The sequence below is a fragment of the Pyrus communis genome, chromosome 10 (assembly GCF_041283825.1).
Source record: "Pyrus communis isolate YQ-2024b chromosome 10, ASM4128382v1, whole genome shotgun sequence".
Taxonomy (NCBI): domain Eukaryota; kingdom Viridiplantae; phylum Streptophyta; class Magnoliopsida; order Rosales; family Rosaceae; genus Pyrus; species Pyrus communis.
This window is the reverse complement of record NC_142574.1, coordinates 16,478,984-16,530,438: the sequence shown is the minus strand read 5'-3', so window position 1 is coordinate 16,530,438 and position 51,455 is coordinate 16,478,984. Positions and strand designations below refer to the sequence as shown.

At 36.1% G+C, this 51,455-nt stretch overlaps 2 long non-coding RNA genes and 1 pseudogene across 2 annotated transcripts; 2 read left to right on the top strand and 1 right to left on the bottom strand.

The window, feature by feature from the left end:
• The first annotated feature begins 7,002 nt into the window (after positions 1 to 7,002).
• On the top strand, positions 7,003 to 37,260 carry LOC137728225 (squalene monooxygenase SE1-like; annotated as a pseudogene).
• A 3,375-nt stretch (positions 37,261 to 40,635) lies between these two features.
• On the top strand, positions 40,636 to 42,083 carry LOC148693604 (uncharacterized). The gene is made up of 2 exons (XR_015952770.1): positions 40,636 to 40,997; positions 41,814 to 42,083. It is a non-coding gene; the product is annotated as an uncharacterized LOC148693604 (long non-coding RNA).
• Positions 42,084 to 47,087: 5,004 nt separating this feature from the next.
• LOC148693603 (uncharacterized) lies at positions 47,088 to 48,140 on the bottom strand. Its single transcript, XR_015952734.1, has 2 exons — positions 47,744 to 48,140; positions 47,088 to 47,653 (listed from the first exon to the last, which is right to left on the bottom strand). It is a non-coding gene; the product is annotated as an uncharacterized LOC148693603 (long non-coding RNA).
• Between the last annotated feature and the right edge of the window lie 3,315 nt (positions 48,141 to 51,455).

Genomic DNA, 51,455 nt, shown 5'->3' with positions numbered 1-51,455 from the left:
TATCGGCCCATCTGTTTCTTCTTTGCTGGAGTCCGACAATGATTCGACAATAGCTGGCCCTATAAAATCTTGAGGTGGCTCATTCGAGACTAAATTGATTTTCAATTGTGGTTGAGAGCTTTGTTTTTGGATGAATTGCATTGGCATGAACTTGGCCTTTCCATTCCCTTTATCACTGGGTAATCGAGCATTTACCATGCTTATTGTTGCTGTAGGGAAATGATCAGTGTCAACGGTCATTTGTTTCTCAGGGAACTTAAGCTTTCTATTATCGATCTAGCTTTGAATGGCATCGCGGAATGCGACACAATTATTTGTCGTATGCTTGTTTGAATTATGGTACTTGCAATATGTTTTCCCTTTTAATTTTTCGGCCTTTGGGATATTATGCCCTGGCCGAAGTTTGACTATTTTGGCAAGTAGCAATTTATCGAACATGGCGTCGGCTTTAGTAATGTCAAAAGTATAAACTTTTGTTTTGATAGTGGGCACATCAAAAGCCGAGCCAATTTTGGCATCTTTGGGATTGGCCTTAGCTAATGCCTTACATATATACGACTTGTCAATTGCTATCTCGACCACGTCTATACTGGCATATTCTTCACCTTCGATCGATGCGTAACTGATCGTGGGGTTTTTGTGGATTGTTCCCCGGGACGAAGACTTTGAGACATCTTCTTGGAGTAAATAATCATATTGCTCGACGTGTTGAGTCAATTCGTACATGTCACGGAAATTTGCCCCAGGAATTTTTTTTTGTATTCCACATGCAGGCCGTTTAGAGCGATCCTAAAGAACTTGACTTCAAGGAAAGGTACTCGTCACCAATTTCTAGTCGATTTAAACCTCGTAAGGTATTCCATTGGTGATTCGTCAAAGGCTTGAGCCATCCTAGCCAAGGACGACACTGATACGTCCATCCCTGGTCGATATAATTGCTCGTGAAACTTCTCGACTAATTCCTCCCAACTCTGGATGGAGTTGGGCAAGAGATTGATATACCACGCGAAGGCCGAACCAACTAATGAGAAGTTGAACAATCGTAGCTTATGGAAATCGCTGTTAACGTCCCCACATTGAGCAGTGAATCGAGCTATGTGTTCTAATGATGATAGGGATGATTCTTTAACGAAAAGGCTGAAGTCCGAAATTTTGAAGCCCTTGGGATACTCGAATTTTTCCACGAAAGCTGGAAATGGGTGAATAAACTTTGGAAATTTTGACCCCTTCTTTAAGGCTGAATCGATCATTCTTTGGACCATAACCATGTCAACCGATGACGTTTCTTCCTTTGGTCAGATCTATCTGATTTACTGCTTGATCATTTTTTTTTTTCCAATTCAATCGTTTTGAGCCGAGCAGATCCTGTCTCGATCTGTAGTGTTAGTAACAGATTATTCTGAAGTGGGAGTTAGCGAGAACAATCGTCCGTTCCACCTTCGTAGGCTTTATTAACCAGTAGTTCGAGCCACCTATCAAGCCTATGTGGCGCGTAGGCCGAGTAATTAATAAGCAAACTACGTCATTTGGTTTTGTGCGAGGCGTGCCAACTCCAGCCGAGCTCGGCCGGGGAGTAAAATATGTTAATGTAGCGTTGGGCGCGCTGCTGACTTCTTAATCTTACGATTGCGGCTGAGGAAGGAACACGTCTCGACCTTTGGGTTCTAGAGCCTGAAGACAAGGCTGCTAGTTCTACGAAGTTCAATATCAAATTTGGCTTTCTATATGCCGAATGTAGTAACCTAGTAACACCTCACTTCGTCGAGAAGGTTGATGAGATGACCTCTACCAACAAGGATTTGAAAATCCTTGTCGACCGAGACTTAGATAGGTAATTAGTCGGCTGGGAAGTAGTGTTATTTATCCAAACTGAAGGTGCTCCTTGATCGGCTGATTCTATGGCTCCAGTGTTGTTTATCCAAACTAAAGATGTCGTCGATTGCCTTCACAGTGCTGTTTATCTAAATTGAAGATGTGTTGGTGAGAGAAAAAGAAAATAAAGATCTCGAGGTTGTTGAGAGGTTTTGCGTAAAGCGAGAGTTTACGTAGGGCAATTTTGTGTGTTGAATTGGAGGGGGCCTTGAATGATGCACTCCCTTCTTTATATATAGCAGCGAACCTACTCCTGGCCAAACCAGAGATGTACTCAGACTAGAACTCCCAAATCCAATTTGAGTAGGATTCGGCCAATCCTAGTTTCAATAAGTTTATGAACCAAGCTCTATAATGAACCAGATTCATTTCCTAATTCTCAGTGCCTTCAGCCTCGAGAACCCTTGTTGTACCCGGATTTGACCATTTCACCTTTATCCAAATTAATCCTCCTTTTGATAGGACTCGGCCAATCTGATTGGACGACCTACTGTGGCTGGAAGGCCCACAACACTTCTAGAAGATTATTGGGCCGAGACAACTTTAAACTCAACCCAAAATATTATTTTGGGCCCAAACACATATATAAGCAACAAAGGTATTAAAAAACTGTGGTTTCTTGGTGGCTAGATGACAACTTCAAGGAAGCGAAATAATTATGGTTTCATCAAGGACCTTGCCGGTTCCTTCCTTATGACCTAGTCCATCTCCCACCTCTGTGTGGCAGGACAATATAGAAATTAACACCAGAACTTAACTTATACATCCACATCATCTAAAAGATATATCTCAAAAAAAGAAAAAAAAAAAATACAAATCACTAATCACCAAGAGGCAAGAGTGTTAAATTAATTTGACATTTCTTCGCGAAGAAAAAAAAAAAAAAGTTGACTTGACATTTCATGTGGGTTATATGTTAAGCATATATTAGAGGTATTACACATGCATGTGATGGAAGTTACCCATGAAGGACGTGTTGTTGTTTCCACTTGATGACATTAATTTATTGAATATTGCCACATACTATAATCATAGCTAAGCCATCTCTAGCCATAAAAGGATTGGTAGAAAGAAACATAAACCTAGTTAAACATCCATTATATATAGATAAGAGAATGTTAGGAAATGTTAAACATCCATTATATATAGATAAGAAAATGTTAGGAAATGTTAGGGAGTTCATATTTTTGCATGACTTTGGTATATCATCTGATGTGTTAATTGATGCGTATCATGTCAATTGATGATCGAGTTTATCTCATTAGATGTTGACCATATGCATCATTTGCCATATCGTGTTGTATGTGCTAATGCGGTCCAAAAGTATTTTTATTTTTATTTTTCTAACATTACTCTCATATATATGTAATATGATAAACCTTTTAATGAAAAAGATAAATATTCTTCTATGATTTAGATATTTTATGTTTACCTTTCATATTGATAAATGCGGTGAAGGTGTTGTTAATTTCTGTTATTTGTGTTGTTCCATTTCGTATGACTTTTGTGGAGGCAAGCTAAGTACAGTCCAGGCATACGACAATATTACTGAAGATTTATGAAGGTTAAACCAACTATTGTTGATTAATCAAATATTTATCGCATATAAATGACTCATAAATTCATGATCTTGATAAGTTTATACTAATTAACATCCAGATTCCAGAGTAATCATAATGAATTTCATATACACTGGATTTTCAAAAAGTTTCACTGCCATCTTTCCTTTATTTTTTTCACAAGCAATACTAATTCTAAATACTACACCAAGGAAAGGGAAATGTTTAAATTCAGGGCCCATTGAGTCAAAGAAGAAGCTCCTGTGGACTTGAGCAATTAACCACTTACAATCTTTTTATTTCATTTAAATGCAAAAATGTGAACCATCCATATGCTAACAATCAAGAAATGCATGAGATTCGTGTAAAACATTGAAGACTTGTGTCTTTTTTTGTAGTCTTTTTTTTTTTTTTTTTTTTTATTTCCCCGAGATTTGTGTTTTGTATACGTCTTGACGGGTTGAATTTTATTATTGATTTTGATTAAGAAAAAAAAATGTAATTTCTAAATAAAGAATGATAAATATTTCAATAATTTTATTAAACTTGGTAAAATTAATTTTTAACCAAAAACAAAAGAAATGGTCATCGTGATTAACCAGACAATGTATTGCTCCACTTTGATGTTGACTAGACCCAACTTCCCCGCTGCCCTAAAGTCTCCATCTCCATACGAATATAAAACTCACGTAGACTTAAATGTTTAATTGATCATTTGTTTGTTAACTTCTAACGAGAAAGATTATATATATATGTGTATATATATATGTGTATATATATGTATGTATGTATGTATGTATGTATGTATATGAAAGACTACTTATTTAAGCACCAGAGTTCATTTGTTTCGCTTCCCATGATTTTCAGAAAACCTTTTAAAATACAACGCTCGGCAGACTAAATGATGTGTCACCAATAAGAATGAACACGTTTATTAATGCTTAAATAATAATCAAATCATCAACTTTCATGTCATTTAGTTTAGAAAATTTAATATTTAAATTTAGTCTCCTTAACATTATTCGGATTTATAAATTATTATGTGCACATCTAATGCCCACGTAAGTATCATGCAGCAAAACAGTACTGTTTGACCAAACTTAATTTGGAAAAAATTGGGGAGCTAGCTAGGAAGCTCTCAATGGCAGTGCAAATCTTTGAATAAGTTTTTTAAAATAAATTCTCATGTGTTTCACTCTCTATTATCTCGGTTAGTGATCTTTAATTAACCACCCATAAATTCAGTGTTACTAAAATATTAGAAACAAGTACATAGATTTCAATATCTCACGTGTTCATACATCTATTCAATTATAGTTACAACTTATACATAGCTGGTTTAGTAGCATGAGTAATCTCTTAGTTAAAACTGCTGTGAATTTTAAAAATCCTATAAAATAAGTAGTGCTCTAAAAGTCACTAGGCGGTAGTAAAGACCTAGGCAGTTTATCTATTTATTTATTTTTTTTATCAAATTTATTATATAACTTATAGTTAAGTGTCTACTTATACTTTTTATGGTATTTATATATTGTCGTTTCGGTGGTTTGAAGGATTCATTGTCATATTCTTGTCGTTTGTTATTGCAAGGTCTTTATATGATTGTACATTCACTTGTGTCTGAATCATCGTACTTTTGAAGAGTTTGTTTTAAGTTGTATTACTATTAGTTTTCCTCAAAAAATTTGACACCCATGAAAGCATGATTAACACAATAACAACTAAGGATATTTTGTTTCAACCCAACTTTCTTGTCTCTAGACCCAACTAAAAATATTTATCTACCAAAAGTCCAAATAACCCAAAACACGAACAACAACAATAATCTCTGTACACCTTTTTTATTTAATCTGGTGAACCCTACCCCTCTCCGATGTTGTTGGTAACAACGATCCTTCTCTACTATTTTTCGTAGGTCTCCTCTTCTTTCTTGAATTCCTCGCATATACGTATCTTTGCTTTCTCTTAATTTTGGTAAATTATACACATTGGTTTTTTTTTTTTTTTTTAATTTTTTTTAACAAATATACACATTGGGTTTTAGTGAATATAAAAAGCAACCAAACTCCATAGCCGCAAGGTTTATATGCATTTTCACTCCAACACCTTTCTATCTGAACATTAAACCAAATTGAAAAAGAAAAAAAAAAATATACCGTTTGAGAAAAAACAGAGATTTAACAAGAAAAAGAAGAGGAATTGTAATTGTTCAGTTTCTATTTAAAACACAATAAAACAACGCCAGTCAACATGTGCTTGTGAAATTGACAAAAAAGAAAAACATGTGCTTGTGAAATAACCTAATAAAATTAAGAAAAAGAAGGTATACTTTCTTCATCATATAATATAAACATTAGAAAAAAAAAAGAGAGTAAGGGGATGGTCGGTGTCGACGACTTCGGAAAAGGTTGCCGCGTTAGGGTTGGGTCACCGGATTAAATAAAAAGGATGTAAAGAGATTATCGTTGCTGTTTATGAATGGGTTTATAAAATTATTCTTTTTTGTTTATTTAAGGATGAATTTGAAAATTTGAAAGATAAAATTTTTAGTTGGGTATAGAGATAAGAAAGTTAGGTTTAAATAAAAATTTTCTAACAATTATGATATGTAAGTACATTAAAAACATGACCTCCGATCTTTACTCAATCAATTAATTAGAAAGATGATAAATGCTAAGAAGAATGTCAAAATAGGACTCTTATGGACTATGTGCCATCTCATAATTTGACATCAATTCGCGTGTCAACATTATAAAATATTGTGCAAATAACATAAAGCGACAAAGAGTCCAAGAAAAATTTCACTTTTAAGATAGTTTTCTTAGTATTTCTCTTGGAAAGATTGCTCGCATTTAATCTCCCATCTACATGCCATTTCTTACAAAGAAAATCAATCTGAATCTAATAATATAATGATGATGACGAAGACGATGATGGTGATGAATGTGTGTATTTTATATGAGAGAGGATCCTTGCTGTATCCTTTTTGTGAGGATCTCAGGGATCCTCCAATCATATTCGTTTATTGTATATCGTGCGGTCAGTTTTTGTTAGATATTGTTTATATTCAATTTTAAATAAAAAAATTACAATGATTTCTGATCACATGATGTATAATTCACAAGATCCTTACGATGAGGATCAGTCCAATATAGTAGAGTTAGAGTCCAACAAAAACTGACCGTTGATTAGCATTATGTTGTAATTGACACCATTAAATTGTCCAAAAGTGACTATATTTGTCCTCTCCATCCAACACAATTCTACCCTACGATAAGCCACACCCTACCACAACCCCACGTGAATTTTTCAAAAATGGTCCCATAACTTCATTGGCAGGCTCCAACCCTCAAAGCTTATAGCTTATGCCCAACTCTATATAAGCACTTTCTCTTCTCTTCAAATTCACAACCAAATACCACACGTTAAAAAAATAAATAAATAAAAAACCGCTAAAAACAGCTTATAGATTGTGAAAACAGCCACAACCCAAATCCCCATTCTTCCAAATTTTTAATTTTGGTCGATAACTTTTTTTTTTTTTTTTTTTTTTTTTTTTTAGACATTGGAGATGGATTACCAGTATGTTCTTGGTGGGGTGTTGGTTTCTCTTCTGGGCTCTGTTTTCTTCATGATCATCAACACCACTCTCAGCGGTGAGAAGAAGAAGGTGGTCGAGAAAGTTTCCGACGGCGTTAAAGGAAATGGGTACGGACGTTGTCATTGTTGGTGCCGGAGTTGCCGGTGCTGCCCTTGCTTAGACTCTTGGGAAGGTGACAAAATAATTCTCTCTACTATAAAATGCATATATCTATTAATTAATAAAACTATTTTTGTCAACTAAAAGTTTCACTATTTTTTATTGAAGCCTCACCTGTGACATCCCACATCGCCCAGGGGAGTGATCTTTATATGTATATTCCCAGCCCCACCTAGCATGAGGCTTTTTAGGAGCTCACTGGCTTCGAGTTCCATCGGAACTCGGAAGTTAAGCGAATAGCGCGCGAGAGCATTCCCATGATGGGCGACCCACTGGGAAGTTCTCGTATGAGTTCCCAGAAACAAAACCGTGAAAGCATGGTCGGGGCCTAAAGCAGACAATATCGTGCTACGGTGGAGTCGGGCCCGGGAAGTGGTCTCGCCCGGGTCGAGATATGACAATTTGGTATCAAAGCCTAACCCTGGTCGCGTGTGTGCCGACGAAGACGTCGGGGGTGGATTGTGACATCTCACATCGCCCAGGGGAGTGATCCTTATATATATATATTCCCATCCCCGCCTAGCACGAGACCTTTTGGGAGCTCACTGGCTTCGAGTTCCATCGGAACTCGGAAGTTAAACGAGTAGCGTGCGAGAGCATTCCCATGATGGGTGACCCACTGAGAAGTTCTTGTGTGAGTTCTCAGAAACAAAACTGTAAGGGCATGGTCGGTGCCCAAAACGGACAATATCGTGCTATGGGGGAGTCGGGCCTGGTAAGTGGTCCCGCCTGGGTCAGGATATGACATCATCTATCGGTGACGTTAAAAAAATAGGAAAACTAACGAAAAGTCCAAAAACACTTCATTTTTAATGAAAAGCCCTTTTAAAGGTATAATGAATAGTACTAGAGAAATGTATAAATGTGGTTTTTCGTTAAAAGTAAACAGTACAGGGAGTGTTTTGTTTAAACTCCCTAAAAAAATCTCTAATATTTAAAATAAAAAATAAAAATAAAAATAAAAAACAAAAAACAAAAACCTCTTACTTTCCCCATGTTCTCTCTCTCTCTCTTTCTCACTCTCTCTCTCTCCCCCTCTCTCCTTCTCATTTTCTAAAAAATGTGTTCATACACATAAAGTGTGTAGGCAAATGCTAGTTATAGATTAGAAGAAGTGACTATTATTGTGATTCTTGATTGGTGACAGATTAAATTAAAGAAAAATAAAGAATTGCATTTCATTGCAGTTTGAACCGAAATCATTATTATTATTATTATTATTATTATTATTATTTTTTTTTTTTTGAAAAAAATAAAATAATAGATTTCATCAAAACATAGTCACATTACATTGATTTCCATCCATTTCCTAGATATCTGAATGAGATTCCTCAACAAGTAGATCAACAATAATACTTGGAGGGGAGAATTCATTATTTGTTTTATTAATTAAATTGTTATTACTTTTTATAATCTGTTTTCCTCAATCAACCCAGATAAAGTAGTCAAAGCTTAATAAAGATTTCTGAGAAGGCTAGCTAATTAAGCATTCAGATCTTCTTTAATTTCTTTGCTAACAATCTTTGATCATGTGAGCTTTTGAGTACAAACATATGTTTTGCTCAGGAAGGGCGTAGCAGCGTACACGTGATCGAAAGAGACTTGAGTGAACCAGACAAAATTGTTGGTGAGCTGTTGTAGCCTGGAGGCTATCTCAAATTGATTGAGTTGGGCCTTGAAGGTAAGCAATTGCTTAAAATTGTTTAATTTGCTATACACATTGCCATAGTTTCTGTACTAATTGATTATTTCATACCAAATTTGCGTGCATCGATTTTGATCAACAATTCATATTTGTGACATGCAGACAGTGCAAATGAGTCCATTGATGCACAGAAAGTGTTTGGTTATGCTCTTTATAAAAATGGGAATGACACAAAAGTGTCTTATCCCTTGAAAAACTATACTTCAGATATCGCCGGGAGAAGTTTTCACAACGGACGTTTCATCCAAAGAATGCGTGAAAGGGCTGCAACTCATAAAATTTAATTCTCATTTTCCATGTTTTCTTGGAGAAATTGTTCAATGTGTCTGAAACACGGCCCGGTACATCAGTGTCATAATATAATTGGTTGAATTTTTTTTTTTTTTCCAAATTTCCATTCAATTGCGTTATTATATTTGGTATGTTGCATTCTAGGCATACAGACAAATCTATTGTTTTCTTGGTCTTTTGCAGGACTAGTCTAGAGATTTTTTAGGCTCTGGGCGATGTCAACAAATGTGCCCTTACTTTATATAAGAAAATTATTTGTTTTCATACGTAAGACATCGATAAAATTATACTTAGAAAAGTACTTTAAACTTAATAATTTAGAAACAAGGAACTAATTTATTTTGTATCGTGAGAAGGAAACAAAAAAACTCTGGGTTTACAAATAGATAGATATGAGTTTTGTTTTCCATCTGAACTTTTAAAGTGTTTTTGTATAAATCGTGAGGTGTTTTTTCTTATTGACTAACCTTGTCAATATGGGACTAAAAAAATAATGATATTTTTGAGTCTTTAATTGATATGTATAAGTAATAAACTGGTACTAAATTAAATTTTTTGGTGACACGTTATATGATTTGCAAATTTGGTCTAAAAATTTGGTCAACGCATTACTCTTTGTTGAAAATTAGACTTGAATTGGAACAAATGTTTAAAAATAACAACCCACATAGCTACTAGCTATTAATTAAAAATAAATTAACAACCCTAAACAAAATTTGTAAAAATTGAAAAGAATAAACATGCACTTAGCATTTCGAACTTAGGACCTCTCATTAATTTTAAACAACAAAACCCATTGATTATATTTATACTCTTATGAAAAGAAATTTGTAAAAATTGAAAAGTAAATAAGCACACATGGTGTTTTGAACCCAAGACCTCCTCATTAATTTCAAACAACAAAACTACCATTTCTAGTTAAACTTCTTTGTCATTGAACCAAATTTTATAAATTTATACTCTTATGAAAACATACACAAATATACCACCCTAATTATTTTGATGCCCCCAATTATTTTGGACCTTGGACGGTCGCCTTGCCTGCATTGGGCCTGGGCTGGCCCTGGTCTTTTCATTGTTTTGAGTAATCTATTTCAACTTGTTAGGTATGGTTTGGGGTTGAGGTGATTTTAAAAAAAGCTGGGAGAGTTTTTGGTGTTTGGTAAACACCCAAAATCAGTTTTTTTTTTTCTTTCAAAGTTTTAGATGAAAAAAAGCTAAAAAGTGGAAGCTGCAAAAAGCAGCTTCAAAAAATGGCTTATTGTGGAAGCTGCCAATACTGCCCTCTTTTCTCCTTTCTCATTTCTCCTGATTCCTCTCAGGAGGAAGAACAACGTCGTGGCCAGACGACATGTACGGCGTGGCCAGAAATTTCAGAGGAGCTGCCTCCGGCGAGCCTGCATCGCCAACGTCGCTCCAGTTGAGTGGTGATAACAGTCTGAGTCCCCCGATTCCATTGCTAGTGGAGCTATCGAGAGCAGCCTACTGAAGGAAAGACTAGTGGTCCACGAGCGCTATCATTGAGCATGATAGAATCAATTCCGCAGCCAATTTTATCCTCAGAGTGTGGATGATGAGCAAGAAGCCTTTCCGCTACAATCTTTTCATTTTCCTTCGTCAGCTGCTCACCATCCATATACTTATCAGAGTGCAGAATCTCATTGGCTAGCAAAATGACGAGCTCAATGTCGTTTAAAATCTCCCGTTCCTTATCTTTCCACTTGCAGTAGGTCAGGGTCGTCCCAGCGAGGGTACTTCGGCGGCTCCTTCACGCACAACCTCTCAGTGGGGACCTTTCCGCAGAGGACAATGGACTCTCTGGCTGAGTCGACTCGCTCATCATCTCATTGTTTGAGTGGCATTAGTGTATGGTGGATCATGGTAGTGACTATGCAGGTGTTTGGTTCTTCGGTTTCTGCAGATTCATGGTGGAGGTTGTGAGGGTTTCACGGTGGTGTGATGAAAAAACGAATGACATCGTGGCTTATCATAGCACATCTAGTATTATAAAAGGTCATTTCATATAGTCACAGCTGTTTTACATAAAAATTTACCAAGCACTATCATACTGTTTTTTTTATTTTTATTTTTTCCAAAAGCACTTTTACAAAAAAATTTACCAAACACTCTGCTGCTTTATTTCACAGCTAGTTATTCTCACAGCACAGCAGAAGCAGTTTTTTTTTCAAAGCACAGCAATACCGAACCAGCCCTCACTCATGTCCCTCGAATTTTCTTAACAGCGTGACACTGGAACAAGGAACTGTTACAACCCTAATTGAAGAAAAGGGCACCATCAAGGGTGTTACGTACAAGAACAAGGCTGGAGAGGAGATGAGATCATACGCTCCGCTAACAATAGTTTGCGATGGGTGCTTTCAAATCTCCGCCGCAATCTCTGTTCTCCAAAGGTTGACAATCCTTCTTGCTTGGTCGGTTTGATCTTGGAGAACTTTCCTCATGCAAACCACGGACATGTGATCTTGGGAGAACCTTCACCCATTTTATTTTACCCTATCAGTAGTACCGAGGTTCGTTGTTTGGTAGATGTTCCTGGCACAAAAGTACCCTCAGTAGCTAATGGTGAAATGGCTAAGTACTTGAAAACTGTAGTGGCTCCTCAGGTATCTATTATTTGCTTGACTTGTTAAGTTTTGATTCAAATGTGACAAATATTTATCAATTAAAAAGTACTAATCGAAGGACTTTGGTATTTAAGGTTCCCCCTCAGCTCTTGAAGTCTTTTCTAGTGGCGGTCGAGAAAGGAAACATCAGAACAATGCAAAACAAAAGCATGTTTGCTACTCCTGCTCCCACTCCTGGTGCAATTTTATTGGGTGATGCATTCAACATGCGACACCCTTTAATCGGAGGAGGAATGACCGTGGTTCTTTCAGACATTGTTCTTCTTAGGGATCTTCTTAGACCCCTATCTGATCTCAATGACGCACCAGCTTTGTGTGAATATCTCGAATCGTTCTACACATTGCGCAAGGTATGAATCATCAGATATGGAATAAAAAAAATTCCATGTTTAGACAATATGATATGTTAATGAATACTTTTAGAGTTTGACAACATAATATATTAGATATCTTGATGAACAAACATTATCTCATATGTGAAATGTATAATTTGTTTGATGGTGTTGTTTGTGATTTCCGCTTTGCTATAATTATTGTACTTGGTTTTCTTTTTGCAGCCTGTTTCATCTACCATAAACACACTGGCCGGAGCCTTGTACAAGGTATTTTAATTTGTGCATCACCTGACTCGGCAAGACAGGAAATGCGAGAAACGTGTTTCGACTATTTGAGCCTTGGAGGCATATGTTCATACAGACCTATATCTCTTCTCTCGGGTCTTTACCCTAGTCCGGTCCATCTGTAGGGCCGTCTCTGAGATTTTGGGGACCCTGTATGAAATTTATAAAGGTGCCCCTCCTTAAGATAGTCTTAAAAAATGTAGAACAATGTATTAATGCTGGAAAACAATTCAAAACAAAGTTTAGCACTCACTGATTGCAAGTTTAAAAATGTCATTAATAATAAGTAAAAAGAGCCAAATATAACATTCACTAAATAATCAGAAGCAGTTCAATCTTAAATAACCAAACAAAAAACAAACATCAAAAGCTATAACTTTAAAGTTTCACCTGAATATGTAACATTATAATATCATAATATCGAAAAATACCGTCTTTTATGGTGTATTATTGACACTCAAAATATCTTATTGTACTCTAAATTTTTATATTTAGAAAAAAAAAATTACGCTTATAAAGAGTGTAAGATGAGATTTCAAAGTGTTAACAAAATCAATTTTTGAATATCGAACATTATTTCATAACAAAAGCATTTTTAAATATAGAATATTATTATATATAAATATTAGGTGACAAAAATTTTGGGTGCCTCTTCAAATTTGGGGCCTTGTGCGACTGCACCTTCCGCACCCCCCTCAACGCCCCCTCTGTCTATCTGTTTCTCCATTTCTTTGCTGTGGCTGTCTATGGAGTTGGCCGCTTAATGATTCCATTCCCAACGCCTAAAGGTATATGGCTTGGGACTAGATTGATCTTGGTATGTTCACTAAAATTCCCAATAGTTCCTCTTTATCATCATGCTTGTCAATTACCAATTAATACATACGTAAGTTTTCACTTGAACTAAAATTTGGTTTTTCCTTTTATTTTCAGGGTGCATCAGGAATTATATTCCCCATTATTAAGGACGAAGGAGTTAGACAAATGTTCTTTCCTGCAACAATCCCGGGATATTAGAAAGTTCCTCCTCTTCAAATGAACAATCGGGAACAGGCAGACAAATTCCAATCATACTCTTTCTGAACTACCGGAGTAAAGTTTTCAACAAAAAAAGAACTACAGGAGTAAACTGACAAGAGTCTTATTGAGATAGCTGAAATCTGGTTTTAAGAAAAGAGATAGAAGAGATAGAAGAGATGAGATAGAATTGTATTGATTGAGAGAATGTTTTCTTCATTAGAGAACATATGATTTACATAGTTCACTTATATAGAAGTTTTACAAACTTGCAGCCCAAGTACTCTTCTTTAACTACCTCCTTATACCAACTAACTCACTCTAGCAATATTCTAACTAACCAACTATATGTATAACCACCTATTTAATCTTGTGACAAGTGGCTTTGTCTTGACCATGGATAACTTCCTCACATGGATCACTTTTATTCTTCTTACATCCCCCCTCAAGCTGATGCTCGAGAACACTAAGCATCAGATTGTTGCAATGATGTTGAAATAATGGGGCAGACAGTCCCTTGGTTAGAATATCAGCTGATTGATCTGTCGAAGACACATGATGAACTTGAAGATCACCCCGAGTGACTCTCTCACGGACAAAATGGTAGTCGATCTCAATTTGTTTGGACTTGGCATGAAACACAGGTTTAGTAGAGAGGACAATAGCTAAGATATTGTCACAATAGATCATCGGAGATGAATGTAAAGGTATGAGCATATCACAGAGTAATTGGCGAATCCAGGCAAGTTCTGCAGCTGTGATTGCCAAAGATCGATACTCAGCTTCTGTGGATAATCGAGATACCGTGTGTTGCTTCTTTGATGCCCATGAGATGGGGTTAGAACCAAGAAAGACAACAAAACCTGAAGTAGATCTTCGATCATTTGGATCACCTGCCCAATCTGCATCACTATAAGATTGCAGATGCAATGGTCTAGGTTTAAAATGAATGCCATAAGTTGATGTCCCTTTGAGATAACGGAGGATTCTCTTAACGGCAATAACATGAGAAATCATAGGATTGTGCATAAACTGACAAGCTTGATTGACAGAGAATGCAATGTCAGGTCTGGTGAAAGTAAGATACTGCAGAGCGCCAACAATACTTCGATATTGAGCTGGACTGTGATATGGCTTCCCATCATCCTTGAGAAGTCTGTGATATGGGAGACATAGTGTAGCACACGGTTTAGAGTCCTGGAGGTCAACTTTATCAACTAACTCATTAATGTACTTTGTTTGAGACACAAACAAACCCTCTGAGATGTAACTGATCTGCAAACCCAGAAAGTAGTGCAGAAGACCCAAGTCCTTCATTTCGAATTCTGCAGTGAGAGCAGTGATCACTTGGTTGATCAATGTAGAGCTGCTACCTGTGAGAATGACATCATCCACATACAACAGCAACAACACCGTGCCCTTGGAAGACTGTTGTATAAACAGTGAGGGATCAGCCTGTGAGACTTGAAAACCCAAGCTTGGTAAGAAGCTAGTGAACCTGTCATTCCAGGCTCGAGGAGCCTGTTTGAGACCATATAATGATTTGTGAAGCTTGCAAACATAGTGTGAAGGATGTGTGACACTCTCAAACCCTGGTGGCTGGGCCATATACACTTCCTCTTGAAGGAGACCATGTAAGAAGGCATTCTTGACATCAAGCTGCCTAAGAGACCACTGGAATTGAGCAGCTAAGGCAAAAATCAACCTTATAGTTGTAGGTTTGACCACAGGGCTGAAAGTCTCCAAATAATCAACCCCCTCCTCTTGACTAAACCCTTGTACGACAAGTCGGGCTTTATACCTAGCCACAGACCCATCTGCATGTGTTTTGATTTTGTATATCCATTTGCATCCAACTAGGTTCTTATTGGGTGGTAATGGAACTAAAGACCAAGTCTGTTGAGAATGAAGGGCCTCGATTTCCTCTTTCATGGCAATCTGCCATTCAGACACTTGGGAAGCTGTTTTGAAAGTCTTTGGTTCAGAAGCAATGTTAGCTAACAAAGCCTTCTTTTTGAACACCCCATTCTTAGACCGTGTTTGCATGGGATGCACATTCATGGGGATAGGCAGAACCACATTTAGTCTCTCAGGGTGGAAATCAGGATCCACAGGGATAGGGTGCTGTGGACTGGAGCTGGGTGGAGGTGAGTGTTGTAAGGATGATGCACATGGTATGTGTAATGCAGGTGTGGCATGATCAGGAGAAGCAACAAAATCTGGAGCACAAGATGCAACAGGTTCCAAGGATTCTGAGGCTCGAGATGCAGAAGAGAATTCTGAATCAGGAGATGAATGCATAGACAATGATTCAGTGGTGGGAGATGAGATGGAATGCAATGAAGGTGTGACTGCTTGATTTGTGGATGTAATTATTGGAGATAACACGGGTGAATGCAATGAAATAGGTGATACAGAAGATGGCTTTGGAGTGTGTGACACTGTGAAGGTGGAGTAAGGGAAGCTGGCTTCATCAAATAAAACATGTCTGGACACTCTAATTTTTTCAGTGGCAATATCTAGACATAGGAACCCCTTATATTGATTGGCATATCCCAAAAACACACAGGTTGCTATCTTAGGTTGAAGTTTAGAAGAATTATATGGTTTGAGCAAAGGAAAACATGCACACCCAAAGACCCTGAGATGATTAACCTTAGGAATAGTGTGATAGAGCATTTGGAAAGGAGACTTCATGTGTAAAGAGACACAAGGCATCCTATTGATCAAGTAAGTAGCTGTAGCACAAGCATGAACCCAAAATTGGTTAGGGAGTTTGGCAGTTTGAAGAAGGGTGACAGCTGTTTCTACAATATGCCTGTGTTTCCTCTCTGCTAAACCATTATGTTCAGGTGTATAGGGACAGGATTTGTGATGTAGAATTCCATGTTGTGCTAAAAAGTGTTGGAACTTGGTACTTGTATACTCACCACCACCATCACTTTGAAAAATCTTAATTATAGCAGAAAACTGTGTAGTCAAGTAGGCATGAAAATGAACAAAAGTAGCAAACACTTCTGATTTATTTCTTAATGGAAAAATCCATGTGTATCGAGTACAATCATCTATGAAGGTTACATAATACCTAAATCCTTCATAGGATAGGAAAGGGGCAGGTCCCCATACATCACTGTGAATTTGTTCTAAAGGATGTACAGATCTGGTTACAGGGAATTGAAATGGTAATTTGGTGAATTTGCCCTCTAAACATGGTGTACAAATGTATGAACATGTGTCTAGTGATGCAGGTACTTGAGATTGATGTAGGATCGCAGAAGTGATGGCATTGGATGGATGGCCTAGCCTTTTGTGCCATATGCTTGAGTGAACAGGTTTTGCAAGGAAACATGAATGAAATGTAGGTGATGCATCTGGCTTCTGTGAAATGGTGAATGGTATAGGGTAGTGACCAGCTCTACACAGCCCCTTGAGTAGGATTGTCTCTGTGGATTTGTCTTGAACCCAAAAAGACACATCATCACAAATGAATCTGCAGCTATTGTCTTTGCATAGTTGATAAACGGATAACAGATGCTGAGAAAGCTTTGGAACATGTAATACATTCTTAAGAGTGAGGGAATGATTAGGAACAACCAATTTAGCGTGCCAATATTGGAAATATGCAAACCTGCACCACTGGCAGTGGTAATTGTATCTGTGCCTTGATAGGATTGAGAAATATTCAAATTGGCCAAGTCAGAGGTCATGTGTGATGTAGCACCAGTGTCTGCAAGCCAAAACTGGTCAGATGATGCTGAAGTTTGATGATCTGCATGCATAGCACTGAGATTAGTGGTTGGAGGCCTTCCTTGATACGCAAAATTACTTTTGTGATAGCATTGAAGAGCTGAGTGGCCATATTTCCAACAGATCTGACATTGAATAGGAGAACTCGAGGTAGTGTTGGTATGTCTTTGAAAGCAATCTGCAGCAACATGACCCTTTTTGTTGCATATTTGACAAGTAGGAATCTCGAAAGGATGATCCTGGCAGTGAGATTGATACGGCTTTGGAGTACCAAGAATGCCAGGATTACCGTTGGAAAATCGAGGACCTGAATTATACTGAAATCTGCCTCTCCCTTTGCCCCTGAAAGTGTTACTCCTAAAGTGGCCAAAGTTATGATAACTGCCAGTGTTATATGAGCCAGGAGTATGATTGGAATTAGGAAGACTGGAACCTCCATTGTGCCTAAAGGATGAATCAGAAGAAGATCGAGGTTCATCTTGATCAAGAACCAGTGCTTTCCCTTTGTCAGAGTGGATTCCAGTAACCATGGCACTACCAAAAACCAATCCAGAAGAATTGTCACAAGACTGATCAATGATGGCTTCTTCAGCCAGGAGCTGAGACTTGAAGTCTTTAAGAGATATCCCATTCTCCCTGCCTCTGATCACACATCTAAATGTGTTAAATTCTGCAGGTAGACCTTTTAAGGCAAGAATTATAATGTCTTCATCATCAAAAATGACCCCAGCTGCAGCAAGGTGATCTCTGGCATCCTTAATTTTTTGGAGATACACAGAAACCGATTCTGACCCTTTCTTGATATTCTGAAGTTCGGTCTTCATCTGAAAGATCGTTGCTTTTGTCACAGCAGAGAATCGCTCAGTAAGATTCAACCACATCTCGGCAGAATTGTTGCATCCAATGACACAGGAAATGGCAGTGGTGGATAAAGTTGCAATGAGCAACTGCATTAGTGCACGATCGTGCATTTTCCAAACCAGGTAGTCATCATTTTCAACCCCTTCAACATCAGAATTGTCATTGAATCGTGGAGGGCACTTTCTTGAACGATCAAGAAATCCCATAATACCATGGCTTTCCAGAAGCAATCGGACCTGAAAGCTCCAAGTGAGATAATTGGAATCATCAAGCTTTACTGTAACAGAAGTGGAGACAATGGAGAGAAGACTTGTAATCGGTGACTGAACAATCTGTAACTGAGCTGCAGTGACCATGTTGCAAATTTCGTGAACAATCGTTCTCTGAGACTTTTAATCAAACAGTTGGTGGGCAGACGGAAAGAAACCAACTTTCGGAGCGATTTGTATGTTTATCTTCGCCAAAAATTATCACAGATATATGCAAACTAGAGGGTAGAGAAGAGAAAGAAATGCTTTAGATGTTGAGCAGAAGCACCGGATCGGCCGGCGATGATACCATATTGAGATAGCTGAAATCTGGTTTTAAGAAAAGAGATAGAAGAGATAGAAGAGATGAGATAGAATTGTATTGATTGAGAGAACGTTTTCTTCATTAGAGAACATATGATTTACATAGTTCACTTATATAGAAGTTTTACAAACTTGCAGCCCAAGTACTCTTCTTTAACTACCTCCTTATACCAACTAACTCACTCTAGCAATATTCTAACTAACCAACTATATGTATAACCACCTATTTAATCTTGTGACAAGTGGCTTTGTCTTGACCATGGATAACTTCCTCACATGGATCACTTTTATTCTTCTTACATTAATTAACGTACATGATATGATTGTGACTGTAAATGACAAGGAAGAAATTTCTAGACTGAAGGAGTACTTGGAGATGGAGTTTGAGACGAAAGGCATTGGGGACAAGTAATTCTTGGGTATTGAAGTTGCTCGATCTGAACAAGACATTTTTATCACGAGAAAGTATGTCTTAGACTTATTGACGTAGATTGGGTGCGATTGCAACCTGCATATATACTCATGGTTAATTTGTTATATTAAAGGATCAATTTATCTATATAGAGAGAGAGCTTCATTTTCTTGATTTCTCTATCTCTACAATTTATCTTTCTTGTTTTCCATTCTTTTCCTTCTGAATAGTTATGAATCATTGCAACATTTTGAGGAAGAGTAAGTAAGTCCTTACTAGAAGTTATTGTTTTTCTTGTTGTGCAAGACTTTGTACCTTGTGTATTTGCCTCCTACGAGGCGACGAATCGTTACATGTATTTGCCTTCATTTTCAGTTCGGTTATGCTCGGTTCGGTTTCCATTTTTTTTTAATTTGTTTTATAAAACTTGATCTTTTTTTAGTATGGAATTTAGAAAAGAGGTTTGCATTGTTAAACTAATAATAAGAAAATGGAGAAAGTGGGAAAGTAGAAAGGTAGTTATACATATACAAGATCCTATAAATCAATCATATTCTATCAACAACCTCAATTGCAAAGAAAAATGATCACCGTATCAATTCAAAAAGCAAACAAATAGAGAAGCTCTAAGTTCCAAAGCCTTTCAAAACTTTCCTCTATATCCAATGAAATATCCTCTCTAATTGAACCAACTATGCTCCTTGAAAAATTCCAAGGCTTAGTTTCAAACTTGGCAGTAAAGTTTCACAAATGAAACATCATGGGCATACATTCATTGTGTAAAGGGATTCGGTTCAGTTCGGTTTTTCTTTTTCGGTTTGGTAATTTTTTGGTTTTCGGTTTCAATTCGGTGTTCAGTCCGGGTTTTCTTGGTTTTCAGTTTTTTGAACCCACCCTACAAGAAATTATGTCTTAGACTTACTGACGTAGATTGGGTGGGTTGATTGCAACCTGCATATATACTGATGGTTCAAAATCATCATTTATAGAAGTAAATATGTTGAGCAGTGTGGTGAGTTTTGGGAACAAATCATATAGTTTTAATTTGTTATATTAGAAGATCAATTCATCTATATAGAGAGAGCTTCATTTTCTTCATTTCTCTATCTCCACAATTTATCTTGTTTTCCATTCTTTTCCTTATGAATAGTTATGAATCATTGCAACACTACTAAGAATAATTGCTTGGGCGACGAAGGAGAGAGCGTCACACAAAGGCCAATACTATTGCCAGAAATATTGGGCGGCGAAGAGAGAGTCACACAAAGATTATGACGTCAAGCTTTGCGTGACGGAGGAAAGCTCTTCGTCGTGCAAAATGATGATTGCGCGATGGAATTGGTGGATGTTGTGCGTACCGAGCAACGAAACTGGGGTTCGACCCCCAAACTCTTGTGCAACGGACATAGAAGTTCAACCCACAAACTCTTGCACGCTGAATATAGAGGCCGTCATAGTAAGATTTTAAAATTAATTTTTTTAAATAATTTATTATTTATTTAATTTTTTTTTCTTTTTAAATGTTGCTAATGTTGTTTTATGTAAAAAATAATTTAATGAAATTAAAAATATAAAATGTGAAGAAGAATATTGAATTAAAAAATTATTGAAAATGCACATACAATGGAAAAAAATTATTTTTAAATTTGAAAACAATTTAAAAAAAAAAACTAAAAAAAGTAGTTGTCGATGCACAATTGCTGGTTGGTGTTGTTGCTGCTGCATTGGGGGGCTAGGAGGTCCATTTTGGAGATGGTTCAAAGACAGGGAAATGAATGCCAGAGATTTAAAGTGCGCGACGAATTTGGTTCATCAAATTGTTTTGGGCCGCATTCTGAGACTGCTGGGCGGCAATCAGCTCCTTTAGGTCCACAACTTCAAATGTCAGCATTTCGACCTCTTATGTTCTCTGCTTGGAGGATAAGGCAGATGGGTCCCTAAGGCGGGCTTTCCCAAGCCCTTGGTGAACATTCCCAGGTTGACGACCGAAGGTTCGATCGAGTGTGTCCATCATGATCTGAAAACCAGCATCTTCAGAGGGAAACACCTCCTTAATCGGGGTCTCTACATGAAGATGGGAAGCTACCTCCTCTAGAACGGTATGGCCCTTCTCCATTATGGTGGGCTAGAAAAAAGAAATAAACAAATTAATTTAAATCTACATGTAATTAATATTAATACTAATTGAATATTAAAATTTTGAAAGAACTTACATGAAGCTACTCCGTCAGCTCATCCCTGGGCTGAATGTACACTTCCTTGAACATGTCAATTTCCGGAAACTATGACCCCCCCTGAAAAATTTTAAAAAGTGTTAACATTGATTACCAATTGTGTAATAAAGATTAGAAAGGTTGAAAACTTAAAATAAATATACGGTTACCTTACATCGCTCCTCCAACCTATAAGAGAAACGTCGTGACCCAGATCGATGAAGAAGTTTCTTCCTCGACCAATTGATCGAGTTTGCCTTCACTTTTTTCTGTTGAATTTAAAAAAAAAAAAAAAAAAAAAAAACTTATTAGTTTAGATATTTATAACAAATGAATGAAAAAATGAAAAATTTTGAAAATTTTATACATACGAGGTATTTCTCGTCTTGAAAATGGCCACAGAGCGACTCCCATTCATCCCGACGGTCCACCAACTTTATTGGGCACCCAACTGCTAGAGTGACCTCCAGATTGTCATATAGCTCATAATGGTTGTGGAGGTTGCTCTTCCATTGAGTGAACCTCCTGGAGCAAAGGTCGTTGATGTACTGCATTTGATTGGCATCGAGGTTGGAGAGCTCATAGTGATACTGCAAAACTCAACAAATAAATAGTAGTTAAAATTTAAAATCTTTGTATACTTTAATAAAAATTTAGTATTTAAGGTTGCAAATACTTACCGATAATTCATGAAGAACGACTTCCTTGACTTCAGGTGGGACAGGTTTCCATGACTCCCACATAAGGGTGCAATGGTTCCTGATAACTGAGCCAACGTCGGTGGCCAATGCACTGTGCTACTCCTCTGTTGTAGCCACACGATGTCGAGGATCCCACATAATGATGATATTCTCGGTCGTGGTGTGAGTGGTCTGTGAGTCTTAAGTAGTCTGCAAGGGCCCTTGGTTTTTTTTTTTTTGAACTACCAAATAAACAAAGTAAACATTAGACGAATTTTATTTCTACTGAAAATTAGGCAGACCCTCCCCCTAAAACTATAACATTTCCTATAACATGCAGACAATATAACAACAAAAACAACACATCAACGCAACAATTCAAACAGTTTATACCAATTGGGGATGTTAAAACAAAATTAACAACTTGTTCATATAACTTCACACTACGAGTCAGCAACAAGTTTTGGCTTCCAAGGCTAGGCGTGCCAACTTAAATCGTTTACAGTAGTGGTTCTACTAATATAGAGAGCATCTATTTGTGGGATTACATGAACTGACAACAATAAAGGAAAAGCACTCAAAGCGAAGTTCTTAGTAAGTTTGTTTTACTTAATAGGAATGTAACAGTTTTGAAGGTTCAAGCATGCCTACAGACTAATGTCAATGTTGCTTTGACCATCATGAAACCAGAAGCAAGCTTATCAATAGACAGAGCAAGCTTACCTATCTAGGACCCTTCTCTATGGACAGAGGAAGCCTTACCAGACTGCTGAACCTTCTCAGAACTCTGGGGCTGTTGATGAGTCCGTTGAGTGCTTAGTACAGGATGCATCACCGAAGAAGTCGATAACGCAGGAGCCATAGACACAGTTGGCCCCAAAGGCGTGACCGGAAGGACACCCGTCGTGCCCATATCAGGTGTGGAGGTGGCAGCAACACTACCTCCTAGAGAAGGTGTCTGATTCCCCCTACTAGTTGCTAGCCGGTTTCATATAAAGTTCGACATCTACAAAAACAAGAAAAAAAAACAATCTTGAATCTGTTTAGATATCATCTTATTATAGGCATTTCATTTCACATATATAAGGTGATTGAAAACATGAAATGGGAATAAAACAAGAGTATTGCAGTGGACAAGTTTATTCATAAAAACTAACAAACAAATTGACCCATCTACAATGACATATATGATGCAACAAATATATTGAAGGGAAATTAAACGATAACCTCAAGGTAGAATCCATTAGCAAACCCTAGAATCCACTAAGAATAATTGAGAGAAAACTCACATTTGTCATGAAAAAACCTAGAAGGTCTTAACGATCAAATAGGAAATAAATAAATAAAATCATAAACAAAGTTCCAAATACATTCCTAAGTTACAAAATTTGTACAAATTATGAATGGAAGATAGTTACAAAACTTGAACAAACTGACAGCAACTGGTACCATGACAGTTACAAAACTTGTTGCATCCCTAACATGTGTAATGCAAATGTGAATGAGGCTACAATGTGTGATATAGTAGAGCTCAATGTCTTAGCGAATGGGATGACTGTGGTTAAACACGGAGCTCAATTGCCAGCCACCAAATAAAATGAGAACTTATACCAAAAGCATTCGTAAAGTAACATGATGAAATTAATTCCAACTAATTATCAAATGTATGCCATTACAAAGTCAAAACCAACATATTATCAAATCAATAATCTTCAAACACTTTTGGGCATACAACATTTTTATCCCTAAAGAAAGAATAGAATGAATAATTCCTTAGATGGATGGCAACTTCAGAACTACGTAGCTCCTAGACTTTATTTTTGTTTCCAATAGTGCATAGAAAAATCACCATATTTTTTGAGATTAAAATGGAATGGGGGTTTGTCTACATTTTATGCTTTCTTTTTCATTTTTCCTCCCCAAGGGGTTCGATAAGCCAACTGTTAGAATTTGCATGGTGAAAATTAATGAGGTTTTCCTAGATTTAGGGCCATTATAAAAGGCAGAACTACATGTTCTTCAACCCAACAATTAAGTTAAAAGCAGCATTCCTAAATATTGAACACTTAGGGCACGATACACTAAGAAAAGAGGGCATAAAAGTAAAGTACACAGGTCACCAAGAGCGAACGGCTCTAATGCCAAGTTGAATTAAACATGGTAAAATACCAAAAAATATTTATCACAACATTTGGAAATTTCTTGTATATTCATTAATCTCCAAAGACTCATATATAGGAGCTACAATTGGTATTACATATGCATTACATCAATGTGGGACAACAGATAACTATTTACACTTTAACTGATATACATATATATATATATATATATATGTAACTCGCAACACAGAGGTCATGTTTTTAATGTACATTTTTTTTTAACAAAAATGTTTTTAATGTACTTAACATATCATAGTTGGTAGAAAAAATTTATTTGAACCTGACTTTCTTATCTCATACCCAACTAAAAAATTTATCTACGAAATTTTCAAATTCATCCTAAACAAACAAAAAGGAATAATTTTATATACCCACTCATAAATAGCAACAATAATCTCTTTACATCCTTTTTATTTAATCCGATGACCGGAACCTAACGTCGGCAACCCTTTTCCGAAGTCATTGACACCGACCATCCCCTTAATTATTTTTTTCTATTGTTTCTATTTTTGATAAAGATACCTTCTTTTTCTTCATTTTATTGGGTTATTTTGTTGAGTGGTTTTGTTTTATTGTGTTTTAAATAGAAACTAAACAAATACAATTCCTCTTTTTTTTTTCTTGTTAAACCTCTGCTTTTTCTCTAACGGTAACTTTTTTTTCTTTTTCAATTTGGTTTAATGTTCAGATGGAAGGGTGTTGGAGTGAAAATGCACAGAAGCCTTGTGGCTGTAGAGTTTGGTTGCTTTTTGTATTCACTGAAATCCATTGTGTGTAATTTACCAAAATTAAGAGAAAGCAAAGATGTAAGCGAGGAATTCAAGAAAGAAGATGAGACATACGAAAAATAATAGAGAGGGATCGTTGTTGCCGATGACATCGGAGAAGGAATGCCACCCTTAGGGTTGGGTTCACTGGATTAAATAAAAAAGATGTAGAAAGATTATTGTTGTTGTTTGTGTTTTGGGTTATAATATTAATTTTTCTTTTTTATTTATTCAACAACAAAATAAATTCTTTTTAGTTGGGTGGTCTAGAGATAAGAAAGTCGGGTTGAAACAAAATATCCATAGTTGTTATTGTGTTAATCATGCTTTTCATGGGTGTCAATTTTTTTTAAGGAAAAAGAATAGTAACACAACTTAAAACAAACTCTTCAAAAGTACGATAATTAAGACATTGGAGAACATACAATCATATGAAGACCTTGAAATAACAAACGACAAGAATATAACTATGAATCCCTCAAACCACTGAAACGATATTATACAAATACCATAAGAAAGTATAAGCAGACACTTAACTATAAGTTATATAATAAATTTGATGAAAATAAAGAAAAAACTGCCTAGGTACCGCCTAGCGACTTTTAGAACACTACTTATTTTATAGGATTTTTAAAAGTAACAAATTTTGATGGAGTGCTTTTATAGTAAGCTTTTTGTCATAGCAAATCCAGCCTCTCTATAACGACCCAAAATTCTTATTTGGAAGCTAACTTCGGTGATAGGCTAGAATAAAATCATGATTAATTTCTACACTGTTAGCCATAATAAATTTCTTTCCTTAAAGGAATCAAGTACAATATTAAATTTGGGTTCTTTTATAGTTGCATCTAACCATCTCGTTAGACTGCCTATGTACCCTACGAAAGGGATCAAGCCATTTGTAGTTCACACTAAGCTTCTAAACCAACATACTAAAGTTTCATTATGATCCAACGGTCAGATCTTCGTCAATCACGAATTCAAGTGGCGGTCGACGTTTTATTTTATGAACTTACAAATCCAATTCGGGAAGATCCGTACGTTGGATTCCCGATCCCTAAGTTCCTAAGGTCCTCAAATATTACTATTAGAATGTATCAAAGTTTGGTGACAATCCAGTGGTCGGATCGTTGGTTCCTAATTTGATCAAGCACTGGATCGTAGTGAATTTAGGTTCAAACGATCTACATCATACGATTATCAAATCTAAAATCGAGACATCTAATTTGGCTTAAAAATAACATTGACAGCCCTCTGGCCATGCGCCGCCGCACCGATGGCGTTTGGCTGTCCCGACTTGTCAGAAAATTTCGACTATATCTAAAAATTCTCAAAAATTATAGAAATGAAGGTCTCAATGAGTAGAACAAGTTTTATACTTGTGGCCAAGTCCAATTTGGCCAGGCTCCAATTTGGCTCGCACCTTCCAGAAACCCTAGAATGGATGTTCTTCAATTAGCCTTCCTTGGTGTTCCGACGCCCCTACAACCAATTGGGTCTTGTTCCTGGGTCCAAGGGGAGTCAATTGAGGGTGGTGGTGGGTGGTGAAAGTCGCCGGATCCGAGGAATCACCGTCGAAAACCCGTTGGTGCTCCGGTGAGTTTTCCGCCAATTAGGACCCAAAACCCTTCGATTTTGGGTGGAGATGGTAGATGGGAGATCGTGAAGAAGGTTTCAGGTGGTGGATGTGGCGTTTCAACGGAAAAAATGGCAGGAGGAAGCCAGATTTTGGTCGGATTGGTGTGCTGTGCACGGATCGACGGGATGGGGTTTTGGGTTGGGTACTCTGCACCTCCCTCCCTTCCCTTATTTCCCTTCTTCCCATTGCCTAACCTCTTCATCTCCCCTCTCCCGATTTGGTCCGCCTCCTCCTTTCCTCCCTCCTAAAACTCATTCTTTCCATTTCCCTATATATATATAGGGAAGTGTTATTAGCACTCCAAAAATCTCATTCTACACTCCTCACAAGTGTATTTTTCTTTCCAAATATAGAAAGTTTGGAGTGTAGAATGAGATTTTTGGAGTGCTAATAACAATTCCCTATATAGAGATATATATATATTTTTTTTTTCCCAGGATATTACACTCTCCCTTCAAGATTTTGATTGATTTAGCTTTTCTCAATCTGATGATATACTCCAACACTTACCATAATGAAATGATTATCATTACTACCACTTCTAACACCATGTTGCCATCGCCACCTTATCATGACCATCTCCTTTACCCCACCACCACCACCATTGAAATCATCGCCGCCACTACCCTTAATTGTCATAAATATCATCACTACCTCTACTATGACCACCACCTACACCACTGTCACCATGACCACCACGTCTACCACCATCATCACCACCGCCCTCCTCCCTACTCCTCTACTACTCCAACACAACCCCGCCACCACAATCACCACACGACGCTTTGATCACCACATAAGACCACTTTGTCATAGTCATTCTCACCATTTCAATAATGAGAACTTAAAATAATATTGCTAATTAATAAATTGGTAATTGAAAAATCCACGGAATCCACATAATTCTAAAATTCTAGCATTGAACTCTCTAAGATTATGCAATAGTCTATTACTTGACTCCGCACTTTTTCAAAAATAAAAAAGTGCATCACTAAAAGTCCAATATTTTATAGCTGCTATATGTGTTTGGAGGTTGAATTGGATTGATGCATGTGTGCCTCCAAGATGCAAGAAAGTGCATACAAAGCATTTTGAAGCATCTTTATATACAGAAATTTCAACGATGCATTTTAATTAACACCATATTATTTGATAATAATGGGGCTTAAACATAAATTAATTGCTTTTCTATTGTTTAAAAATAATGGGTCTTAAAAACACTAAACAAAGTAATTTTACTAAAATTGTGTTGGTATCAAAACTTAGAGGAGTCAGGACTGGGTTCAAGACATATTTGCTCCAAGTGTTGCTTTCATTCTCAATGCAATGAGATGACTCGAGAGAAAGAGAGATTAGGCGTGCTATTGTCGGAGGATGCCAATAGACTGTTTGTGTTTGAGTAAGTGTGAAAGATGAGCGTTAATCTAAATTTTTAACTAAATGATTGTGCACCGAGTGGGACATTGGTTTGGTTAAGTTCTTTTATATGCCTCGAGCGAACAAGGACTTTAAATTCAATGCAACTTCATGTATGCATGCCCAAAAAGTAAATGAAAATGAAATAGAAGGTAAAACAAAAAACAGAATATAACCATTTCATGATGGAGCCAAGATTATAATGGTTCATAAAAGTAAAATCTAGGCTGATGGCCCGAGCTACATAACTTGAAATGTAAATTTACTGAAAATGTATTTAAAACAATAAAACTCTAGCAAGATTTAGGCATGAAGGGCAAGATAAAGCTAGAAAAGCTCGCTGAGATTAGTGGTATCAGATTGGACTTAGTACAAAACATGTGCCTCAGAGCAGAAATTAGGGTAGTTGGAATTGCACATCAACCAAATCATATCACGGGGTGGCAAAGCTGTAATATTTTAGATCTTAGGGATAAGCAATGTTTGCTTACAAAGAAGGCTTTGAGATTGTAGTTGAAGAGCAGTCAGGTTTGAGTTGAAAAGTGTTGGTTTATTGAAGAATCACTCAAGGTTTTATTTTATCGTAGAGATGAAATTTTATAAAGGTCCTCATCTAGAAGGCCTATAGCTATATTTATAAGCAGGAGATAAAGAGCAACATGATCATTTCGCCGAGTTGTACTAGGGGTAGATCATTCATTTAGCGCTAACTCTTGGTTGTTAGCCTTTAGTTGTGTCTTGAGGCAGTTAGCATGATCGCAGTAGTGAACTTAATGTGTCAGATGATGCATGCTTATGTATTTAAGGGGGCAAGATATTCTTAGGTCCTAGTCATCTACGTTGGCAAACACGCTTCGGAAGGATTTATGTCCGAGGCATTGGACAATTTCGAGTAAAGTGAGATGGTTGTCCGAGCCGTAGTTTAGGTATCGAAGTTGATGAACGAAGAGCGTCTTATTTTAATTTATGGCCCAAACAAATGGCAGACTAATTTTCGTTCAACTCCTTTAGTATTAATTAGATGATTTGATCACACAATATCGCAAGATATTTACTAAAGTCTTGCACAAAGTCTTGCACAATAAGAAAAACAATAACTTATAGTAAGGACTTACATACTCTTCCTCAAATTCATTAGTAGGAAAAACTATTTGCATGAAAAAGCAAAATCCGTCGTGCAAAGTCGTTTTGTTCAACAAAAAAAACAATCGTCATCACGCAACATTGGTCAACTTTGCGCGATTCAGAAGTTCATCGCACAATAAGATGCTCGTCGCACAAAGCTAGTAAGAAAACCACGGGTCTTTTTTTTTTTGGGCTACAATAAATGTGCGAGGAAGATTTTCCTACAGAACCTTTGCACGACAAAGCCTTCATCATGCAAAGCTTCAGTTTTTGGGGCAGAGCATTCAACTCATGGGAATTAGAGGAACACTTGCGCGGCAAAGGCTTGGTCTCGCAAGTTGCAGTCAGTTTTGAGTCAGACCATTCACTGCATGTGAATTAGAGGAATCTAGACTGTATTTAGTGCGAGTCTTTGCGCAACAAAGCCTTCGTCGCATAAAGGCCCCAACATTCCTATAAATATGCGCTTCTGCTTTCCTTATTCTTCACAATTATGTTCTCCTTATTCTTCACAATTTTTTTCGTGCTGCAATGGAGGATAAAAACAAGGATCAGAGCTTGCTCACCAACCCATATGATTTAAGGCAACATCTGGAGTTCGTGCAAGCTATTGGTGTAGCCATGTGGAATAATTGTCCTACTGCAGAGTGGGGATCTTGGAAATATGTGCACGATAATGTCAAAAAGGTGGTGATGGATGAATTATTAGTAAGTATACTGTTGATGGATCATTAATTAATTTTGTGAAATTTTTTGTTATATGTTGGAATTAATTATTTGCATATATGTGTAACAGTGTAAGTATACTCTTGATGACGATACGAACGAAGAGTTGATGAAGTTGATGGAGGCGGTGGCATTATGACATCGAGCAGAATGGAGGACCATCGAACTAGTAGTTTTAAATTTATGTTTTTAGGACAATAATTAAATTTAAGGTTTTTTTATAAGTTATATATTTGGACTTAATTAAATTTTAATTCCTGTTTGGTTTTTTAAATAATTTAATGCAATATAATATTAATATTTAAAGTTTTAATTATTTTTAGAATAAATATTATAACTGAAAATTTGTTTGTAATTATAAAGTTTACGTAAACATAGATATCTATGTTTACGTAAACTTCATAATTACAATCAATCACGTTTGTCGCTAGAATGTTTGCGCAACAAAGCCTTCGTTGTGCAAATAGCGTTTAGTTTTAGGTCATCGTATTTGGTGCATATGAATCAAAGTAATCAATACAGCATGTAGTGCATATGTTTGAGCGACAAAGTCTTCTTCGCACACAGTCCCTTACCTTCCTATAAATGTGTTCTTCTGCTCTCCTTATTCTTCACAATTCGTTTCAGAAATGCTTACCAAGTCTGCAAATTATAATCAGTTTGTTCTTTGGTTGTTAGTACGATGGCCGACAGTGGTACGCATTCGTCAAAGGCAACGAATGGCGAAGGTTTTGGACAAGGTTTGCGTTGTAAATTTTGCATTTTGTATAAATCTTTTATTTAGTTTCAATATTATGAAAATATATTTTGTGGATAGATAAGAAGAAAATTGTTGTGGTTCGGGTCCGACACATTTATGGTCACTACTGTTACCGAATCACTACTAACGAAGTAATAGGGGTTGTGAAGTCAGAACAACGCGCCAGCTTATGGTCTAACGTTGAAGCATTGGTGCACACCAAATGTGTTGTAGCTTGGGAGTCTTGGAGAGCCATCCCCGAGAAGCTAAAGATGCACATGATTGATGAGTTAGCTGTATGTGTTAATTTTATTAGTTAAATAATAATGTTTGTTAAATATAATATAATAGGGAGCTTTTAATTTACTAATTTTTGCATGACAGCCCAATTGGGACATTGACAAAAGTGACCCAGATCTGATGAAGGCTTATAATAGTGAGCTTTTAATTTTATTGCTTATTTAATAATTAGATCTGAATTTTAAATGTTTTTTTTTTAGTATGAAGAGTTTAATTAAATATGTACTTAAGGTTTATTATGAATAAATTAATGCATTTTAATAAATATGTATATTAATTAAGTATGCACAAATGGTATAATCAAATAAGTTCTTGATTTATTAAGTATTTATGTGGTTTGAAAAAATTCGAAGAGTGAATGAAAAAAATCAATTTTTTTTCTTTGGAAAAACGAATGTTAAAAAAAAGAAGAAGAAGTAATGCGCGATGAACTAGTTTGTCATGCAATGTGTTATAAAAACGCGGCAAAGCGTAGTCAGATGGCGGCAAAAAGTTGAAGCGCAAGGTTTTGCGCAATGATGCTTTCGTCACACAAAGTCTTTCACTTTTTTGAATGTAACCAGATTGCAGGAAGGTAGAAGCTGCAAAACAATTGCAACAGCTGCCTTCCCATGCTGGAGTTTCTAATAGTTGGAGGTATAATTTTTCTTAACTACCTTGTTTAATTTCCATTCGTTTAAATTGTGTTGTATGTAGTTTATAGGTGTTGTGAGTTTATGTATTTGTATGCATGTATGCAAACATTTTTGTATGGATGTACAAAAAATGGTATGCAATGTTCATATGAACTTAGTTTCTTGTTTGAGAATTAGTTGGATTTCATGAATGGATGTGAAAACATGACTGCAGTCCAATTAATTCTTGAATTGTCCAAAAATTTTGGACAGTTTGAGAATGCACAGTTACATATTGTATTTTGCTGTTCACACATTAGAGTTTGAACGTAGGAAATGTGGTAGCATCTCTTTGCGTTCTTCGGGTGCATCGTAGTTTTTTGTATCTACGTCATGCATTTGAAGAGCTGCAGGGAAATGCTGTCGAAATTTTCCCACGATTAAACTCTAATGTGTTGAAACCATAAATTATAGCACGTAACTGTGCATTCTCGAATGAGATAGGACCCATACCGGAGGCATAAGGTGGCATGTCATAATTGAAGTTTTTGTAACCCTAGTAAAAAAAAAAAATTTGTTTGCAAGTGAAATGGACAAATAATGGATACATCATCCTAACATATGTGTTGATGATTATTTGGATGGAATAAATGAGTTCGTTGATTTTGCAATTGCAAACAACCGCGGTTCAATTGAAATTTGGTGTCCTTGTAGAAAGTGTACAACTTAATGAATGAATATTTTGAAACTGTTCGATACCATTTAGTTAAAAATCAGATGATGGAAATCTATACTATGTGGAATCATCATGGAGAACAAATACAATATGTTTCATCCTCCCACATTACCTGAGCAGTGGATACAGATGAATCTGTTGTGGAGCCAAATGACCAAATTATGGACATTATCAATGATGCATTTTCAACCGCTAGTTCAAATACGAATGAGGAAGTAGAAGATGACGTCCCTTCCATCATGGATAGTGAAGCATTCGGAAAATATGAAAAACTATCAAAAAGTGTCAAGGAACCCCGTTTGCGAAGGATATTTGGCACTCACGGCCATTGTTGAGTTGATGCATGGCAAAATAAAGTTTTCGTAAGTCGAACCAATGTTTTGATTACTTTTTGGGGGTTGTCAAGAGGATGCTTCCAAAGAACAATTGCCTTCCTAAATATCATAAAAGTGCAAAGAAGGTGCTAAGTGGTCTTGGATTGGGATATGAAAAAATTCACGCGTGTAAAAATAATTGCATTTTGTTCTACAAAGAGAATAAAGTGTTGGATAAATACCCTGTATGTAATGAGTCGCGGTTTAAAATGACCTCTCAGAATAGAAGAACGAAGATTCCACAAAAAGTTATGCATTATCTCCCATTAAAGCCCAGGTTGCAACGATTGTATATGTTGACGCACACTGCAAGCGACATGAGGTGGCATAAGGATATACGAGTGGATGATGATGTTATAAGACATTTGCAGATGGAGACGCCTAGAAAAAGTTTGTTCGGCTGTACCCTAATTTTGCACGTGAGCCCCATAACTTTAGATTGGGACTTACTACAGAAAGGTTTAATCCGTTCGGGGTTCTAAACCAAAACCATAGCACTTGGCCAATCTTCGCAGTTTCATATAATTTGCCGCCTTGGAAGTGCATGAAAAAATAATATATAATGATGGCGTTGATAATCGAAGATTTGGGCATGTCTATTGATGTGTATTTACAACCGTTAGTCGATGAGCTAAAAGAATTATGGGAAAATGCAAGTACGATAAATCTACCAGGAAGATGTTCACGTTGAGAGCAGCCATGGTGTGGACTATAAACGATTTTCCTACGTACTTTATGATGTATGGGTGGAGCACTAAGGGCTCTTACGCATGCCCAGTTTGCAAAGAGAACACAATGTCTAGTTGGCACGAGGGAAAAGTTTGTTACCTAAGGCATAGTAGATGGTTGCCGTGGGACCACGAGTGGCGTCAAAACGAGATAGCCTTCTTCAACGGCATAGAGCTTTGGCCAAGACCCAGAGAATGGTCCGACGATGAAATTTTGGCTCAGGTGAATCGGTTGGATTTTGCTTAGTTAGGCAAATCCGTAAATAGGACAAGACCAGACACACTTCTAAACCGAACACACAAGACGAGGTTGTTCAAGCTTCCGTACTGGTCTAAATTAAAATTGAGACACAATCTCGATGTAATGCATGTTGAGAAAAATGTGTTTGATACACTGGTCGGAACTATACTAGACATCGAGGAAAAAACAAAGGACACAATAAAAGCTTGGATCGATTTGGAAAAAATGGGGATTATGCCAGGTTTATGGATGAGGAGGGATGAAGACATAGATAGAAAGAAGCTCGCATCATTTTTGGTGAAACCGATAAGAGGAAAAAGTTTTTGCAGTTTCTATCTTCTGTAAAGTTTCCATATGGGTATGCTTCAAACATCGGCTGTTGCACAAACGTGGACGGAGGCAAATTTTTCGGCCTCAAGAATCATGAATTTCATGTCATACTTTAACGCGTTCTCCTAGTAGGAATTTGACACCTCTTACCCGAAGACGTGGTGAAGTCGATTATCTTGTTGGCGAGATATTTTTCTCAGTTAACTACAAGATCTTTGCTCAAGTCCGATGTTAAACAATTGTGCAACGATGTTATTGAAGTGCTATGCAAGTTTGAACAAATATTTCCTCCAGCTTTCTTCACAGGCATGATCCACATGATGATTCACTTCCCGGAGAAGGCACTTATAGCCGGACCTATCAATTATCGATGGATGTTTCCGATAGAAAGGTATATAATTGCAATAAATATTTTATTTCATGATGTATGTACAATTTGACTAATTTAATACGATATTTTGTTTATTGATGCAGACTACTGGGTGAATTAAAAAAGAGTATACGGAATAGGGCAAAGCCTGAAAGATCAATCGTGGAGGCATGGGTTGCATTTGAGTCACTTACATTTTGTGCAATGTACCTACAAGAGGTTGAGACTATGTTCAACCGACAACAACGCAATAATGACCATGGTGTGAGAAGTGAAAAACTTTATGTTTTTGCCCAAATTGCACGACCCTTTGGCGAACCAATCAGAGGGGAGTCATTTAATAAAATGGATATGGAGGTAGCACATTGGTTTGTACTTAACAATTGTGACGAGACGATCACCTACCTAGATGAGCATGGAGAGTTGATGAAATGTTAAACTAACACGACAACTTTTTCTCATTTATTTAGGTGAAGAAATTGAAGAAAAAGAATTCACTCGCTTAAACTGAAGAATTGTACAACTTGGCTATTGGGGCTCTAAGTGCATAATTTTACTCTGGTTGTCATGTAAATGGCATCAAGTTTTTACCAGTTGATTGTGTAGACAAGCTTTATACGCAACATAGTAGGATACATGTTCCAGGTGCAGTCGACATTGCATACATTAATTTCTATGGAAAACTGACAAGTGTTGTGCAATTGCTTTACAAAGACTGATGTTAAGTTATCATGTTTAAGTGTCGCTGGTTTGATACAAATTCAATTAGGGTTGGAGGTGTTAAGTGAGACGATGGTTTGCTATCAGTCAACACTAACATATGTTGGTATAACGACCCCTACATTTTGGCAACGATGATCAAACACATTTTCTATATAGATGACCCTAAGAGCGGGAGGGGATGGAAAGTAGCTCAAAAGATTGAGCAGATAGGGCTGTATGATATTTCGGACTGAGATCTTGCTGCCGATGACGATTCTAGTGACACTGTTGACCAACAATTGGAGACTTCAATGGAACTTGGTGCAGATACACTACGGGATATGCTATTGTACAAGAACCGTATTGGGTAGCCGAAGGTCCTGAAATCGAAATACTGATAACCTCAGGGATCTACCGCGATACAATGCACTCGAACACGTGAATGACGATGTTGACGTGCCTACAGACGAGGAGGAATGGAAGTTTGAATCAAACGATAGTGATGATATTTATTCTAGTTCAAATGAGGATTAATGAAAATTGTGATGTAAATGTAATGATATTTATTGAATGGTATTTATTTTGTATGCAAACAAAAGTTTCCTTTAAAATTTGTAACAAAATTAATATAATTTTATTTATTAAACCAAAAAAATATATTAAATTTACATATATGCGCAACAAAGTTTTAGAAATGTTTGTCGCGCAAATATTTAAAATTCTTTTTTTTTAACTGGTGGCGTGACGAAAATTTAAACACCCTCGTCGCACAAACATGTAAAAATTTGATTTGTTTGCCAAAATTGGGTGCATTTTTATTTCAGCGCCTTCACTCAATCTCTCTCTATCTCAGACTCACTCAATCTCTCTCTCGATTCTGTCCAAACTCAAGCTCCTCACTCTATCTCTCTATATCTCAGTCTCACTATCTCAGTGTCTCCCTCTCTCGTACTCTCTCTATTTTTCTGTCTTTCTGTCACTTTTCCTCTCGCATCCGCCGCACTCCGACACCACACCCTCTCCCCACCGTTGCAACATTACTAGGTAAGCACCCAGTCTCCCTTAATTTATCTCCCTTAATTCAATTATTTATAAGTGCAATTTTCTCAATTTTTACGTTGAATTTTTTTATTTACAACATTTGGGGATTTAGGGTTCGAGTTCGAATTGGGAATCCTTGGTTAGGGATTTAGGGTTGGAATTGGGAATCCTGGATTAGGGATTTAGGGTTCAAATTGGGAATCTTGGGCTATTGATTAATTTATTAATTAGTTTTGATTATAAATATGTATTCGTATTTTGTTTCTAGATAATGAAAAATATATTTTACTGGGACAAAATTTTTTATTAGGATAGTTAGTTATGTGGATTAATTGTTTCGCATTTGTATTTGTAGCCATCCATGAACTTTTCTACCGCTCAAGGGAAGAAGGAAGTGAAGGTTCAGGTAATTCACGGTTTTCATTTAAAAGAAAAATATTTTCTTGGCTTATTATTGTACACGGGCATCAAATAATGAACTAAATCTAGGTTGATTGTACCTGTCATTACTCTCTGTTCTCATGCTTTACTGAAACTGGATTGGTGCTTTTGAATTTTGCATTGAACTCAATCATATCTTGCCTGTTTTACTGTGTTGACAGAATTCATAGTTTTGTCTATATTTTTCACAAAGTATGTTATATTGTGGTATACATAAAAAAATAAAATAAAATAAAAGAAAATAAAAGAAAGAAAACACTATTAGGATGTCACATAGTTTTGTCTGTACAAAAAGTGGACTGGCTAGTTCTTGTTTCTTTGACAAAATAATTAAGTTTCAATTAGGTGAAAAAATAATTAAGTGGCTTAATGATTCCATTCCCTGCACCTAAAGGCAGCTTGGGACTGGATTGATCTTGGTATGTTCACTAAAAATTCCCAATAGTTCCTCTTTATCAACATGCTTGTCAATTACCAATTAATACATACGTAAGTTTTCACTTGAACTAAAATTTGGTTTTTCCTTTTATTTTTAGGGTGCATCAGGAATTATATTCCCCATTATTAAGGGCGAAGGAGTTAGACATATTTTCTATCCAGCAACAATCCCGGCATATTACAAAGCTCCTCCTCTTCAAATGAAGAATCGGGAACAGGCAGACAAATTCCAATCATACTCTTTCTGAACTACCGGAGTAAAGTTTTCAACAAAAAAAGAACTACAGGAGTAAACTGACAAGAGCCTTAATTAACGCACATGATATGATTGTGACTGTAAATGACAAGGAAGAAATTTCTAGACTGAAGGAGTACTTGGAGATGGAATTTGAGACGAAAGGCAATGGGGACAAGTAATTCTTGGGTGTTGAAGTTGCTCGATCTGAACAAGACATAATTTTATCACGAGAAAGTATGTCTTAGACTGATTGGGTGGCTTGATTGCGAGCTGCATAACATACTGATAATTCAAAATCATCACTTATAGAGATACATATGCTGAGGAGTGTGGTGAGTTTTGGGAACAAATCATATAGTTTTAATTTGTTATATTAAAATCAGTTCATCAATATAGAGAGCTTCGTTTTCTACGTTTCTCTATCTCTACAATTTATCTTTCTTGTTTTCCATTCTTTTCCTTCTGAAGAGTTATGAATCTGTGCAACAATTTGAGGAAGTGAATGTTAAGTCCTTATCAGTTTGATGCCATTAGGACACAATGAATCAACTAATCTGGAGTGCTCGACATGGGGAAAGAGATGATGATCAACAGCGGCTGCACCGCAACAGAAAAGAAATCAAGATCTTCTCTTCACAACCGCACCTTTATCACGAGAACTAAATGGGGAACTTAGGGTTTGGGATAATAGAACGATGACTAGGGATCTGAAGTATTTATAGGCTTTAATCTAATGAAGTCCTACCCATAAATGGACTATAATAGAAAAGAGTAGGGAGACCAAAATTTTAAACTAAATATGTATCACCAATAAGAAACAAACACGTTATTTGTGAAACGAAATTCGAATAGAGAAATACCGTTTTAATCTAACAGAGTATTGCCATGAGTTGGCTTTCAGGATTTATTGTAATTGTAATTAATGGGTTATATTTTCTATTAGGATTTTATTATGTTGCAGTTCGAACTAGACGTTATTGTTTTTCTTGTTGTGCAAGACTTTGTACCTTATGTATTTGCCTCCTACGAGGCAACGAATCGTATCAGAAAACTTTCAGAAACACTTAGTTTTAGTAAATTTCTGGCGATAAAGTGTGATCAAATCATCTAATTAATACTAAAGGACTTCAACGAAAATGAGTCTGCCATTTGTTTGGGCCATAAATTTAAAATAAGACGCTCTCCGGTCCATCAACTTCAAAACCTAAACTACGGTTCGGACAACCATCTCACTTCACCCCAAATTGTCTGAGGCCTCAGACAAAAATCCTTTTGAAGTGTGTTTGTCTTGCAGACGACCAAGACCTGAGAATATCTCGCCCCCTTAAATGCATAAGCACGCATCATCCAACACATTAAGATCACTATTGCGACCTCAAGACATAACTGAAGGCCACCAACTAGGAATTACAGTCACTGTCAACGCTAAATGACAGACCTACTCCTATTACAACTCTGCGAAATGATCAAGGTTGCTCCTTCTCTCCTGCCTATAAACAGAGTCCTAGGCCTTCAAGTTGAGGACCACTACAAAAAAAAATGATCATTTGCGACCGACTTTTTACGAGGGCCTACAAATACTCTTGGAAAAACCATTATTTTCGACCAAAATTTAGGTTCCCTCGGAAATATGTCGACAAAAGGGTTACTATTTTCAACGTGCAAAATGCCCTTAGAAAAGGGTTGCATCGCCGTCGGAAATAGCTATATTTTGGAGGGAAATTTTGGCGCCACATTTATTTACGACGAAATATGTATTCGTCGGTAATAGTAATTTTTTTTTCCAATGGCGTGTTTTAATTGTCGAAAGTAATTATTTATTTCCTAGGGCAACAAGTGGTCGTCGGTAGTAATTTCTCTATTTTCGAGGATGATTTGTTGTTGTTGGAAGTGATTGTGTATTTGCGAGAGGAACTACAGGCTGTGAAAAATAACTATCTATTTTCGACGGCAACCAAGGGCTCTCAGAAAGGGATATTTATTTATAAGGGCATATAGTTGTCGCTGAAAAAGATCATTGACCAGTGTAAATATTATATTATGTGGTATTCACTAGTGTAAATATTTTAAATTGAAAATCGAATTAGTTCATTGTATTCTTATAGGGTTGAGGAGTGTAGTTGTAAAAAAAAAAAAAAAAAAATCATAAAAATCAGAGCTAAAATAACCGTTAAATCGTGATTTTTCGTTTGTAATTGTCAATTTTTGATTTTATTTTTGTCTCGTTACCTAATCTCTGAATGTTTGTTTGTTTTTTTCCCAATTTTTTACGTATGTGATCTTGGATTATATACAAATAAGTTTGATGGTTGGATCGTTGAACTAATTTCGTAGAATGCATATCCGTCAAAATGATAGATTCAACAAACACTTAAGAGTTTATTTTATACTTTCATTAAGTATAACATAAGATTTGTGGTATCCACTAGTGTAAACATTTTAAATCAAAGATCGAATTCATTCATTGTATTCTTAAAGGGTCGATGAGTGTAGTTATAAAAAATCATCAAAATCGATGCAAAAATGACTGTTGAATAATGATTTTTTGTGTATAGCCGTCAAAATTTTTTGTCTCGTTACCTAATGTATGAATGTTTGTTTTTTTTTTTATTTTTGACATTTGTGATCTCGGATTATATACAAACATGTTTGACGGTTGGATCATTGAAACTAATTGTGTAGAGTATGTGTCTTGTCAAAACAGTAGATTCAACAAACACTTTCATAATTCCATTAAGTATAACATAAGACTTGTGGTATCCACGAGTGTAAACATTTCAAATTGAAGATCAAATTCATTTATTGTATGCTTATAGGGTCAAGGAGTGTAGCTGTAAAATATCATCAAAATTAGAACTTAAGTAACTGTTAAATCGTGATTTTTCGTTTATAACCGTCAAAAAAATTCGTTCCGTTACCTAATCTTTGAATGTTTGTTTTTTATGATTTTTGACATATGCAATCTCGGATTATATACAAATAAGTTTGACAACTGGATCGTTGAAACTAATTTCATAGAATGCGTATCTCGTCAAAACAGTAGATTTAACAAACACTTAAGAGTTTATTTTATACTTCCATTACGTACAACCTAAGATTTTGTGGTATCTACTAGTGTAAATATTTTAAATTGAAAATCACATTTGTTCATTGTATTCTTAAAGGGTCAGGAGTGTTCTAGTACAAATCATCAAAATAGGAGCTAAAATAACCGTTAAATCATAATTTTTCGTTTACAACTGTAGAAATTTTTTGTCCCATTACCTAATCTCTGAATATATATATTGTGATTTTGACATATGTGTTCTTGAAATGTATACGAAAAAGTTTGACGGTTGCATCGTTAAATTAGTCTGGCAGAATACGTATTCTGTCAAAACGATAGGTTCAAATAAAATCATACATTTCGAAAAAAATAAAAAATAAAAAAATAGAATCATACGTAAATTCAAATAAAAAAATTCGAGGCGGCAGGAAACTAAAATTTTGGAAGGCTGCCAATAGTTTGGCGTGGCGCCCAAAAACTTAACTCTCTATTTCCAAAGATAGCGGTCAGTGCCATTTAGCTTTCTCTCCTCCTCATTTCTCTCAAGCAGAATCTCTGCCTCTCCCATTCAGAAACAAAACCCTAGCCTCCATTCTTCATTTCGTTCTCAAAATCTCAAAGCCACATTCATCAAAACCAACACCATCTCTCCATTTCTCTCTATTTATGCCTTCATCCAAAAAAAATTCACACGCCTCCACTTCTGCAAACCCAAGCCCAGTTCCACCTTTTCGACTCTCAGTGCATAAATCTTTGATTCTACGACACCCACAAGGGACTTCGATCAGAGATGAAGGCCGAGAAAAATGATGAACTGAGCATCTCAGAGAGCAGGGGAAATCCTGTGGTTGGCGGATCTAAAAAAGAAAGGTATAATCATGTCTCTCGTTACTCACTTTGATGTCTGCGTTTGTTGAATCTCTGCGTGCTATGAATTTGTGAAAATAGTATACAAAATGCTTGGGTAGTATGGTCTCTGTGTTTTGTGTGATCTTTGTATTTTGTGTTTTCTGCATTTTTTCTTTTAGGATATTCAGCAAACAAGTAATGGGCATTGGATATTGGTCTTTGTTCTTGTTGTTTGTGTTATCTTTTTTTGTGTTTGTGGGTTGATCGTGTGAGGCCAGAAGATTAAATTGTTAGGTTCTGCTAAAAAAGAAGAGGAAGATGAAGAGATTGAACTACTGCCGGAAGATTGCAAAATTTGATTAATTTTTGTTTTGATTATTGGAGATTCACTGAATAGGAACCAATGCGAATCCATGATTTTTTTTTTTTTTCCTCCGTCTCTTGTTCCTCCTGGCATGAAGAGCTTGGTGAAAAAATGGCTCCATCTTTGAAATTGAGGTATGCATGTATTCATTTTTCCTCAGTGTATTCATGGTAAATGCATACCATTAAGCAATTTTGGGAAAAACAGACAGACTTATATGGAGATAGCCAATAATTGTATATGTTTTAAAGTGTCTGTGTCAAAGTTATGTGCATGCTCACTTCTTTTTTAGCTGCTTTTATGGTATTTTGTGGTTGTATATGTGCTTTTACTTGGTGTTGGAGTTACTGAGATTTGTAGTTATAATAGGCTTGGGTAGAGTGCTTTGAAGCTGGTTGGTCTACTTTGTTGCTTTTAGTTGGCATAGCTAAGTATTATTTGTTATGAACTTCATTGAGTATATATGTAATTAGGTCAAACTCGTGTCTTGGTTGTTCGTGGACTCGATGAAAATTCTAAGGAGGAAATGTTGCGCTATGAGTTCTGCAAACATGCTGCAATTAAGGTATGAATGCTGAACAAATTAGTGGATGTTGTAGCTATTCATTTACTTTCATTTTAAACTTAAAGGTCATAATTTATTTTCTATGTTGGAAGGTTTATTCACATAATATTTCAGGATCTTCATCTTGTTAAATATGAAGGAGCTATGTGAAGGAGTGATGAAGGAGCTACATACATTGTATGTACAAAAGAGAAGATGCTTTTATCTGCACATCTTCGAAAGAATTTAAGTTTGAATTTTCAAAGTTTGAGGACGGTGATATGTGTTAATATGTTTAAACAAATATCTTAGGTTTGTAATGGATGTATTGCCTTTACCACATTGATCTTATATATGTTTGTTTTATTAGTGATAATATATACAAAATATTCTTTGAACAATGCTCAGTGAAATTTTTACCAGAAAGCATATATTTCTTACATCAATTCCCAATGAAATGTCTTACTTTATTTTTTTTCCGATTAGGTGTTTTAATGATAACCCCTATTGTGTCTCAAATAATTTTTTACGATAGACTAAAGTAGTAGTTTATGGCCAGAAATACAAATTTTGATAAACATCATTGGTCGAAATATAGTTTTCTCAAGAAAAGTTATTGGTCGGAAATACTATTTGCCGACGAAGTAACACCATTGTAAATATATAATTCCAACAACTCTTGATCCTCACAAATATGTTTTTGTGCATATTTTCAACAATTTTTAATTGTTGGTAATAACAATTATGATGACTATGTGCTCTTGTAAATAACATTTTTCTGTTGGAAAAACATTTTTCAACACAATGTTTTGGTTGCAAGAAAATCGTTGCAAAAAACAGATGTCAACACTTAGAAAGTATATTCGACGATCATTTAAGTATTTGCAACCACAATTTCATGTCGAAAATAAAATAAGTTTGTCATTTTGAACATTCATTTCCGACATAAATATAACTATTAACAATGAATCATGTGTGTCGAAAATGATTTAATTTCAACAGCTAGTCGGAACAAAAGTATTTGCAATGCAAAATGCCCTTTTCAACGGTATTTGACCCTCGCTAATGACACTTTGTTTTGTAGTGGACCTTCATCAAATTCAATCTCTACGTACGATTAAATAAACCCTTGAGTGATTCTTTAATGAACCAACTACTTTTCAACACAAACCTAATTGCTCTTCAAAAAGACTTTCTTAGCTCTTCAGCTACGATCTCAAAGCCTTCCTTGTAAACAGCTTTGCCACCTCGTGGGATGATTTGGTTGATGTGCAATTCCAACTACCCTGATTTCCTCTTCTAGAAACATGTTTTGTACTAACTCCAATTCAATACCAGTGATCTCGTTGGGCTTCTCTAGCATTATCTTGCCCTTCATGGCCTGAATCTTGTAGAGTTTGATTGCTTTCTTTACATTTTTGATCATTTTACATTTGAAGTTATGTAGCTTGGCTCATTGGCTTGGATTAACTTAACGTTTATAATGTTGACTCCATCATTAAATGGTTATATTCTGTTTTTCGTTTTAGCTTCCTCTTTGCTTTCATTTACTTTTTGGGCAAGCATACACGAAGTTGCATTGAATTTAAAGTCCTTGTTAACTCGAGGCATAGAAAAGAACTTAATTGAACCATTGTCCCACTCGATGCACAATCATTTAGTTAAAAAGTTAGATTAACTCTCATCTTTCACATACACTCAAACAAAAACATAGTCTATTGGCAGCCTCTGACAATGGCACGCCTAATCTCTCTTTTCTCTCGAGCCATCTCATTGTCTATTGACAGCCTCAACTAACCTTGACTCTAAATGGTGTGTTTTGGCTCTGCGTAGTAGGCACAAGGCGGCACAATGTTTCCTTTTTTTTGGGGTAGTGCGGCTTTAGGCTGTGGCTCGGCTAGCGTTTAGGGTTTTTATTTTTTTATTATATATATATATATTTTATAACCTAGTTTTGCTTTTATTTTTTTTTCTTTGTACTCACACAATTCAACATAGCAATATCCAATAGCATAGTAAAACATAATATTGCGTATGCAAAATCAACAACTAATATTGCGTGTGCAAAAAAAATATAATTGAGCAATTTATGCAATATAGGCAATATAAAGCAACAATAAATTTAGGGTTCATGCATCATGGTAAATGTTGCATGCTATCAGGTCTTATAAAATATCAATTTTGTATTTTCGAAGAACTTGAATTGGATGGAAACGAAGAAAACCTTTGAATGCTAGTTGTTGAAGAACCTCTCGGAAATCCCTTAGTTCCTTAGCGCAGCAACGAGAGTGTGCTTGATAACATGTTGTAAGCCTATTTTACTGAAGGAAAAGAGAAGGAGAGGGGTTGGTGGCAAGGACAGAACGAAGAGATAATTTGGTGGTTCGGTGGTGATTATTTATCACCCCATTGTGCCTTTATTCACAGTGATAAAGGAGATAGAATCTTACTCTCCAATGAATAGAATTACAATTAGGAAACTATCTGAATGGTATTATGAGTCCTACTAAATTTTACGCAATCACATTCCTAATGAATTTAGAATTGCAACATATATATTATATTATATGTATATATATCCTTCTTATACATACACAATGATGCTCAAGCTTTAAAATGTTAGCAAGTTAATTCGGCATTAATATTTTTATTTCTTGCAAGTGTTTTTCATGTTGAAAAAATGAAGTGAAAAGTGAAGTTATTTTCATTTGCTGAAAGTAAATCCAATTCCACGGAGCCGGATCCTTTTCTTAGGGATTCTGCAATCGTTTTCGTTCATCATACATCGTGCGGTCAGAAATTATTTAAAATTCAAATATAAATAGTACCTAACGAAAACTGACTGCACGATGTACAATGAACATACATAATTGCTGGATTCCTAGGATCCCTAGGAAAAGGATCCGGCAAGGATCCTTTTCCATCTTATCCTACCTCAAAGACATATTGTTGTTTCCAGTTGATGACATTAATTTCTTGAATATTGCCACATATATAATCATAGCTAAGCCAACTCTAACCATATAAGGATTGGTAGAAACAAACATAAACTTAGTTAAACATCCATTATATAAAGATAAGAAAATGTTAGAAAATGTTAGGAAGATCATATTTTCGTACGACATTGGTATATCATATGATGTGTCAATTGATGTGTATCATGTCAATTAATGTGTTTATCTCATTAAATGTTGGATATATGCATCATTTACCATAACCAATTGTATGCCAATGTACAAAAGTATATTTTTTTTTAACATTACTCTCATAAATGTAATATGATTAACCTTTAATGAAAAAGATAAATATTCTAATATGATTTAGATTTTTTTTATGTTTACCTTTCATATTGATAAATGATGTGAAGGTGTTGTTAATTTCTGTTATTTGTGTTGTTCAATTTCGTATGACTTTTGTGGAGGCATGCTAAGTACAGTTCAGGCATGTGACAACATTACTGAAGATTTGTGAAGGCTAAAGCAACTACTGTTGATTAATCAAATATTATAAATGACTCGTAAATTCATGATCTTGAAAAGTTTATCCTAATTAACATCCAAATTCCAGAGTAATCATAATGAATTTCATGTACACTGGATTTTCAAAAAATTTCACTGTCATCTTTCCTTAATTTTTTGTAGGGTTTTTATCACATTACTCTATTTGAAGCGGATGCTTCCATCCTTGGCTGATAAGAAATGACTAATTTCAAGGTGCTTTGAAATGACAGTAATAGGGAACGAGCTTTGCTCAACAAGATGGTCTCTGAAATTAAAAATCAATCAATGTAGTCCTTGCAAATAGGTGTCGCAAATCAATGTTATCCTTCCATCCCAATTCTATAACAAAATTCTAGTATGTGCAGTTGTGGCACATTAATGAGTCCCACAACTCGTTTCATATCATAAATGGTCTCTGAAATTGACCCATACCATCAAAATGGTTCCTCAAATTGAAAATTGATCAATGTAGTCCTAATATAGATGTTTCAAATCAATGTGGTCATTCCGTCGTAATTCTGTCAAAAATTTTGTTATGCGCTGATGTGGCAAATAGTTAGATCCACAAGTCTAACTAAATAAAAATTTTTAAATAGGTCTAAGAATTTAGTAATTAATTAAAAAAAGTTGTCAACTGAGAAACTCGGTGACACACCCCGACTCGAAATGTTCGCCTAGATTCTGAATCAAGTTGTACTGGCCGACACCAAGAAGGTAACAAAGTCACAAAGTGTAGTGATGTGAAAAATGTCAGTAAATTTAAATCTAAAAGTGCCTAAATAGAAGAGTGTGCATTGACCAGGAATAGACCCATTTCACACGTGATGTCAGAGCATAAGTAAAGTACAATAAAAGTAGGATAAGATTTATGCCACCAAAAGGTACTCTCCTATACCCACATTTGCCAAGAATTCTCATCGACACGAAAACTCTACTACCAAAACCTGGAAGTGTGAAAAATAAGGGTGATTGGGCCTAAAAATAAAACTTTGTAAAACCTTTTTGAAAAATATAATAACCTCTCGCCGTAAAATAAGTATAGTTTCCAAATATAACATACATATTTATAATATGAATATACTTACTGTAGCCAACAATATCTCAAGAATGCAATACGTCACAATAATTTGTAAATAAACACATAACCTCCGGTAACCATAATATCTTGCATAAATAAACACTTCATATCGAGTGCTCATCCATATATGCTAACACACGAGTTCATGCAAAGATATTCTAACATGAACATGGCTGGGTGTAATAATGATTTACTCTCTAGTACTACAATCACGTGAAGACTAGCGCTATGCGCATCACATACGAGTCCTAATTGCCTAGGAAAGGACTAGCACCTACAATTGATCCATAGTGAGCGTACGGTGCGATGTGAACATACACGTGAAAACTGGTCTTGACTCAAGTGAGTACAAACACCAATGTAGCACACGATGAGTAGATAACGTAAATATAGTCATGCCATAATGATTTGATAATTCTAGTCAACAAAATATTATTCAAATAAAATATTAATCATGGCCGTATATAAAATCCCATAGTAGTACACATACTTATGCATCCCGTAGGATTTAGCATAATTTTGTAAATTCTGCCATTTCGCTAATTCTTATAAACGTTAATCTAATCTAGGTATGCATAGAAATGTTTTTATTAAATGTATGTGGAAACTAAATAAATATATAGTATTTAAAAGCAAAGACCAACTCACTGTTATATCGTCGTGTCAAACATGCCTCGTGGGCATCGAAGATCCTTGCGACACGTTTCACCAAGAAGCGAAACCATTTATGTAAATATATAACGTACTAACGTAATTATGCATTTTCATACAAAGTACGGTTAGTAAATGAACTATTTTAAAATAATCAAATTTCAAGAAAGGGCGGCGGATACAGGATCGACATGTCGAGAAATCTAAGGAGGGATCTCGGGCTCCTCGATGCACCGCTGCACGCATCACTCTCGGTGGCTCCCTCATGCGCCTGCGAGTACATTGGTAGTTGCTTTCCTCGTGAAGCCTACAAATTTACAGGTTGTAGGGTCGACTTTCAGAGCTCCAAACGAGCTCAAATCTCAACCAAAATCGATGATACAAAATCCTAAGTGAAGCTAGAAGTGTAGGGAATAGGTATATACCCATTTGAGGCCATGTTATGGCCGGAGTTGGCCAAAAAAGGAGTTTGAATATGGCTCGACAGCCACGGTTCCGAGTTCCAAAAAAAATCTAGAGAAAACTCCCCCGAGATGTTTTCTGTATCGAATCCCATCAAAACACACATATGAACTCAAATATTTATTCATAACATCACAGGGAATTAGTTTAAGATCGTTGAAGTCTTACCTTCGCCGTAAAGGCGAGATTCTCGCCAGAAAACTCAGATTTCAAACAAAGCTCTATGTGAGCTTCTGTGCATGATTTTCAATAACCTAAAGCTTGGGTTAAGTTTGTAGGGTCGAAGGGAACATCGTCTGGGTTTTGAGGCTCATCAAATTGCCAATAGTCGTACATGGCTGGGGTAATGGCTCGGTGGTGTTTTACCGAGATGAGAGAGAGAGAGATTGAATGAGAGAGTGAGTGAGGAAACAAGAGAGTCAAGGCAGTAGCGGTGGTTCACGTGGAGTTCACCGGAAAAAGGTGGCAGGTGGTGTGTGCCTTGGGTGGCTTCTCTGCGCTTCCAAAGAAAGGGAGAGATGAGAGGGAGCTGAGAGGTGAGAAAGAGTGAAATGAGAGAATGAGAGATGAGGTGGCAACAAATGAGTGGTGAGAGCTGAAAAAAGGTCGGATTTCTGGGGGATTGGGAGACACGGGAAAGAGGGAAAAAGTGGGGTGTGGGCCGCCCCCACATGGCTCACAAAACAAGCCACAAAATATCTCTAAACATGAAATTACCAAATTGCCTTTCATGTTCGTAAGTTCGTAAAATCTCTGTCATAACTCCAAATTCAATTATGCTTGCACCTATGTGCTCGTAGCGACGATTACTATAAGAATATGGTAAACTAATGGCTTGTACGCGTCACGAAAAGGCGGTCAACAAAAGTCAACAATCTCGCCTCTATGGGCATTTTCATCAATTTGCTCCTTTAAAATAATAAAATAGTAAAATAAGGGACATGTTGTTACACTTGGTCTCATAAGCATCTCTGATCTTATCCCATTCTCCTCTACCTCTATCTATTGTAGCCTTTGCCGTCTCTTCTCTAAAAAAAATATTCTCAAGACACCCATCTTTACATCTTTCAACACCCTTCATCAAATTTTGAACCAGGATCGAGACCACAATTGGTGACGGCTTGGATTAGTGACGACTTTTGTGACTCCACCGTCAACATTTAGGTGATCGATAGCCCGACAACCTTAACCTTGGAAAGCTTGTTGAGCGCTCTCCCGGTGATCTTGGTGATGCAAAGAATGGCGAGCTCTACCTTGAGATACTCTCACTGTGCAAAAAGGTGTTTTGACAACTTTTTTATTTAATTATTAAATGCACATCAGCACAAAACAAAATTTTTGACAGAACTGTGACAAAATGACCACATTGATTTGCGACACCTATTTTTAGGGACTACATTGATCAATTTTCAATTTCAAAGACTATCTTGAGGGTGTGGGTCAATTTCAGGGACACTAATTGTGATAAAAATTCTCACTTCTTCTGGGACCCATTTATGTACCACATCAGCACATAACAAAACTTTTGACAAAATTGTGAAGGAAAGACCATATTAATGTGCGACACCTATTTTCAAGGACTACATTAATCAATTTTCAATTTCAAGAACCATCTTGATGGTGTGGATCAATTTCATGGAGCATTTGTGATATAAACCCTTTTATTATGAGCAATACTAATTCTAAATACTACACTAAGAAAAGGGAAATTTTTAAATTCAGGGCTCATTGAGCCAAAGAAGAAGCTCCAAATGTTTAAATTCAGGACTCAATTGAGTCAAAGAAGAAGCTCCTATCCAGTCAGGCAATTAACCACTTACAATTTTCTTATATCTTTTAAATACAAAAAAGTGAACCATACATATGCTCTCAATCAAGAAACGCATGAGATTCGTGCAAGATGTTGAAGATTTGTGTCTTGTTTTTGTAATTTTTGTGAGATTTGTGTTTTGTGTACTTCTTGCTTTGTTGTTGAATTTTATTATCGCTTTTGATTAAGAAAAAAAAAATGTAATTTCTGAACAGTGATAAATATTTCAATAATTTTATTAAACTTGGTAAAATTAATTTTTTTAACCACAAACAAAAGAAATGGCCATCATGATTAACTAGACAAAGTATTGCTCCACATTGATATTGACTAGACCTAACTTCCCCGTTGCCCTAAAGTCTCCATCTCCATACGAATATAAAACTCACGTAGCCTTAAATGCTTAATTGGTCATTTGTTTGTTAACTTCTAACGAGAAAGACGATATATATATATATATACATTTTTTTTTTTTTTTGAAACAAAATCCTTTTAAAATACAACGCTTGTTGATTGATTTGTAAATAATTACGTGCACATTAATATGCCCACGCAATTATCATGCAGCAAAGCAGTACTGTTTGACCAAACTTAATTGGTCTCAATTGGAGAGCTAGCTAGCAAGCTCTCAATGGCAGTGCAACTCCTTGAAACTTTTTTAAATAAATCCGCATGTGTTTCACTCTCTACTATCTCGGTTAGTGATTTTTAATTAGCCACCCATTAATTCAGTGTTACTAAAATATTAGAAACAAATTCATAGATTTCAATATTTCACGTGTTCATACATCAATTCAATTATAGTTACAACATATATATAGCTGGTTTAATTAGTAGCATGAGGGGTAATGTTAGGGAGATTAAATTTGGAGATTAAGTTTACAAACTAAATGATGTGTCTCCAATAGGAATGAGCGTATTTATCAATACTTAAGTAATGAATTAATCATAACCTTCCATATCCTTTAGTTTCTAAAATTTAGTCTCTAAATTTAGTCTCCCTAGCATTATCCGTAGTATGAGTATCTCTTCGTTTAAACTGTCCGCAAATTTAAACATAACATCAAGTATTATAAACTCTATAAATATCAGACTTTCAGTGATGTTTATTTTTTATTTTAAAAAAGAAATGAGTTAAATAGTAGACTTTTGCGTAATCCTAGAGAATTCAATACTAGAATTTTAGAATTCTAGAGTACCGTGGAGTTTTCAATTACCAATTTATTAATTAGCAATAATATTTTAATTTTCATTATTGAAATGGTGATCATGACCATGACAAAGTAGCTTTATATGATGGTGTCAACAATGGTGATGGAAACATCACGTGGTGATTGTGGTGGCAGGGTCATGTTGGAGTGTTAGAGAAGTAAGGATGAGGGCGGTGGTGATGATGGTGGTAGATGTGATGGTCATGGTGATGGTGGTGTAGGTGGTGGTCATACTAGGGGTAGCATTGATATTCATGACAATGAGGGTAGTGGCGGCAATGGTATCAGTTGTGGTGGTGGGGATAGAGGAGATAGTCATGGTGAGGTGCGATGGTGGCAACATGGTGGTAGAAGTGGTGATAATGATAGTCTTTCCATGATGGCAAGTGGTGGAGTATATCATCAAAGTGAGAAAAATGAAATCCATCAAAATCTTATGGGAGAGGCTGGATTTGCTATGACAAAAAACTAACTATAAAAGCACTAAAAGTCCATCAGAATCTGTGACTTTTAAGAATCCTATAAAATAAATAGTGTTCTAAAAGTTGCTAGGTGGTAGTCGGACGACCAAAAAAAGGCCTAGCACTTAGGGGACTAGGGGAGACACTAGGCGGTTTTTTTATTAGGGCTTTTAGATCCAAGTCCAAAAACATAGTGTTTTTAGGGGGACAACTGGTAGCAAGTCTTGGTTATTCACCCCTTCTGGGGGCCAGGAAGACTCACAAAGGCATTTCAGCCTCCTCCTGGCCACAGTCAAGCAGACTTACCAGCTTGAAGCCTTGAACTCAGGACCTCCTTGTTTTTTGTATTAGTAAATCTTATCATTGAAGAGATAATTATTGATAATAAAATAAATAAA